This window comes from Pogona vitticeps, chromosome 3 (assembly GCF_051106095.1).
Source record: "Pogona vitticeps strain Pit_001003342236 chromosome 3, PviZW2.1, whole genome shotgun sequence".
NCBI classification, from domain to species: Eukaryota; Metazoa; Chordata; class Lepidosauria; order Squamata; family Agamidae; genus Pogona; species Pogona vitticeps.
In genome coordinates this window covers 104,128,493-104,190,301 of record NC_135785.1, presented here as the reverse complement: position 1 = coordinate 104,190,301, position 61,809 = coordinate 104,128,493, and the positions used below count along the sequence as shown (strand labels likewise).

General features: G+C 40.2%; 2 protein-coding genes across 2 annotated transcripts; both read right to left on the bottom strand.

Annotated features, from left to right (window-relative positions):
- Positions 1–10,153: 10,153 nt before the first annotated feature.
- Positions 10,154–20,467, bottom strand: LRIT2 (leucine rich repeat, Ig-like and transmembrane domains 2). The gene is made up of 3 exons (XM_020796828.3): positions 19,447–20,467; positions 18,002–18,783; positions 10,154–13,090 (listed from the first exon to the last, which is right to left on the bottom strand). Exons 1-3 carry the CDS (start codon positions 19,560–19,562, stop codon positions 12,291–12,293), a joined length of 1,698 nt encoding a protein of 565 aa, XP_020652487.3. The 5' UTR covers positions 19,563–20,467; the 3' UTR covers positions 10,154–12,290.
- Positions 20,468–31,746: 11,279 nt separating this feature from the next.
- Positions 31,747–58,437, bottom strand: LRIT1 (leucine rich repeat, Ig-like and transmembrane domains 1). The gene is made up of 4 exons (XM_020796846.3): positions 54,207–58,437; positions 48,693–49,159; positions 36,083–36,388; positions 31,747–35,520 (listed from the first exon to the last, which is right to left on the bottom strand). The coding sequence occupies exons 1-4, from the start codon at positions 54,326–54,328 to the stop codon at positions 34,520–34,522; spliced, it is 1,896 nt and encodes a 631-aa protein (XP_020652505.3). The 5' UTR covers positions 54,329–58,437; the 3' UTR covers positions 31,747–34,519.
- Positions 58,438–61,809: the final 3,372 nt, after the last annotated feature.

The window sequence follows — 61,809 nt, the reverse complement described above, 5'->3', positions numbered from 1 at the left end:
AAGATCAAAGCAAGCCTGACATATTCATTTCTTCTGGGAGCCTGTAGGTAGCTTTATGTTGTGCTTTCCTATGCAGGGCCTCCAAACTCTTCAAACAGTTCAAAATGAAAGATAAAAGCTTGCTGTCCACAAAGGTACAGGAAGAGTGAACACAAGAATATGGTGAGTGAGTGCCAGCATTGAGGGAGAGGTCTTAAGACTCTGTCAGGCTTCTCTAAGATCACATGGTAGAAACTTCTCCTACAGTCCTAATTGTGGGGAGACAATAAGCCTAAGGGGTGGGGAAAGACAGACTGTAGTTGCCCATTACTGTCAGAAGTAACTTTGCACATTCTCAGAAATATTCCCTGTTTTGTCAAAAACTATATTCTAGGGACACAGCTTAGTACTCTAAACCATTTTTGGCTGTCTCTGATAGAGAAGCCCTCAAAAAAATAGCATACACAGTATTATGGTCAAAGACAAGAGTGTATTGACCCACATCCTCAGTATTATTCCGTGCAGGATGTTTCCCTGCTGCAAGCCTCATTCCTTCAGATCAATGGCATAAGATGTTTTAAAAGGAGGGGGAAATTGGGTTCTCTGTCTTTGTGAACAATAGAATTGCTCCTTACCTACCAGCAAAACAATGGCTTATGATCTTCATGAACATCCTAATCACTGGAACTTGCAATTTCCTATATTTCTGGGGCTTTGAAGTGAGAGAAAAGCTTAAGGCATTAGACAAAAACAACATGAAAGACCCCATTATACTAAATACCTACAAATGGGATAGTTGCACAGGAAATGCGAGGTCAGAAATGAAGAATAAAAGTGTTTGAATAAGGGGGAAAAGCAGCAATCTCCCATTCAACCCCGTTGGCAATCTTAATTAGCATCACAGTTTAAAATCTTGGCATGTAGAATATTGGTGGTAGTACTGTATAATTATATACATGCATTTAAAAAAAGAGAAATGGGATTATAAGGTATTCCCTACTTACAAATGTTGTCTCTGTGTGATGCCTTTCTTCTGCAAAATGTACCCTACTTTACCTAACAATATGGGTATTGTGTGTTTACTGAAATTTTTGACCCACAAATATGGTACCCACAGAGTACAACATGGGGGTGGAAAAAGCTTTGGCTGTTCATACATGGCCGAAAAGCTCCTTGTTACTTAGTCTTCATTACAATAGCAACCTACATATATTAAGCACCGTTGCCAGTAAAACCAGATGTTCATGGAAATTCAGCTCAGTGTGCACATTACCTAGACTAAACTGCAGATCTCCAGCTGTGGCACCCAGCTCTCACTATTTTTACTATTATTCGGTTATATAACATTTATTTCTCATTCATGTGCTTACAAGGGCTCCCAAACAAATGTAAATAAGGACAGATAATGTATAGAAGTAAAGATTTTAAATGATTTTAAAATTATTTAAAAACCTTTTACATTATATTATTAGTTTGGGTTTTTACTTGCTATATTTATTTAATGTTAACCACATGCCAGTTACAAAACAGTAACTTCTCAGCTGCTCAACAAGGTTGAAGCCAGCCCAGCTTTCCTCGGGCAGCAGGTCTACAATTGAAGGGTTGCTACAGATAAAAATTTGACCCGTGTACTCACCAATCCAGCTTCTTGGAATGACAGAACCTACAACTGGGCCTCTGCTGAGGATCCTAAGTTCCAGGCAGGCACACAAGGGAGGAGGCAAGCTTTCCGACTTTAAGCGGAGATTGGCACCAAAGCAAAATGATGTGGCTGATGTTTAGCTCTTTATCGAGTGGGATAAATTTTTATATTGTGATGCTTGAGGGAAGCAAATGTTGTTTTGATCAGAGAAGAAATTATTCCTCCATTTTATTTGGTCAGTTTCATTCTTTGAAAGAATATTTAAATCCACGTATGAGCATGTGTACACTTCTGTTCCTTCATAAAAGCTCTGTCAAATGTATTAGCTGTAGGTGTGCTTTGGATTATAGTCTTATCCCAAGGCCCAGATCTCTAGAAAAGTTCAACATAACCTGACATCGACATAAAGTATGGCCCAAAGACATGAGAAACAGCTGTGCTGTATCATGCAAGTTTATAACATCTGGATGGGTAAGCTAATCAGATTGGAACCCTCTTAGAACCATGTGCGTGTAACCGCAGATAATCAGCACATATCTTATTTATATTATGACCACATTACATTATGTCCACTTCATGTAATAATTTATAAATAACACAGCATCTCCCTTTGATTTCGAAATCCTCTAAAATACTTCTCATTATAACCAAAAAATTGTGACAATTGTACAGCTGTTTTCTTTTCACTAAGTATTATTCCCATAAAGAAGAACAAGATTCATATAGCTCTAGGGTTACCATTGCTCACAATATAGAGAGGTTGTTTATGTTTTTTTTTAAGAAATACTGTGGATAGAAAATTTATTAGAGACACAGAGGCTACAATTCTCTTGCCTAAATGTGGAGTGGAAGAAAAATCATCCAGTTGTCCCCCTTGCTCCAGCAGGCTTCCTGTTGCAGAACCAGTAACCATTGCAAGAATGGGGAGGTGCTTGTACAATTTACTTCCTCTCCACGTTTAGACAATAGGTATTGGACAGAGTGTAGGGCTATAATTTTGTGAAATCAAAATTTCACTCCTTGAATTTAAGCTTTCCAGGCATTCACTTTTTCAATGATGTATTTGAGGGAGAAAACTGAGGGTGCTGGAAGAAGACAATGATGATGAAGAAGCTTCAGCAACTTCAACAACATATACATTTTATAAATACAGTGGTGCCTCACTTAACGAGCGCACCGTATAACGAAGAATCCGTATAGCGATCCCTTTTTGGGGATCGCTATACGGAGCTGCCCCAATCGCCGCACTCGCTTTGCGACGATTGGGGCGTCCGGCGGCCATTTTGGAGCCGCCGAACAGCTGTTCGGCGGCTCCAAAATGGCCGCTGGACCAGCGAAAACATTGCTGGAGGGGTAAGTTTTGGCGCCTATTGGAACGCATTAAACTAAGTTTAATGCGTTCCAATAGGCTTTTCCTGCCCCGTACAGCGATGTTTTCGCATAGCGAAGGTTAATCCGGAACGGATTAACCTCGCTATGCGAGGCACCACTGTACAACATGTGCATTTTGTTGTTTTGTGCACATCTGTTACGTAGCAGGCCACTCTGATGTCACCCCCAACTCAGGCCTCTCAGAATGCCCACCACACCACTTCACACTCGCTGCCACCATTTATAATGACTGTTTAAGAAGGACAAAGGTTTCCTTCAAAACAAAACAGGTTTATTGAAATAACAAAATAAAATATGAAAATCACAAGTAGCTAATCATGATTTCAATCACTGTTTCTTATTTAATCAATCACAAACTTTCTCTCACTGACGACTTAGGCCCACAGGCTTCTAAACAAGCTCTTTCTCTTTCACACTCCAGATCTGATCCCTCACACTCTCTTCAAACCCTTTTTCCTCCAGCTCCTCCCTCTTCAGCCCCACCCTCCCTCACCCCATTGGCTGATGATTCACTGCCCAATTGTGACGGATAGGTAAGGTCAGAGCTGCCTGTTACAACATCCTTTACAATTTCCTTGCAGGAGAGGGACTGGAGACGTGTGGTTCTCAGATAAGAAGAGTTCTATTAATCATTCACTACTAGTAACTCTGGTTATGGTTGATGAGAGATTATGTTCAGCCACATGTTCCCCATCTTTGGTCCAGGAGTTACAATTACCATGGATGAGCTCTTTTCCAATGCATTTTAATAATTTCAAATTGTTGAAGCCATGTGGCAAGAAGTGACTCCATGCTCACAAGCCCATCCTTTTCACTTAGTGCATATAAACTGATATTTCATCCTTCCCCCTCTTGTATAGGAAGTCTATTGCTCCATTGACAGGACTGCTCTGAATGTGTCATGTTAAAAAGTGGCAACTCTAAGAAATATATTTAAGAAACCATGTATTAAGAAACAATGTATTTGTTAGCTGTTATAAAATAATTGAAGTGAACCCGTTTTTAATACACATGAATTTTTTTTTCATGGAATACAATTATTCTTTACCAATAAAATTGTGGTCCAAATGTTTTCTTTTTTGTAATAAAACCTGTACAATGCACCCACTACTCAATTCCGATCTTCTGATGTATGCTCTTCTTATTTACTGTAGTTATATTCAATCTGGGGAGTATACTGTGCCCAAAAATATTGTTTCTAGGAAACCTAGATTCTGCTAAAACCTTCTAGCCTAAATACTGCTCAAATATTTGAGATCACATAGTATTTCTTGTTGTAGAAATCCTGTTATTGTACCATTTGGCACAGAGAAAAAGAGATTGATGGGTGCCTCAGGCAACAAGGGCATGGGATGAGGGAGGTGGGAGATGTTAGAGGGCAATGCTATCTGCTGCGGGGCCTGTTTTTTACCCTCCATTTTAGTAGAGGATGCAGTCCCATTGACTATAAAATTGTACTGTCTGATTTGCCTTTCCTGTCCTGATGCAAAGTCATTAGTTACCGGTAATCCATTAAAGTTGCATTGCTACACGTACAGGGAACAGGAAGGGTGGGGGCTGAGAGAACGAATGGAAATGGGAGATCACTGCATTGCTTTTCAAAAAGGCATTAAAATGACACTAAGGTAAAGGTAAAGGTTCCCCTTGACATTTAGTCCAGTTGTGTCCAGCTCTAGGGTGCAGTGCTCATCCCTGTCTCCAAGCCGTAGAGCCATTTTTTTTGTCTGTAGACCATTTCCATGGTCATGTGGCCAGCGCAACTAGACACGGAATGCCATTACCTTCCCACTGTGGTGGTACCTATTTATCGACTCACATTTACATGCTTTTGAACTGCTAGGTTGTCAGGAGCTGGGACAAGCGACAGGAGCTCACTTTGTTGCATGGATTCGATCTTACGACGGCTCTTCTGACCTTGCAGTACACAAAGGCTTCTGCGGTTTAACCCTCAGAGCCACCACTTCTCTTCAGAAAAATGACACTACCCCTTGCCATTTCAAAGTCCCTTATTTTCCCTTGACAATGACTGCCTTAAGAATCTGAGAGGGCTTCTCCTGAAAGCTGGCAAAAGGGACAAAAATAAAAATAAAACAGAGGGTCCTAGCTCCACAGACAGTCACTGCTTTCTTCCATCGGCTTGCATCATTCCATCTATGAACTTGCCCTGTAGTTTCCATTTTCCCCATTCAGAAGAATGGGATTGTCATGGAGAATCAGAAATACTCACGTACTCCAGACCCAGGCAAGAACTGATTCAGAAGGTCAGCAAAAAGTCACAGGGCATCACAGCCCCAATTTATGTGCCCTTTATTCAGGCACAAACTATAAATGGGGGCTCCTGTCCAGCCCTAGTAGACAGACAGAAATGGACACATTTATAAAAGCAAACAAAGAGGGAGAGTGGTGGACTGAAACAAATGAAATTTCAGGATGTATCAGCATATGGTATCCAAACCAAGGGAAGTTACAGTATCACTCCATTCTGCTTCAGTCAAATCTTACTAAAGAAACACATTGATAAGCTAGAACATGTCTGGAGAAAGGCCACAATGATCATGTGTCTGGAAACCTAGCCTTGGAAAAGAGAATATTGAGAAGGAATATAAAAGCCATCTTCACTTAGCTGAAGAGCCATCACGTGGAAAATGAATCATGATTCCCTTTTGTAGGTCCAGAAAGAAACAATGTCTGGAAGTTACGAATAGGAGACTTCAACTAAACTACAGGAAGAGCTGTTCAAATGGACTGTCTCTAAAAATGAGAGACTCCTCTTTGATAGAGTTTGGTCAGTCATCTGTCAGGGATGCTTTACTTTTGGATTTCCTGCATTAGTCTGTGGGGGGAGAGATGGAAACTTTGGAGTCTCTTCCTACTCTATTCTTCTACAATATTGGCTAAAATTCAGTAATAAGTTGCAACTGGAGTAGGCCTATTGAATCACATGAATTTATGGAACTGACTCACCAAACCCCTATGGATTCAATGGGTTTGCTCTGGCTGCAACTTACCATTTGAATTCAGCTCTTGTCTCACATTTGTGCAGTTCTAAACTATTTTCTCTCAGTGTACATTTCTTAAATCACTTTATTCTAAAATAGCCACCTAACTATACACTTTGTGACCAGCACAGAAAATTTTTAGAGAAGTTCAACTTTTTGGGAATCTATGTGTTCTCTGCTCAGCTTAGGTGGCATGGTTCTGGCTGGTACACTTGAACACATACAGCGAACAAAATCTTTGAGTACCCCTAGTTTGACATAACCCATGTTGGGTATCCCCAGTCACATAAACAGCAATTCTGTATCTGTCGTAGCAGCCTTGCCACCAGCATAGGTATAGGCTGACCCTCAATGCATATTTTACATGCTGCTGGTTCACTAGTCTTCACTACTGTCTATTATTGCTGCAGTGGTCGATTTCAATTTGCATTAACATGTTGCAACACTAAAGTGGCTTTTTATATGCTAAAAATGCTGTTGTCAGAGCATGAGGGAAATGTAGATTTCAGGCCATAAATGTACGAATGGCCAGCTCTGCCATTAAGCAAAGTGAGGGAGTCACCTCCAGAACCAAAGGCTAGAGAACAACGAGTGGCGGTATGATGTTGGGAGAAAGAAATTCTAAAATTAGAATTGGGAGGATGATAAATAACTCAGTGGTTTAGGAATCTGGCTGCAGAGCCAGAGGCTGGAATTCCTCGTTGTGCCTCCTTGACTGGGGCTGGACTTGATGGTCCAGAGGGACCTTTCCATCTCTGCAATTCTAAGTTTTGTCGTCGTTTAGTCGTATCCGACTCTTCGTGACCCCATGGACTGGAGCACACCAGGCCCTCCTGTCTTCCACTGCCTCCTGAAGTTGTGTCAAATTCATGTTGGTTGCTTTGATGACACTGTCCAGCCATCTCATCCTCTGTCGTCCCCTTCCCCTCCTGCCTTCACACTTTCCCAACATCAAGGTCTTTTCCAGGGAGTCTTTCTCTTCTCATGAGATGGCCAAAGTACTGGAGCCTCAACTTCAGGATCTGTCCTTCCAGTGAGCACTCAGGGTTGATTTCCTTTAGAATGGATAGGTTTATTCTCCTTGCAGTCCAGGGGACTCTCAAGAGCCTCCTCCAGCATCACAATTCAAAGGCATCAATTCTAAGTTTACAGTATTATTATGTTATTATATTATATCCTGACACTATAATTCAAATTTCAGGTGCCTATCCATTCTTTATGTGGAATGGAAGGCTAATGTCTTGACTTTTGATTCAGGCTGAAAAATATTTCAGACAAGACTTTTCAAGGGAAGAACTATGGACCCTCCTTTCATTTATAGCAGCTGCCATGTTTTCATCAGAATATGAATTCTGGCCCTCGGTTTGCGCTGAACTGTAGCCAGAGTGATACCTAAAAATTTTACTTTATTCTCTTCCCTATAAATGAAAAATGTGGACACTTCATTCTTCCCCAGATGGGGAATGGAACCAGGTGCTCCCAACATGATTCCACAGAGAACAAGAGAGGACTGCTCCTGAGAGAACTGAGCAAAAACTCCAGATCACAAATTCAGACTGAAGTGATTTCTAGGACCAATTGGATCAGAGTCTCTGGAACTGTCAAAGAAAAATCCCTATGCTGATGTGTCAATGTCACATGGAGGCCAAAGTTCGCCTTCAAATACATGCCAAGTCAGACCAGCGCTCATGATTTTTCATCAGTAGTATTGTTTCCACTGGATACATTTGATTTTCCAGTAAATGCTTCTTTTAAAATTAAAATTAATCATTCCCCTGCAGCTCTTATATCTATGCATTCTTTTATACCATTCCACTTTCCTCTTCATATTACCATTTTTCAGGCAGTAAAGCCATTCAATTGTGAAGCCATCATGAAGAAAAAAATTTTTTTTTCCTTTGAATGTTGTAGGTTTTTCGGGCTGTTTGGCCGTGTTCTGAAGAGCATGGCCAAACAGGCTGAAAAATCTACAACAACCATTAGATCATGGCCATGAAAGAGAATTTTTGAGAATTTTGCCCCCCTGATCCTGACTGTAGCAGACTGGAGGTATGTTTTGCTGATCTGCGTCAGGAAGCACAGTGCCTTGGACCAATCCACTGCATGTAGTATCTGAACTTACTAAACTATGACCTTAACCCAGCTGCCACTCACCAATAAATTTCTTCTCTCTCCTCGAAGCATTAAGGTCTGAACATTTTCATGTCCTGCGGAATGTTTTTAATAAATGCATTCCCATGTTGCCCTCCAGATGTATGTGTAAAACAAATAAACATGTCACAACAGAAAATAAGCACAGGGACATTTGGAAAATTATGTGTTTAATTTTCAAGGATTGGCTTACAGCTAACAAGAACTTTCCACTATTACACATAATTTTGATACTTAAAAGGTAAAGTCTGATGAAATTGCCATTTTTAGGGATCAAGAAGGACAATAATGTCTGAAATGGGTGTTGCTACATGATCAAGGAAAGCCCTTGGGTTACCCACTTTGGACAGAAGCTCTGAAATAGTAATCTTAGCCAAGCTTATTAATGTGGTATAGTACAGTACTGTATTATAGTGCTACATTTGGCCAGGAAGCCCTGTTGTGGGGGTGACGCTTACTGAGTGCCACTGGACGTTTGGTGAGTATCTCTCAGCTTAACCTACCTCACTTGAACTGCTGCAGGGAAAACCTCATTCACAGTGCCCTGAACACCTTTCAGAATGCATGGGTTGCAAAACCACTTGCTAAAGCAAGCAATATTTCTAGAAAGTTCAAGAGTCCAGTGATAGGATATTGATGAGAATTTCAACCTTTCGTCCAAGACTACATTCAATATATGTGCAGTTCTATGGCATGAAGGTACACAACTGTCTTTAATCAAATAAATTATGCCACATAAATCACATAGAGGGGACAATTCACTCATCAAAGAGCGAAAAGCATGAGAAGTACACTTGGACATCCCCTTGCCAATGGCACACAGCTGGCCGTTCTTCCACTTCCAGAAACGTTGCCCTGCCAACTTGCTGATGAGAAACATTTATACTTTAAGGGTCACAAATGATAATAATCTCTAACATTTTAATTTGCTTTTAAATTATTTCCTATATTTCATATACATCCATAATTTTAAATTGCACAACACTCTGGTCTGAATAAAGAAACAACCACATAAAGGGAGTGTGTGTATGTGTGTGCACATGCAAAGCAAACTCAAAAGCCAGGAGCTTCTACAGTCATCATGGTGAAGAAATGTCATGTTTTCAACTTTCTTCTCTTCTGTTGCCTGTTCTGTTGCTGAGGTTTGTTTAATGTTAGCAGCTTTCTAATTAGTTTTTTAATTGGCTTTTTAAAAATTGCAAATTGCTTTGGGTGTTTTTATGTAGAAGAATGATGAATAAATCCTACAGACAAGGAGAAAAAAAGCTTGCTTTCTTTTTCTTACTGCCTTTTGATTTATTTTTATTTGTGTTTGCATTTCTTTGTACACTCGGAGAACAAAGGATTGTCTAGAAACCACAACAAAGTAACCAGTAACACCTTAAAAGTCTACCAAGTTTTATTTGGCATATGCCTTCATGGACGACAGGCTATTTCATTAGATCATGCAGTGAAGTAGGTTGCAGCCCACAAATGGTTATGCCAGCTAAGACCTGTTAGTCTTTAAGGCACCTCATGATTCTTTGTCTTTGTTGCAACAGGCTAAAGTGGCTGGGATGACAGCAACACAAGACCACACCCTCCAGTTATCCAGCTGTTTTAAAGGAGAAACGGGGTGTAATACTGGAGATCTGTGTTGCATTTCTCGAAGTATTTATTCATTCGTTCATGTATTAACTTCAGGGCAACTTGATGGTAGAGGAGGGATGTGAATTTGTTGGGAAATGTTGTAGGGAGAAGTGTGTTTTACTCTTCCTTGTGCTAAACAAGAAATCTTCCCTCCAAGCCTGCCTTTCTCCATACAGAGGAATAGACTGTGGGCCAAGCTTCTTTCCTTCGTTGATGTTGGTAGTGGAGTCCCATAATCCAAGCTAGTGGGCAACCTGCCTGTAAATGGTGAAGGGAAGGGATCATACATTCAAACCAAGAGCCATTGGTGGGTTGGATCATGGTGTGTGTGTAGAATGAAGAACCCTCCTGAGCATAGATGGGATATGTGGAAGTGCTGGTATGTGGGTGTGAACAATGCATATACAGTATTGTATGCATGTGAGCACATGTACACATACTGTATATTTCTTTCTCAACAGCAATAAGGAAAGGAAAGAGAAAACTATATATAGATCAGAATCCTATTGATGTCCACATAAGCTCTGTGTATCCTGCCACAGTTAATTGATGAGATGCTGGAGCACATCTCTATCATGTGATTGGTCATACGTCCACTAGTAGGTAAACAAAAGGCTAAACTGTAGTCCCAGCATAAAATACCTGATGCATTTCAGTTTATCAACCTTCTTCAAAGCCTATGTAACATTTTAAAATTTACAATTACACCATTATAACTTACTGAGAACAACATCACATAAATAAATTCATTTATCTATAGAATTATGGATACAAAATTTACTTATTTATATTTATATTTCCCTTTTTTGGACTAATATTTCAGTGAATGTACTAGTCCCTTTTGTCATTTTCATATGTCTAACAATACAACTGAGAGTTAGCCAGGCACCTCATCAATTAGTTGCAATTAGCCATAACAAGATATGCATACCTTATGCAAACACCAAGAGGATTCCAACCATAGTTTCATTTAGCATCAGACTATTTTGTTTGTATATTACATTTTCTAAAGGCTTTAGTATCATCTCTGCCTTCTGCGCCGGCCTTTACCTAAATTGATATCGCCTTCCTGTACGGCTTGTGGAACTAATAGAGCTGACCTCACAAGAATGACAAAAACAAACATGTCTAATGGTTGACTAAAACCATCAAGAAAGATGGCTAAGAAGGTAGAAAGAGCATTGCTAGATTAACCAATGAGACCATCTAGCTCAAATATACACACCTCTGGCCCTTCTAATATTTTGGAGCCTACAAGTCCCATCAGCAGTTGGCAGCATGGCCAAAATGTGGGATTGTGGCAATAGGAGTCCAAAATTATCTGGCTGACCTCAATTGGCAACTCCTGATCTAGCCCAACAGCCTATTTCAAACAGGGGCCTGGCAGAGGGAAGTGTATCTGCAGGACAAGATGGTGCCACACCTCTCTGTCTATGCTGACCAACTAGTATTCACAGCTTTTTTACCTGTGAGCACAGCTTAGTCAGTATGACTGCTAGCCATTCTCCATAATGTTATGTTTTCTCCTTAGAAGTCGGGAACAGAAGTAATACCTAAGAATGCTACTTTTTAGGACCACCAGTCCTAGAATGCCCCAATCAGCAATCCTACTTGGAGGAGTCTGGAAGTTGTAGTCAGAAAAAGTAATGCTCAGATTGAGAGTGAAAGTTCATCATGTGGAGCTGGAGTTGCTCTACGTACACCCCAAGAATTCAGGAAGTCCTACCAAAATTTATAGCTGTCTCTTCTGATACTAATTAAGAAGGCCTTCTCCTCCCAGCACCATTAGTGGTTGCAGGTGACTAGCCTTGAATTGAGGTCGGTGTGATGAACTCTTCTCTTTTCCAAGCCCAACAATAATTTGAAAGGATTCTCCATGTTTTTCTTCCTTTTCGTGCCTCAGTCTTACATGTTGCTGCATTTAGTATGAACTAGACCGGTACAAAACATCCCCATATTTTGCTAGCTTTAAATGCAGCTGACCATATTTCTCTTGCCTGTTGCAGCTGTGGCAAGCAAATTTGGACCATGTTACTAAAATGTCTCAGACAGTCAACCAAAGGTAACAATTACAAAATGGACAAGGGATGCCCCCAAAGTCCCCAAACATTCTGGTAATCTATTTTAAGGGTGGAATCTTTCTATAAAGTCTTCTGGGCACATACGTATACTCCAACTTGCCTGATGGTTCTATAAGCAACACATCCACCTTTCCATGCTTTGAAAATCATAAATTCCTATAGGCCTGAAAAAGATGTGGTGATGCCATTGGAACTGTGACTACTAACTATTACATCCTTTGGCCATCAGTAACTCTGCCCAGTGTAGGTGTTGATGGTTCCATAACCTTTTAGAAACAATGTTCAGTTGCATTTGCTTGCCACATGTTGGTTCTGAGGTAACCGAAAGCCCTAGTGTACACATCTGTCAGATATCTCTGACAGTCTTCCTATATTTACTGCTTTCTTATCTAACATGGGATTGTGCTTGGACGTTGGCTAATAGAGATCAGCACTATTTCTGTGCTCAGGTTTCTGCTTGTTGGGTTTTTCCTTGTCCTCACAGGACTTCAGCTTTCTCTTGTCATCACTGGAGTCCCGGCGACACAACCCCTCCTCGCTGCCGGTTGGCAAGCTGTCAAACGTGCTTTCTTTATTGGCTCCTTTCAGATTTTGCCCTTTCCTGTTCTTGCGGCAAATGTTGGTGCATTTCTCCATACAATTGAACCTGGTCTCGGTGGTGCAGGCATACATCCCAGCAGGGACAGCCAGCACCATGGCGCACACAATGATAATGATGTGGACAAGCTTCTCCCGTTGCTCCAGCTCACTGACATCACTTCCTGTCACAAACACAATGCATTGCCCCTTTTGAGGTGTTTGGTTCCTCAGAGTAACACAGACTTCATACTTTGTGGCAGGGAGCAAGTCGTTGACGGAGTAGCTGTTGATGCCAGGTCCAATGTAAATCATGTCTTTCTTGGCATCATCATACTTTCCAAAATGGAGAGTATACCATGTTTCCCCAGGATTCTCAGTCATGCTATACCATTCTAGAGTAATACCATAAACCGTCTGTTTGGCGATCCTCACATCAATGTATGCGTTCTCATCTGAGATGGAGGAAGAGAATGAAGAAGACACCATTCGGGGTGCTTGGACTCTCAGGACTATTGTGGCTGATGTGTTGCCAAGGTAGTTGGCAGCTATGCAGGTATAATTGCCATCATCCACAAGATGGGCTGAAGGTATCGCCAATTCTGACTTGATTGAATCTTCACTGGTATGGGTGGTGGACACTGGGATGGGGGAAAAACAGACCCAAGGCAAACATGTTAAATTCTACTCTCAGCATCAGCGACACTCTCAATATGCTATAATATTGGGTTATTTATTTATTTATTTACTGCCCCATACATGCGCTGCACTATTCTGGGCAGTGTACATATAAAACACAAAGTTATGCAATATAAACAAAATAAAACAACCAAACACTACAGAACACTGCTGTTATTTTAAAATAATGCTGTCCAAATCATGGAGAATCAATCAATCAATCAATCAATCAATCAATCAATCAATCAATCAATCAATCAATCTATCTATCTATCTATCTATCTATCTATCTATCTATCTATCTATCTATCTATCTATCTATCTATCTATCTATCCATCTATCCATCCATCCATCCATCCATCCATCCATCCATCCATCCATCCATCCATCCATCCATCCATCCATCTATCTATCTATCTATCTATCTATCTATCTGATATGGATGTTTATCTCACCAAAGAAATTCTAAGTTTCATGGTACAATTTAAACTTTCCTAGAAATTCCTCAAGTGTTTTGCCAAAGCAGAAATCTCCCAATGGGAATAGGAGAGCCACTTGCTTTGCAGCGCAGGCAGTTAAGTTTTAGCATTCATTACTACAAAACATTGTAATGATTGCCAACTTGGACAGCTTTCCAGATGAATTAAACAACTTGCTTGAGAAAAAGGCTACTAAGGGTTAGTAGCTTATATCAGAGGCACCATTGCTTTGGTTATCTGCTGCTGGGGAATATGAGTGCTATTGTTGCTGAAGTCCTTTTCATGGGTTTCCCCTAGACAACTGGAGGGCCTTTGGGACAAGCAGGTCTTTAGTCTCATCCAGTCCAGTTATTCGAATATTGTTAACATTATAAGCATAGTCCAGTACCCTACTGAGCTTCCACTAAATGGAAAATCCCACCAGCATCATGAGGTGGGATCCTGCCACTTGAACAAGCATTTCCTTTGCATATGCAGAGGACAGTTTTCCTTCATGAAGCTCACCACTTGTGCAAAAGTCATGGTTATGGAAGTGCTACAATCCTGCATTATCATACTGGTGAGGCTTTCCATTCAGCAGAAACTCACTACCGTGTTTTCCCGAAAATAAGACAGGATCTTATATTAATTTCTGCTCCAAAAAATGCATTAGGGCTTATTTTCAGGGGTGTTTTATTTTTTTCATGTACAACCATCTAGATTTATTCAAATACAGTTGTGTCATCTTCTTCTGGCTGCTGCACAGTGGTGGAGGGTGGGGTTTCAATTAACTAGGGCTTATTTTTGGAGTAGGGCTTATATTACGAGCATCCTGAAAAATCATACTAGGGCTTATTTTTAGGTTAGGTCTTATTTTCGGGAAAACAGGGTAGAACATCAGCTCCCTTCACAAAAGGTCCTCAATTATTTTGCCATTTCTCACATGGTCACATCAGATGGTTTTGCCTGAGAAAGAACTTAACAAGAATATTTTCAGTTTCCGTTTAGGGAGTGTTTGGTGTCAATTTTAAACTGTCACTTGTCAAAAAAACGGGAACTTATACGTGTTAAAAATTCATTAACCAGAATATAAATCCAGAAGTTTTCTTCTATTATTTCAGTCTAATGAATTTATTCAAAGTTCTTTTCATTGTGTAATACTGTGAAAAGAAACAAAACATCTCATCATGCATATACTGCTGGACCCTAAGGATTATGAGTCATGCAGGTATGCCTAAATATTTCTAGAATTAAGCATAACGAGACAGAAATTTAGGACAATTCAAACATTCAATTTAATATTTGGATGTTGAGGAAATAGGTGATGTACACTCCCCTGACACCAATGTAGATCTCCTCTGTTACAAATCAAGTGAATGGGGGAATGTTCAGAAATAGTTAATTTTAAATGTGAATTGATTTCAGGTCACTCATTAATACAGGTTCTTACAAGAGATTTCTGTAAAATCTGAGAATGTAAAGCTGAATGGGTCCTTTCCATTATCAATCAGCCACACCATATTACATACTAATGAATGAAGTGATGATAGGAAGAGTGGTATCTAAACAAGCTAAAGGAGGCATCAACATATTCCTATACTTATCTAGTACATGTGATCATCTGGTGATCATGGGAATTAAACCATTTGTACTCCCCATGTTATAAGCCTAGGGTAATCCTTAGATGTTGCTAGTCTGCTTCTCTCACTGTCTTTCACCATTGACTATAGTCATCGGGTCAGGCAGAAGATACAATCAAGTAACATATTGAGGGATACAATCCTCTACCCAGTGTTCTGTAGAAGCCAAAGGCAGATCATTGTAAAGAGCACAGATTTGTCCGATACTCATGGAAATGTTAACTGTGATTTGACCAAAACTGGGAGAGGCAGGGAGACAGTGATAACATCTAGTATCTCTTCTTTAAAATGATGAATCAAAGGTGTTCCCTACTAATCAGGATTTTGAAGTCAGGAGAGCAGCAATCATTCATATGGTTTGGCAATTGCTCCAGTTAAGACTGATGTACTACAGCAAATCGAGACTTTCCTCTTTTTTTCTGTGTGAAAATCAGAGCCAGGAATCTCCTCCAGATGTTGTAGGCACTTGAAGCTCTCACCCTTCACCATTTGCTATGGTGGTAACATTTGATGTAGGACAACATTTGCAGGGCTGCCCATTTCCCACCTTTGCTAAGGTGTGTGAATGAAATCAAAGTTATTGTTCTAGCTGCAGCCATTCAGGTGAACAGCAAGAAAATTGCTAGACCAATGGGAAAGTATATTGCTCTATATTTACTGAGTTTACACATTTCTGTTCTCCTTGTGTGTGTGTGTGTGTGTGTGTGTGTGTGTGTGTGTGTGTGTGTGTGTGTGTGTGTGTTGCTCTGAAGATAACTCTGAAACTGACTGAACCAATTTGTTTTCAAGTGTCCAGAACAATTTACTAGAGGGCTGAGGCCAGTCAAAGAAAATGTGAGTCCTGAAGGAATTTGTTCAAGAAAGTTATAAGCAATTTAGCCAAGGTAGTAAGGCTGCAAAATTGTATTTCATTCTTAATTTTGTTGCCTTCGGTGTCTACTTTATCCTCAGTTTGAAGATATGCAATGACAACAATTTGATAGTATGGGGCAGCATGTAAAAAGTCTACTGTCAATAATATTTTAAAGATTGGGGCACAGCCTAACAAAAGGTAGTCACAAAAATGGACAAGGTTCTAACTGGAAACATTGGAAACAGCCTTAATGGTAATTAAGCTAGATCTCACTGATTTCAGTTGGGTTTAGTCAGAGCTAATATTGGCTGGATTATACTCAGTGGCCAGAGAATGCTTAGGATGTTTAGACCCAGTTGTTTCAACTCTTTGGCCAAAATCCTGCATGACTTTATGGATCTGGCATAAAATTAACCAAAAGCTTCCTATTTCTCCCTTTAGGTTCCAAGGCTCCTTAGGGCTACATTTTACCCTGAAGGAGCCTTCGAGAACCTTGAGATTGTGGAGGGGGAAGCTTTTAATAATCAAATATAGCTGCTGGATGACTGGCAGCATTCCTAGCAACAGTGGCCTGCTGGCAATTTTTAACTATTAAAAAGGCTCTCAAAGGCTTCTCCAGAACAAAATGGGGCCTTAGGAAACTTTGGAACCTGAAAGTTGGGGGGGGGGTAGTAATTAATGATTTCCTATGCTAATTCTGGTTTGAGAGGCATAACAACAGGATTTTGCCCGGTCATTTTTCACGACTGTGTATATCAGTTGTTCATCCAGGCAGTTCTCACAAATGAAGTGAGCAGGTAGAACCACGGAATCCGCGTAGACTGCAGTTCCCATCAGTCCTAGCCACAATGTAAAACATGTGTTTGGCTTTTCAAATGTTCCTTAGGAACAGAAATGTTGCCTAGAGATAGAAAAGAATGTTGGTGGTTTCAAGATTCTCAGACACATTACCCATTTTGCATCTCCTGAGACTCGTTCCAAGAGCATCCACCCCTTCCGTCAGAAATACACACATTTGTTAAGCCAGAGATTCATTTGCACATTGAAACCAACATGCACAGGTGTAAAATGCAAACAGTTAAAATGCATATGGTTCAAAACTGCATGACCAATCATGCTTTAGGTAATGGGGAAAAGGTACACAAACTTTGTACATTAGGCTAAGTGTGCAAGTGTATACATTTTGAGAAAATGCTTGCTGAATATGTATAATGTCCTTGTAGAAAAGAAAAACAAAGCCTCACAATGGTTGTTCTGGGTTTTTCGGGCTCACAACTCAATGGGAAGCCTCACAACTCAATGGGAATAAAGGGAGGGGTGCAAAGATGGAGATGGGTTACCGAGAGATGCAACATGGTCAAGATGGAGCTTTTTTCATATGCCTAATGTTCCTCTCTCTAAGTCACCAGATTGAGAACTGACAAACTATCTTTCAATTGCAGGAGCATTATATGCTGCAGAAAACCATCTTCAGCAAGTCGTGAAATGTGAGATTTAAAAAAATCTCGATTGTACAGCATACCTACCCATGTGCAGTACAATTTCTCAGTCTGTTGCTCTGCTGCCGTATGGTTGAGCAAGGCCAGCGCTATCTTAAGTTGGATGCGGTGGCTTCCTCAGGCACATTTCAGGCATCACAAAAAGGCAACAAATTGTTAACTATTTAATGTCCTGTTGTATTACAGCTGCAATATATGCTGTCCTGAGCACATTAGATCAAATGTGGGAGTTTAATGTAAGAAACAAAAAGGTTTAGTCTATTGAACTCAATGGACTAAATGAGCTTAACTGCCATATAGACAAGGATCTAATTAGATGTTCAAAAGACAGAAAAAGGGCAGGGTGGCTGGTGGACAACCTTTAAATCTATAAAGAGGGACCATTCCCTGTCACTCAATAACGTGCCATGGAATTGTGCTTACCATTAAAACCTCGTAGGTGTTTGAGCATGTAGGCCCACCAGACAACTGGGGGAGGATTGGCTTGCACCAAACAGGTCAAGGTTGCGTTGAGCCCCACCAAAACAGTCACATTTGGCTCCAGGGATGATACCAGGGGCTTCATACAGCTCTTCAGCTCCACTTCATGGAAGTACTTCCCTGCCCTCAATTTGGGACTCGCACATGTAAGATAAGAATTCATTAGAATGATGGGTGGGCCAATTGATTTGATAAACTGGACGAAGCCTCGCAGGCGACAGTCACATATCCATGGGTTATCATGCAAGGCCAAGACAGCATTGGAAATAGCTTCCCCCTTCCTTTCCAGCTGCTGGGTTTTTTGGTACACAGGCCAGTTATAGAAAACATCCTTTGAGATGACGGTAAGCTGATTGGAAGATAAGTCTAAGTAGGTCAGGTTTGGCAAATAGCGCAGGGCATGTTCCGGAAGGACGTCAAGCCTGTTGTGTTTTAGATCCAGGATTTCCAAAGCGGGAGTGTCTTGAAATGCTGTCCATGGTACTGAACTCAGTTTGTTCCCTTGCAATCTCAGCTCAGTCAAATCCTTCAGGTATTCGAGGCTTTTTAGATGCATGACTGTGATGTTGTTAAAATTCAGCCAGAGATATTCCAAGGCACTGACATTAGAGAATGACCCACGAGGCAATTCTGTTAGGTGAGAGTTTTCTATTCTAATTTTTTTTATATCTTGAGGGATGCCTTCTGGGATCTTTCTCAAAGAAGTAGACATGCAAAGCAAGCTCCTGGAATATAAATCAGCAAAGTTAGCATACTGTTTTGATACCTCGCCCATTCGGCCTTAATTGATTGAATGGATAGTGACCTACAATGAGTTCAATATGGAATTTCCTTTTTTTATAGGCATTGTAACAATAAATTTGATAAATTTTTATCTTTCTGGTCATAAAACTCATAGAAAAGTACCTTAGAGTGGCTACAAGTGTAATACCTCAAACTCAGAATATTACAGAAAACTATCCATTCCCTAATACTAAAAATATGTTTAAAATCACATAGAAGAAAAAAAATTAAATTCTGAAAATACTTGGCAACATCTAGCTATTAACAAGTTACTAGCCACTACATCTGATTGAAAATGATAGAATGGAACATGCTGCTGAATCATTTGCATATTCAAAATAAATAGGCATATTGTATCTGTTCACTCCAACCTGTGTTAAGTACATAATTTTACTATACTCTGTTTCCTGCTATGCATATGTAGATACACCTACATAAAATTGCCATCATGTTTATGACTTAACATATGCCCTCATGTATTTCATATCTCACCTTGCTGGACTGTATGTATTGTCACCATTTCCCCCATATAATGCTATTTACTAGCATAACCAGAACCATACACCTCTACAAGCACTGTTTCTGTGATATTTCAATATTCTTACCTTCCAAAGTTATCGTCGGCACAGGAGCATCCTGTGACACAAGAAGAAATTGCCAGATTTGTCCCATAGAGCAAAAGAAGGAAAAGGAGGAGAAATAGGTGACGCATGAGGTCCATATTCTTCTATGAGTAGATACTGTGCAGGTCTTGCAATAGACATGGAAAAAGCCTCACAGCAGGAAATCCTATTAAGAGTAATCCTGCTTGACGCAGGGATAGTTGCTTTGGAAGGCAGGGCTAGATCTTCTTGAGTTGTGTGTGCATGTTTTACCAAATCTTGAGGTGCTAAGATGTAGATTTAGGTACCTGTGAACCTGTCTGTAAGCAAGGGCTAGCTTTAATTCAATAGGTTAAGTGTGAACACAATGAACTCAATTAGGAATGTATGTCTAGCCAGGGCTTTGCTGTTTTGTAGACTCACCCCCTCATTCTTAGCTTTTCTAAACTATGGAAAATACAATATACACTATACATGTGTGTGTGTGTGTGTGTGTGTGTGTGTAAAGAACAACAATAATAATGTCCAAAAAAATAAAACCAACAATTAAATAAGAGTCAAAATCAGTGTGGGTGAAGATATTAGAATCTATATGAGAATCACATTTTATTTTCTTCTGTTAACCTATTTACTTATACTGCTTCTAGGCCAGCTTTCAACAGGGATTTTCACAAGGTATCTTGGGGGGAAAACTCCTAAAACTATAAGAATTAAATGCATCAAATTAAAAGACAGCAAAACTACACTTTAAATGACTTGAAATTTTTTTTAAATTTCTCTCTAATTCCCAAGAGTATCTTGGAACAATAATAATTGTATTCTAAAAAAGACCAAGGAAGAACTCTTTAAAAAACACGGTGGGGAGAACTTCAGAGCTCTGAAGAGAACACATAAATCCAGGGGCTTCCCCGAAAAGGTCCTTCTTATGATGTTGCACCAGCTTAGGTCCCTGGAAAAGAGAATCTGGAGGAAGCCATCACTGAGAGGTCTTGTGGTTGTAGGTAGAATCCCATAGGACTCCCTTTGATACAGGAGCAAGTATTAAGTTTAAAACCAGTAGTTTGAACTTGGCCTCAGAACAACCTTGCAAACAATACAGATTTTCTCAGTGCCATGCTCACCTGTAAAGACCTACAGTAGGTGTCTGCACTTTATAACAGCTATAATTTAAAACTGGCTTCGAGGGCAGTCCACTATATAAAGCAGGGATGGGCAAACTACAGGCTCTCCAGAATGCTGGGAATTACAGTCCAACGGTATCTAGGGGACTACACATTACCTGCAATTGATATAGTACATCATAGCAGTCTATGCTGGAAGTCATAAAGGCATGGAAATAGCTAGGTTTTCATAATGGGCACAGCTTTCAAACCAGTTGGCTGTTGCTGAAAGGTACTTTAGGTTATACCTGGCATTCTGATAGCCCTGGGACAACCTTTTCTCCTGATTTCTTGAAAATACGGTATGATTACACCAAGGATTTCTCCACCTAAATCCCTGTTTCCCTGTCATCACCAGCTCCATTTCATCTCTATTGAAGGTCTGTTCATTCACCCTTATCCAGTCCACTACAGTTATCTATTCCTATTCAGGGAAGGAAATGTCCCTATTGAATTTTATGGAATGAGAAATAAAGTGGATATCATCACCTGAGTTATTAATCTGCACCCCCGAATGGACAACCTTCACCTTTAGTAGTTTCATAATACTGTAAAAATAATTGGGGACTAAACCAAACCTTATAGAAAGCAACAAGACAGTTCCTGCAGGATACACTAATAACTCCTCCACACAGCCTAGGACTATAGCTGGTCCACCTTCTTTTACCTAGGAAACAGTAAAATACCACAGAGGATAATCCCAGAGATTTACCAATGCTGATGATACTTGCAAATGACAAAGAGAGATCCAGGAGAATCTCCAAGGTCATATTTCTCTCATCTCTCAGTCTCTGTACCTGTCTCTCATTCTTTTTATCAGAACAGGTGTTCAACTAAGGCAACCAACATAGTCTTGGTTAAAACATGGAAATCCAATTTAAATGGATTTAAATAGACTACCATAGTTGAAATTTACTGTCAATGAAAGGAAGAATGAATAATAACTTGCTAGAACTGATCTAGTGCATCCATGGCTTAGGTGAGAATCATAGAATAATGGAGTTGAAAGGAGCCTATAAGGTCGCTGAGTCCAATGCTTTGTTCAATGCAGGAATCCAAATCAAAGTATATTTGACAGATAGTTGTTTAATTTTCTCTTGAAAGTCTCCAGCATGGAAGTGCTCATCAGCTCCTGAGGTAAGTGGTTCCATTGTTGTACTACTCTAGCAGTTAGGAAGTTTTTCCTGATACTCAACTGAAATTTGGCTTCTTATTAGAGAAAGAGGGTTAAATCATGCTGTTCAATAAGAATAGACATAAAATAGAGGGCACTTAAAACTAATTGTGCATAATCTATAGTTTTCAGGTGGAAGATTCAAACCAGTTGTCTTACATGTGTGAAACAACTAGCTTTTTATTATTATTATTATTATTATTATTATTATTATTATTATTATTATTATTATTATTATTATTATTATTATTATTATTATTATTATTATTATTATTAAAGTTGTCGTTTGAATGTAAAATTTCATCAGGAAAACTTGCTCCCAAAAAGGTGAGGATACTGCTGCATGCATTCCTTAAATAGTGCGTCTATGCCTGAATTTATTTCTCTCAACAAATTTGGAATTTAGAAAGCAGCTATATAGTTTATCTTCCGTCACTTGCAAATAATAATAGTAACAACAGTTTTGCCCAAAACAAAAATGTGCAATCTCTTAAGGAAAAAGAAACACTCTCTCTTTTTTTTTAATTAGAATCATGCAATCATAGAATAATAGAGTTGGAAGGAGCCTATAGGACTTTAGAGTCCAATGCCTTCTTCACTACAAATCCAAATCTGAGTATATCTGACAGATGGTATTACAGCAATAGTTGGTTCCACTGTTGTACCGGTTTAGCAGCTGGAAAGTTTTTCCTAATATTTGGCTTCCTGTAATTTAAGTCCATTGTCATGTATTCTGCACTCTGGGATGACTGAGGACAGTTCCTACACCTCCTCTGGATGACAGTCTTCTGATTATTTGAAAAGTGCTATCATATATCACACCAGTCTTCTTTACTGAAGGCTAACCGTGGCCAATTCTTTCAGTCTTTCCTCATAGGGCTTGGTTTCCAGCCCCCTTATCACCCTCTTCTGAACTTGTTCCACTTGATTGGCATCTTTCTTAAAGTGCAGTGTCCAGAACTGGACACAGTACTCAAGGTGAGGTCTAACCAGTGCCAAATAGATGGAAACTAGTACTCCTTAGGATTTGGAGTCTACTCCCATCAACACAGCCTAAAACAGCATTGACTCTTTTTGCAACCACATCACACTGTCTACTCATATTCAGTTCCAAGATCCTTCTTACTCATAGTATTACCGAGCAAAATATCCCCCACCTTCTAACTGTGTGTTTGTTTTTCCCCCACTAGGTGTAAAACTTTGCACTTATCCCTGATAAATTTCATTCTGCTTTGTTTTCCCAGCCCAGTGCTCAAGCCTATCAAGATCATTTTGAATTTTGTTTCTAGGAATATCTTTGTGACAGAATTGTAGGTTCAGAGAGTCTCATTTGAACCATTTAGCCACACTATCCCATTTCTCCTGGAGTGGCTAAACCTGCTTGGCCCTGGTACCTACCAACATCCAGTCTATCTTGACTGGACTCTGCTGCAGGGAGTCCAAAAATCCACAAGGACAGGCATTCAATGTCCCCTTGTAAGGTAGAACTGCCACCACATCCACAAAATTACCAAAGCTCCCTGTAGCTGGTCAACACAAGGCCTTGTTTTAGTACTACAAATTCTCTGAGCCAAAAATCCAGACAGTTGGTTGAAGAGGGGTTTTTTTTACATTTTATTCAGGATAATGGAAAACCAAAAAGGCAAAAGTTCCAAAAAATTTCAGAAAGATTCCTAAAAGCACGGAGCAAATAAAGACAATTTGAGACAAAGGGTGAGGCCATTAAGAGACAATGACAGAAAAAAACAAAGCTAATCTAATCTACCTAATATTCACATATTAGTGTAGCATCAGCATAGTTCTGAAGCATACACAGAGTGCCTCCTTCCAGATACAGCATAAAAGGGCAGCAATTGAGTATAGCATCATCCTGAGAGGCAAGCTAAGCCAACTGAAGTAACTTCTGAACCGCTTGTTATAGATTAAATTTCACATTTTGTACCCTTCCAGAAGGTCTGCCAATCAGACTTTGAGTTCCTTCAGATGTTCATGAAGACAAGAGCACTTTCTGCCCCTCTTTCTTTATACAGCTGTAGTCAGGGAACAAGCTGACTTGGTGCTGAAGGACTCCCTCACACAAGATAAATTGTAGGTGTAACTCCCTCCTCATTAATGGCCAGGCACAGCTCTCCACATTCCTAACCAGTCGTTCCCACACACTAACAAATTTCCCAAAATAGATTGTTCCATGATTCCCCCCCCCCCCAATTTTTCAGTTTCTTCATAGTCATAACACATAAGACTTGGCTGAATATAAGCATGTGACTATACCTACATGATGTCTGTGAACATCAAACAGAATGAGATATATTAGTAATTATTATTACTAATAGTATTATTAATTGTGCTCTTTGGCACAAGTATTGTTTTTACATAAGTCTGGTCTGACTGCAAACCAGCAGCTACTATAAGTGATAGCTTAAAAAATATCCTTTTTTTAATGATAACTCCAAAATCTGGGACTCTCTGCAATACCACATATGAACTACATCTATGCAAATCATCTGGGAAATAGCAAGGTATTATTCAGCTTCTTCAACAATTAAGAGAACAATTGCTGCTATCATTACAGTCCAGGCAAAACCATCAACCTTTTACCTTGCTATGACACATCCAGCATGAATTGCTAGCATGCAGTTTTGTGCCTTGTTCAATGCATTTTTTAAAAAACCGGTCAGCATAAGGGAGAGAAAATCTCTATTCTTCTGGCGACATCTAGTGTCACTAGCTGATACATTTTCCAGCCAGCACACAGGGTTTTTCCTTGAAAAATATTTTATTTTTGTAAGCCTGCTTTTAAAAAATGATATATATAAAAAGAGTAGAAAGTAGCAATAATAAAAGATTTGAAAGCCTGATGGCAAGGAGGAAATTCAGAAACCACAATGATGGAAAAATTGCCAGCCATGTCTCTCCAAGCTGAAATGAATATAGAGAGTAACTTCAGTCTGCTTCACCAGCATAAACATTTTTTGCAGGGCTATCACATTTCACCATAAATGCTTGCATTGTTTGGTTGCCATTTAGTTGCAAGTAACAAATAGTAACGGCCTTGCATGTCTAGTCACGCTGGCCACGTGACAACAGAAATTGTCTTCGGATGAAAGCTGGCTCTTTGGCTTGGAAACGGAGATGAACATCGCATCCTAGAGTCGGACACGACTGGACTAAATGCCAAGAGGAACCTTTACCTTTACCTAACAAATAGTACTGTTTTCAGAAGATACAATGTTGGTGGAAAGAAATGATTAACCACATCCCACTAAAGCTTGCTCGAAAATAGAGATTAGCTTGAACCTGCTTAACCCATCACCTTAGAAGACCAGGATAGAAAAATATTTATAGATTCCCGGGGACAGATTAGATTTATACATTTTTTGAAAAAATTCTTCTTTTGCATTTGCTATACAACCTGTAGCCTTCTAAGTCATCAAACTCAAAGGATCAGTGGTAGAAAAACCACTATATGACATAGTAAAGACATTATCTTTCATGAGCACCACCTAGAGAGTGGCCCCATGACACCTTTGTTGCACCTTTGGGCTGTGTGTCATCAGCTAATTATAACAAAGCCTATTAAGTTAGGTACTCATTGGTCCTGAAATAGGCTACTTAATTATTAGGTGTTTTACAACATGATCATATCCTTCAGCTATGCCAGTCTGACCAGATAGGCTCACTACTATGCCCTTTTGAATGACATGATACTGTATGATATTCAGATAGTGCTTTCAAGTTACAGCATGGTACTATTGCAATGACCTTGCTAATTACAGCCAAATATGGGTGACCAAGAAGATGAGGTAGAGCAGAATGGGAAAGGCTGGTCCCATCCACCTGCTGGTTAGTTTTATGCCTAAATTCATTAGTGACAAACCTAAAGGAGAGACATTATGAGTGAATGGTTAGAATGCTGAACTAGAACTTGGTTGGTCCATGTTCTAGTCTTCATTAAGCCATGAACTCACTTTGTGAGCATGGATCATTGGGAGAAATTGGGCCATACTTTCTCTCAGCCTGACCCACATGATAGTGGATGTGGAGACGTGTGCACAACCACTCTTGCACATGTAGCTATGGGTCTACAGGGAGCAACAGAATAAGATATGGGTTGTTAAGGTTTTCTGCTGTATTCATTGTATCATGTGCTGTATTGTTTCCTCATCTATGGAGTGGTATGCTCTGGCTTGACATGACCGCCTCCCATACATCTCATTTCTTCCCTCTTTTTAGTCATGTAATCACTTGTAGAAGATCCCATCTTTCTTTCCTTAGAATGGCTGCTTTGGCTATTGGGGGAGGGTCAGGGGGAGATCATGTTGTGTGACAATACATCACCAACACATTCCATGGGCAATGGGGGCCCTTATATCTCAGTTGTGTTAGCACTGCTGACTAGGCTAGGTTATAAAAAAGGGCAGACTTAAATCATTTTCCCAGAGGTATTAGGTAGATTTCAGCTTGTTTCCTAATTCAACATGCTTGTGTTGTTGTTTAGTCATTTAGTCATGTCCGACTCTTCATGACCCTATGGACCAGAGCACGCCAGGCCCTCCTGTCTTCCACTGCCTCCCGGATTTAGGTCAGATTCATGTTGGTGGCTTCGATGACCCTGTCCAACCATCTCATCCTCTATCATTCCCTTCTCCTCCTGCCTTCGCACTTTCCCAACATCAGGGTCTTTTCCAGGGAGTCTTCTCTTCACGCTGCCAACTGTCTAACAGAGCAGAAAGAAAAAAAACCCTAAGGCAGCTAGCAAAAAGGGCAGTGTCTGTTGTCTCTTTGACAGTTATTGTGATGCAAGTGAAGTCAACTCTGCCTTTATGATGTACTCCTTGCTGCAGGTGATTAATTCCCTAGTTACCAACACCTGTTGTGATTGCTCCAGTTTGTCTCCCAGTAACTGTGAGTTTGCCTTGGCAGGTGATTCACTGGCAGGTTTATTAACCAAGAGTTCCAAGATAGACTTGTGGGCTGGAAGAATTTATGCACCAAGGTATTTGAGCAAGCAATCAATTGAATAGTAAAGCTAGAACATAAGGGCTTCTGATCAAGGTAGGGGCAGTTGAAAAGCTAGCTACTCTCTTTCACACTTGTTCCCCCCTTCTTTTGTCCAGCCAGCAGAAGACAACCCTCAGTGGTTTCCCAATACAGTCACCTTTCTTATTTCTGGATTTGAAATACAGTAAGTAGCACCTTATTTCTGACAACTTAATGGGGTTAAAGAAAAAAAGCAAAACTGTGCTGCTTAAATACTGTGCCATAGCATTTAAATAACTTTCTTGGCAGTTTACAATAATAATTATGCAGGATACACATTGCCCACTCCCCTGTGAGCTGGATACTCAATTTACCTACCTCCAAAGGATGGAAGGCTGAATGAACCTTGAGTGAACCTCAAGGCAGCTACCTGGGATTGAACCCAGGCCATGAGCAGAGTGCAGTACTACAATTCAATCACTACGCCACGAGGCTCCACAGAAAAGAATGGAAGGCTCATTTCCAAAGTAAAGAACATAGTCTTCATCTTCCTGAGTTTTTCTCTCTCCTTTCCCACTTCCAATCATGACATGTGAATGCCAAATTTAATATGAGGATTCCATGGATATGCCATTCCACCACATTAGTGCCTCTGGATTCTTTACTCCTCCCCATGGTGGCCCCATAAACACACATCTCCTTTATTCTGTTCTTTTTTACACTTTTGTCTGGATATTTTAGACTTTCATTCCCTTAGTTCCTCATCACTGACCTGACATGATCTGCAGTCCCAAACAAATGGAATGTTAAAGATTCCTCAGCCATAAATGTAAACTAGTTTAGGTGATTGCACCCATCATCTTGCAGAGCATGATACAAGATACCTCCTGGTTGATCATGTTAAGTTTGATATATTAAGCTTGTATCTGCCATCTGGTGTTCATGTCTCCAACTATATTTTTTATCAGGACAGCAAAAATACACATATACAGTATATCAAAGTTAAACTGAATTTGGTCCATCAAATAATTATATGATTAGTATGGCCACACCAGATGAGCTCAATGCTGAGTCATTTCAATGCAGAACACTCAACACAAGGAAACAGACTGGGAAAACAGACAAATCCTCATCTCATCAAAATCAACATGGTTTCAAGGGGGATTGACATTCTTGTACTATGCGGGCTGCAACTGCTTCTCAGAATCACTTTCTTTCTTTTTCCTCAGAGTTCTTAGTTCTAGTTGTCCACACTCCCAACAAATGCCATTTCCTGTGGCAACAGATGGGGTTTTGTTCTTGATCATCCATAACATCCTCAGTTCAGGCACAGTATCAAGAAATTCTCAACAAAATCTCCTAGACTGTTGTGTTGGTCCATTATGCTGTGGTTTGTAAATGCCAAGAAGAGAAATGACAGTAAGAAGACCAGCATCAAAACAGAACTAAATGTGTATACCACAAAAGGGTTGGAAGCTTGTAGGAAACACTGGAAAAAAAATTACACTGTGTACCATGATCATCAGAGGAAAAGGAGTTTCCTCACTTAGACATACCCTAACAGGACACTGAATGATAAAAGTATTAAATGCTAATGTAACATAACCCAAGCTGGACTGGGTGGGTGAGGAATTTATGGGATTACATATCCAAAAATCCCACAACCAAGTTGAATGCTGAACTTTTCCCCCCTTTTGGTGTTCTGTTTTGCTTTGGCCGCCTGACCCTTTCCCATTGCCCCCATTGCCTCTGCTTACCTGTTCCTGAAGCCACTGCCTCCACCATTGGTGTCTCTGCCATCTTGGTTGCTATTCTCAGAGGCAGCAAGCCCAGCTTTCCTGCCAGGAGCTGGCCATTGCCTCTGAGCATGTGCCTGCCTATCAGATGGGCGGTGGGTGCATGCCCAGAGGCCACACCTGGATTCCTTGTGAGGAGCCTGCCGCTGCCTCTGACCATTCGCTCGCAGAGGCAGTGGGAGGAGAGGTGGAGGTGGCAGCAGCAAGTAGAGCCCCACCCAGACATGAACTGGGATGAACCAGTTCATTTTCCAGAGGTTCATGGTGGTTAGCTATGAGCCATGAACCACCAGTTTTCCACTTCATGCCCATCTCCAGTGACAACAAAATCGTGCCACTGATTTCATGCAAATCTAGTGAAAATAAACCTCTTTGATTAATTTGATTGTAAAGCCAATTTGCTCTGCATATTATACTTAAATCAGACTTCAGATAAAAACCAGGAGCCATCTTTAAAAAAAGGGAAAAAAAAAAACATTTTCCAAGGGAAAACAACAGGTTCTTTCATTTAATAAAATAGAGAAAGAAATTTACTACAGCCATTTGCATTACACAGATGGGGATTATCTGATCCTCCAGATGTTGACACGCAGCAGCTCCCATCAGGTATAGTAATCACAGCGATTGGGCTCAACAACATTTACAGGGGTGCACATTTCCTATCCCTGTTTTACATGCTTGTTTGCTTCTCAGTTTGGTTTATCAGCTCATTCCATGTGATGATAGTAGTACAGTCATTTTTCTGGCTTGGGAAGTGAAATTTCATGGAAATGTATAGTGCCAATAAAAAGGCAAGGCTTATATTTTAGAAAGGTCTTTGATCACCTAGAGAACCTGTGCTTAAAATATAAGGATGCCAGAATATCTAAAAGCATGCAAAAAAAGGTGTTTTTTAAATTTTACTGTGCTTCCAGAAGGCATCTAGGCTGGCCATATCTTTTTAATTTTTTTCTATGGGAACCATGCTTATGATGGAATCAGAAATAGCGGAATGAGTCTAGTGCAGATATTATTGTCCAGAGTATGCACATTTGTTTGTGTGCCCCAGTTGACAAATAGGCCATGCAGGTATTTGACGCTCCAGAAAATCTTGGAAAACTGCCTGATAACCACTGTTGCTTAAAGCTACGGTAAATGCTACCAAATCTTCAGGCAAGGGAGAACAACTCATTGTGAACCACCCAGAGAGTGGCAACACTAATAGGGCAGAATGTGAGTGAGTAAACAAACAAACAACAGCAGGTTTGATAAGGCTGTCAAAATTCCTTGAGGATTCCACTCCCTCAGAAACCGCCACCAGATTTTACCTTCTAGATTAATTTGTAGTTTCCTCCGAACTGAAGAAATTCCAGGCAGAAAAAGACACACATCAAACTAACAGGATTTCCTAAAAGTGTTTGGCATATTCCTCTGCCGTAACCTACAACTCTTCTCACACAGTTCTGTATCAGCAACGGCGTTTCTGTATGTCAGGAATCGTGAGAAAGAAGAAGATTCTCTCTGGACCATCTAGAGAAGCACCCTCAGAAGGTTTTAAAAACAAAATAAAACCAAAAAATAGAACTTTCCTTGGATGAAGACAAAGAAGAACCCCAAGAATCAATTCTGACAAAGTCCAGTTTCTGAGAATGCTTTATTGCCCATATTCTTGGATACTTCCTCTTTCTTCTCTTTCTTCTTTCTTCCCAATCATTCTGACAAGCAAGCATGACACAAGTGAAGATTTGCAACCTCATCTCAGAATCCAGAGATGCCAGATATCTCTGGAGGATGGAATAGTAGCCCATAACTTTCTTCTGACAGACCTTTGCATTGTAGACCAGTTGCTGAGAAAGGGTTCCTTAACAGTTGGGAACTGTATTTACCCAAACACTGTGCTTTTGAATGGGCCAGAATCTTATTGCTATTTGTGTAAGGTCTATAATTTACTACTGCTAACTGCAACTAAGTGACAGTGTGCTCAGGTACATCTTGGTTCCATAACTGGGCACATGACAAGGCATGTAACTTTGACAGCTAGCCATAAGTAGCTATGGCAAGCTGCATAAACACATTCCAACACCAAATGAATGTTTGAATTGTTCCTTTTATTCCTTTTAATTTTTTTAAAAAAATCAAACTTATTTTGTTCCAATCACACTTTTTATTCACTCTTAGATCCTACTATGCTTGCTAATATTACTTGCTCTAATACATGCACTGCATGCACACATTCACTTCCCACATGTCCATTGCATAAAGTGAGCATTTAATTCCATTAAGAATTCTCTCCTCTGATTCTGATATCTGTTTACAATGTTAAGCATGTAATCCTTTTAGAAGTTTGCAAAACAGCTCAAATTTGCTGAATTTGTTGATGGAAAACATTCTCATTCTAAAATTTAAATTTTTAACTTGGAGTAGCTGTATTCTATCAGAAAAGGAGTGAAGTTATCCCTTCTTACAAATGTATGGCAGTGATATCTTCATTACAGGGAACAGGAAAGAACTACAAGCAATAATTATAATTACTCCCAATCCTGGAGACAAGAAGAGTGTATATCACCTTGAATTTACTGGAGGAAAAGCAAGCAATAAAAGTATGTAAGGAATACTAAACCATACCCAACCTAAGTAATTTGTAAGCCATTCAATCAAAATGGTAGGTAGGAACTGTAAAATTTTGAGCTGTTCAGCTTTGCCTCACAATGAGAAGAGGATGGATTATTTGTATGTGATTTGCTCCGCCTAGCCCTGGTCATAGCCTGTGAAATAGGATGTGGACATCTTCATTATTGTGTTCGGAGTTTAAAAAAAATAGGAGAGAGTGGTTGCATTTAGCACCAGTTTTCTTTTCACTTCAAACAAATGAGACTCCTGCACTTGCTGCCTTCCACAGAAGCAGGCACTTAATATATTGTCTCAACAGCGACAAGTTCTTTCTGTATATGCAACCTTGTTCAAGGAGTCAAGAAGGCATTCAACCTCACTCGCTACTTCTTTCCCTCCCTCCCTCCCTCCCTCCACATACACACATAAACCCATAACTCCTATCCTGTGAGCATTTATACATGCTAGTCTTGTTCAAAATGAAGTGATTGCATTCAAGCTACTCAGCCCAATTTCTCATCATGGATTTGCTTCAAAAGCATGGGGTGACTTCATACACTGCATGTCAGAACCTAGAGGTCATACACTGCAAATAACATTATCAGGATCCATGTCCTTTTTTTAAAAGACAGAAACATTTTAATGAGAAATGCTACATCATCACGTGTTTTGGCTGTAATCAGTAGCACAGACCTAATTGTTTAAAAGGAATGAGTAAAGAATTACTTTTAAAAAGTAACATGCTAAGCTCACCTTCATTTACCTTAAAAACCATACACTATCACTACATAAAATCTGAAGTACAGAATTTAAGTGAAGGAAGCATCTCTCAGAGGTATTTTCACTCTGGAGCAGAAACCCTTGGAAAACAGTGGATGCTTGTAATTAATTCCTTTCACAAAAACAAGTTATAATTACGTTACATTATTGTTGTTATGTACTGCTGGGTCAGAACTAACTTATAGAAACCCTAAAAGGAGTTTCAAAGTAAGTGTAATGTTTAATGAATGTTTTTACCAGTTCTACCCCACAAGAGAGTTTCCATGGCCAAGCAGGGTTTTGAACCTAGATCTCCTGAGTCTTAGTCTCACTTTATCCACTACATCACATGGAGTATCTCACAATTATGTAACATTATAATTATAGAAAAGTGAGAGGTAACTTCACTACTTTTGAGTGAAAATTTCAGTTACTTTTCTAGTTAAAAAGATGTGGCCTAAGAGGATTATCACATGTTCCAAGTGCTGGCTTGCGGTGTGCCTCATGTTGCCGCCTCGTACTCCACTGTGGGTACGGAGAATAGTCTTTTATTACATAATAGCAGCTTGTAGCACTCGATATCTGGAATAGCAAAGAAAAGGCAACCAATTCCTAAAGGACTCCAATTTTGTAATTGTCAGGAGAGCTGCAGAAGCTTCTGGGACTGACAAGTTTAGGCCAATGTGCCTTCTCCGAGTAGGAGAGGGAGGCAGAGAGATGAGTAAGATGTAGGGGCAACCCATTGTCAACTGGCTCTCTTCAGCAGTTGCGGGGATTTTAAACAAAGCAAAACAAAACAAAACAAAACACAGGCCTTCAATCAGTTTGCTCTGGGAACCATGGATTTTGCTTTCTGAGGGCAGACTAGCTGCTGTTGGAGAAAGTGCTGAGCAGCTTTTGCAATGACAGGAGCAATTGTCAGGATAGCTGAGAAGCACCACTTGCACGTCTTCCTTCCTTTGTAACAGACTCCAGAACAGTAAGACGCACAGTTTACAAAGTCTCTCCTGATTTCCCCCCCCCAGGTCAGAGCAAAAGACTCTGTGAAATCCTGATAGTAATTCCATTTCACTTTATTATTATCAAAAGCCAGTCTCTTTGCATCATCCTAAGCAAAGTTCAACATGCTTCATTTTGTATTTCGTAATTTACTTCAAAAACGGAAATAAACCACAAGATGCTATAATATGCATTCCATATATATATGTATATACATGTATCAAGCACACAGATTTTGTTTTGCTGGAAGGAACAGTTTGAGGGACAATATGTGGTTTTTCCAGAACCACTTCTTCCTTCTTTCTTTCCTTTCTTGATATCCAACTTCTACAAAGTCATTAGGAGCAGGGGAATGGGGGGAAAGGATGAGGTTTCATTTAGGAAATCTCCATGTATATAATTCTCAGATTCTTTAGGGTCCATCATTCTGTGCTAGTCTAGAAGAAATACCCAAGCAAAGTCTGCCTCATGAAGACCAATGTCCCTCCATATTAATCCAGCTTTGTTTGTATACATGTGTGTGTGTATGCTCCTTGGCAGCAGATACCAGAGAGAACAATAGAAGTCCTTTGCTGGTCTTCTGAGCCAACTGGCCATTTCCCCTGATGAAGGACAGAGCTGTGATGGCAACCAACCTGTCCTGCTTCTCTAAACTGGCCTCCTGCCATCAGGTGTGATGAAGGATGTTATTCAATAGTCAACATTCAACTGGCAGGCCAATCAGCTTCTGAATGCAGAAAAGCAGAGAGCATGCCATCTCATCCTTTGCCTCTTGCAGCAAAATGTCCTGAGTAGGTTCTAATAGTCACACCTCGCCTCCTCCCTCTCCCCTGATCTGTATTTTCACAGTGTGGGAAACCTGCTGTTATTTTGTGCCACCAAGTTGCCTCTGACTTATGATGACCAAAATATTCTGTCCTCAACTGTCCTGCTCAGCTTTTAGAAAATCATATTCAGTCTTCCTCTTTTCCTGCTGCCTTCCATGTTTCCCAGCATTATTGTCTTTTCCAAAGAATCCTGCCTTCTCGCGATGTGCCTAAAATAGGACTTCAGTTTCAATATTTTTGCCTCCAGAGATACTCCTTTCAGGCTTGATCTAATCTAGGATCCCCTTGTTTGACTTTCTGGTAGTCCAGGATATTCACCAGCACCACATTTCAAATGAATCAATTTTTTCCCCTGTCAACTTTCTTTACTGTCCAACTTTCACACGCATATATGGTGATTGGTCATATAAGAGTGTGGATGATCTTGGTCTTGATCTCCAGTGACATATCCTTATATTTCATGATCTTTTCTAGTACTCCACCTGGATTGATGATTGAACCAAAGTTGTTTTCTCTTCTTCCCCCCACATTCCCTTGCTCTCCCAAAAAATTAAAACATTCCCATTACAGATTAGTATAAAGCACTGATTTAAAAAAATCCCAGCAAAACTGCACATAGTCTGTCATCAATGAATTATGAACTGGAGAAGTGGGGAGTTCTTTTGCCAAATACGGGAAAGTGAATATTTGTAACAAAAGAGTCTTCAATACCATGCAATGTATGAGTTCATGCTTATGCCAGATAGAGTAGCATAAATCATTAGTTGGGCATCTTAGGTTAGGAGATTAAGATCAGCAAAAGTACTCATTTGGCTGTCCTTCTGCCTTGGGTATTGCTTCTGAGTCCACACTAGACCTTGCTGAGAGCAACCGGTTAGATTCATCTGGTGTATGTCTTGTCAAGTATTCCCCTTCTGTTCCTTTTATTTTGGCCCCCGGAGAGAGGCTTTCAAAGGTGACATACGAGTCCTGAATTTCCTTGGGTTTCCGGGTGAAACACTTTTTGCAACGTCTTTTCAAGGCCCCACAACAGACCACTAACGTCAGAGGGACGGCAATGACACAAGCTACGCTAATGACTACTACGTTGATAAGCTTCTGGGTGCCACCAGCACTAGCAACTTCATCAGTGGAAAAAATGATGCACTGTTCCTTCCGGGGAATCAGTCCTTTGACACAGACACAAACGATATATTTGGTCTTGGGCAGCAGATCATTGATGGTGATCTTGGTCTTACCAGGCTCTACGTTAATTCGACGCATCTCCCTTTCTCCAAAGATCGCATAGAGGACACTGAAGACTGTTGTATTCTTCACTTGGGGAGCCTTCCATGCTAATGTCACACTACTATCTGTGTCTCCTATTACTCTCACCGACCTTACAATACGTTCCGGCTCCTGTTGAGCAGGAGGAGGGCTTGCTAGGAGATTTTTTGGATTGTTGACCATATTTGCAGCCTCATCTTGAAGTTCCAGATTTTTTTCCGTGTTGGCACGAATGGATCTGGCACCCAAGGTGGGGGATGTGGATGTTGTGATAACATATCTGGCCACTAAATTATCATTGTAAGCTGCTGCTTCCATGCCACTTACTTTTCCATTCCACGTGCCTTTCGAATTTGCTGTGGGGTCATCTGTGCTTTCGGAGTCTGTGATGATAAGGGAAATGAAAGCTTCTGTTGCTCCGAGGAAGTTTTTGGCTTTGCATATATATTCTCCAGAATCAAGGTAAGAGACAACAGGTAAGCCTAAAATTGACCAGCTCATTCCATCACTGGAAATTTCTTGATGTACTGAAAGAAAGAAAGCAACAAAGAGGAGTTTCAAGAAAATTGACCAGTTGCGATTCCCATCCACACACACAACTTTTTCAGAAATATTTGATTGAAATAAAAAGGGCCACACTTCTCTACTCAAAAGTTCTTTTTCCCTCTCTTTTTTTATCTGTTGAAAGCAGTAAATCTGTTGAGACTTGTTGAAGAAAACAGTTGTGTTTGTTAGTTTTGCTATTTTACCTCTTCAATTGTAAGTGATGAAACCTTTTCTTCTTTCTCTAACTAATGCCTCAGAGAGAATTGTTGAGACTGTAAGTGCCAGTCTGCTCTGAGGAACCTGAAGCTAATTGAGCTCCGTGAATCCCTGCTCTTCCACTGCACAGCCAGAAGAATTTCAAAACTCTGCAACAAAAAAACTGCCCATTGGGATAAAAACCAGCTGCAGAAACTTCACAGTTTTTCATAGTTAATGAATTTTTAGGCACATGACTGCTTTGTTCTTCAGAAGAGAATCCACTTCTTTCATTCTGCCCAAGGCACTATCACAGCCACCAACCAACACAGGAGGAGAATAACTTACCTGTTCCATTGAGGGGATTTCCATCAGCTCTCCTCCAGCTCAGTTCAGGGACTGGCACCCCAGTGGTCCCACAGCGCAGCAGCACAGTGCTTCCCAGGATGGTCTTAACTTTGGCGACTGACGTGTGCACGACAGGGCTCTGACACTTCCTCAGTTCAACTTGGCTGAAGAAAACTCCTGCCAGACTCCGAGGCGTGAAGCATTTCAGTCTCGGTTCAATGAATGCAATGTTGGGGGACTGGAAATTGAGGAAGTGAACCATTTCATAGAGGCTGCAGTCACATGCCCAGGGATTGTCCTGTAAACCTTGAAAGAGAAGGAATTCAGACTGTGAATCAGCATACCCACAATGGGCTGAAGAAAAAGTGATTACTATAAATACACATGTTTCTTTGAGTGTCCCTCTCCTATTTTTGCTCTCTTTCACACACAATTCACATGCAAGGCCAGAACATGTTACTCAACGATGTTTTGCATACTCTGACACATAAAGCATAATAGCTGAATTGTGCAAGATTTCAGAATGTTGAACTCTCTTCTCTGTGAAGTCCTTTCTCACCAACAGCAGACACTATCATGTTTTCTTAAGCCTTATAGGCTGGCAGTTGTTCTGAGCATTGTTACATGAGCAACAATCCAAGAAACTTCTGACCACTATTATTAGATAGACTGCTCAAGGTTGACTCAGCCTTCCATCCTTCCAAAGTTGGTAAACTGAATACCCATCTCTCTCTTGGGGCTGGGTAATGTCTAGTCAGCATAATTAAATAAATTGTTAACCTCCCAGAGAGTGTATATAAGCTGCACACTTTCTTACTGTTTTGGAGATCAACTAGCAAAACCACTACTTTCATTCTCCATGATGAGGTAAGCAACATGTGGCTTTCCAGATGTTTTTGGTGAAGTCATTTGTCAGCAATCATAGCAGTTGTCCAATAATATCTGAGCCAAAAATGTTCCAGGATCATAATAAAGACTTCAAAAGATTTGCATGCAAATAGATAATGTTTTATTCCCATTTTGATTTAAAAAAAAAAGATTTGGAATGCTCTCTACACACAGTCTTTGCCCTCCATACAGATATGCTGGAATGCAAATCATGTGTACAAAAAAACAATTGCCAGGGCTCCCTACTCCCCGCCCCCATCAAAAGCGAGAGGAACTACCAGGGAGGGAGCCAGATGCCGGTAGCAGCTGGTTTGGAGCATCATAAAAAGAAAACAAGTTGCAACTTAAGTGTTCCATTTATTATTAATTCCAATGAGGGAGGGAAGTGTTTGTGGAATTTGGGGCCTGAAGTGACAATTTTTGGTTCTCTGGTTTGTGTACTATGGATCTTGATTTGTGTAGGGTGAGGTACCATTTGCTGCTACACTTCAGAGAAAGCAAAATACCTTGGGCTGGCTGTCATAGTGGAATGCCCTCCCAAATGTGATTCTACTCCTCCTTTCTAGATGTTAACTTTAGTCTGGTGTACGCAATCATCTTGTTGAAGGCTTGTGCCTTAGGTATATAAAAGTCTTATTAGGTTGGTTGGCCATCTTTGATTCTACTGATTATCCCAAAGAAACTGCAGGACAAGTGGGGTGGGGAGAGAGAATATTGCAGCTTTGTTTCCTGACAATCCAACTGGGAGACATAATCCAGAAAAAAAGACAAAGCAAAATCATGACTTCAACCTGAAATACTATATGTCACTACAATATAGTATGGCCCTATAGTTAACTTTCCTTTCCTTGTCAGTCTTTCGTCAACTCCATGGAGAGCAAGAAAGAAAGAGATCTATAGCCTCTTAGGGAGGTAGTGCAGCTGCAACACCAGCAATTCCTTGCACATCCTCCAGCTATCTTAGAAGAGTGGCAGAGGTGTATCTCTTCCTCAGCATGGGCAAATTAATTTGCCCCTTTAAAAATGGAATTAGTTTGTATTTGCTTCTGCTTCCTATTGAAGCCCTTCCAGCAGCCAGGCCCACCAGATTCAAATTTCTCTTACACAGTTGTTGTTGACTCCTGGAATTCTTCTAGGTCCAACAGGCAATAATTCTGCTAATTTGGTCCCTTTTAGATTCTTCTGCTGTGTTCTGACTTTTCTGGATCTAAGCAGAGTCTCATATGAGATACTGATGTGGTGTAGACTCAGGTGGTGAATGAGTGGCCCTCCATATGCCATGGAATTCCAGCTTCCATCAAACTCAACCAGAATATGCAATCCTCAGGCAACAATCCCAGAGATCAACAAGTTCCTTGTTTCTGGTATGGGCAATACTAAGCAAGACGCCAAGAGAGGCCCAGAAAGAAAGAACAAGAAACCAGGCCTTCTCGGTGGTGGCCCCTCGACTCTGGAACAGCTTGCCGCCAGAGATTCGCCTGGCACCCTCACTGGGTGTTTTCAAGAGCCAATTAAAAACTTGGCTCTTTAGGCAAGCCTTCCCTCCTGCCATTACTTGACTTTTACTTTTCTTGATTTTGCTGTTTATTCCCATCTTGATTATAGTATTATTGTAGATTTTAATTGTTGTTTTAACTGTTTGTGCTCAATATACTGTGAGCTGCCCTGAGTAGACTTCTGTCTAGAAGGGCGGGATAAAAATCCAATAATAAAATAAATAAATAAAATATGACACAATAACACTTGAGTATGAGGGAGCTTCCTATGATGCTAAAGAGGTGTCTCCCCCCCGCACCCTTAAAAAGAGTTGCCTACCCCCTCCATCCACCTATTATTGCATCTGCTGCCGCATGACAAGCTCCTCATAGCTTCAAAAACGAGGTTTGCCATGAAAGGTGCTTATGAGGCCTACCATCTGTTGGGAGATGCTGCATGCACAGATGTGTTCCAACAGTATTTGGTAAGCTTATTTGCCCGGGATTCTCCTAAGAGGCTCTGCACACAGAAAGCTTATAATGTCGCTCAGACAAGCAGAGACTACTAAAAGATCATTCAGAATATGTTTTATTTGTCAGATGCATGTGAGCAGCAGCTGCTCAGCAAAGCAGGAAGAGACAGTGACAGAGGATATAAAGAATGCTGAATTATTCAGCATTTACTTTGCTCCATTCTTTATGGAAGAAACTGTGTTGCGATGGGGTATTTGGAAACACTGGCAAATTCAAGGATGGGGAAGAGCTCTGATCAGGGTAAAAGGGGGATCTGTCAATTTGTCAGTATGCCAATTTGAATACACTCACATCTGCTAAGCCCAAGGACTTTCACAGCAGGCTCCTGAAGGATCCAGCTGGGCAAATTTCAGGAAAGATCCAGACATCTGTTAGCAGGAGTACATCGAGGAAACTAGACTGCTGCCAAATTACTGCAATGTATTGGAGGGACAGGTTTTTTAGTGGGAAAACAGCAGACATAACCCTTTCCTCCACATCAGAGTTTTGTCTATAGCTTCTTCCTTCCAGCCATCTGATGTTGTTAGGTGTATGTTTGTTTCAATGTTGTAAGCACAGCGAGGCTCCCAGTCAAAATAAATTAAAAAAAAAAAACCTTCTGTTTCCAAGGCTCACCATGATAAAGCACAGCCTGCCCTGCTCTTTCCATTAAACAAAAACAAAAACTCTAAAGACTCGTGTTGGAGTCTTTCCACCCTTTACAGCAGAAGTAGGCAAGCAGTTGCTTTCTAGATGCTATTGCAATTCCCATAATCCTTCCTTGTTAGCTATTATCTGTACTGGCTAGGAGAAATCTGAGTTGCAGGCTGACAACATTGGGTGGGTCACAAGTTGCACACCCTTGTGTCACAGCAACATCAGGAATACTTTTGTCTCCCAAGCTTGGTGTCAATGTGTAAGATGAAGTTTTCCTCGCATCTGACAGGGATCCCAGATGAAATCTGCCCCAACCTATGCCTCTGCTTTGTAGGGATGGGAAGAATATGCACTGAATTTCTCATTCTCATTGATGTCAGCTTTCTCAGCATGAAAAGAAACCTCAATAAGAATTTTGAAGCCTACAATATTTTTTTGCCTCCAGCTGTGAGTGAAACAAAGACTTCTCTATAATTTGTGTAGGGTGTCTCTAATAGGCATGGGATTTTTGGTGTCGTTTTGGTTTTTTTCATTACAAGTACCACAATTAATCAGGAATTCCTCTTGCCAGAATTCTGGCACCTGTAGCCTAAATAAATAAATAAATAAAAATATCCAAGTCCACAGAGGGGTGTCAGCACACACGCACACACCTGAGGCCAAGTATGTTTTTGTGTGTGTGTGTGTGCAGCCACTGCAAACAGAGAGCGTCTATGTGACTTGCTGAGTAGTTCCATAGGAACTTCAAAAGGTTTGTGGGAATTGTGGTCTTTTGGCTCATTAGACTCTGCACACGGTGGATCACAAAAAAAAAACACCACACACACACACAATCCTACAAATCTTAACAATAGTTAATAGTTAAAGATGCAAACAACCTATGAAATTCTTCAAATTCTTCATGAAGCAGCACTCATCTTAGTTTTAGGAAACTCACAAAGTTTAAATAATTGTGTGAAAGAGATAACACCTAATTTTGTTTTGTTTTGTTTTTGCACAAAGCATTGTTCTCATCAATGGACAAACTCAATCAAAACTGCCAGGAAATTCCTTGTTACCCTTGCTAAAGAGGAGGAAAATTGTTGACATTCCTTCTTTTTATCAGTAAGGAAAAGATAGGTAAGGATTTACATCCCTGCTGCTTCCTCTTATCCAGGAATGTTAAGAACGAACAACCCATATCTGTCAGATTCCATCTTCATGAACCCCACATCCTTCATAAATGCATTCAGAGTGTTTTGAGTGACTATTTGGTCCTTCCGCATCAATAATATTTCTTCATCACCACCCACATTATTAAATGCTAAGGTTTTAGTAAGTTGTTTCATAGTGCCTAACGGAGATATTATGCTGCCTGAGGCACAATAAGCAAGTGACGCCCTAATCCACTGTAACTATGTGAGGTGTGTAGTCACCAAAAGCATGTGGATTTACTCTAGCACAGGAGTCAGAAAATCTCTTGAGAGTCCCTTCTCATCTCTAGTGATAAAAGTTAGACCAAGCTATTGTATGTTCAATGTGTTCTCAAAGGCTTTCCCAGCCAAGATCCGATGGTTGTTGTGACTTTTTTGGGCTGTTTGGCCATGTTCCAGAACACGGCCGAACAGTCCAAAAAAACCCACAACAACTATTGTATGTTCGTTTGTCTTGAGACAAAGCCTCAGCATCCTGAAGAAAAAAATGCTCATGAAGACCTGCTTCAGCTTAATAGTTGTGCTTATGTAAAATAATAACCAGTATAAATCTGATCGAGACATATATTTGATTATGTAGCTGGGTGGATAGCTCAGTGGTTTAGGTAGCTGGCTGCAGAGCCAGAAGTTGGGAGTTTGATTCCCCACAATGCCTCCTACAAGTAGAGCCAGCCTGTCGGGCCTTGAGTCCCTGAGTGCCCTCAGAGAAGGAAATGGTAAATCATTTCTATGTATTCTATCTAGAAAACTCTGGAAAGGCTCTCCATACATCAGAATTGACTTGATGGCATGCAATTAATCTACAAGACTGGGCTTGGAGTATTTGTGCAACTGGCTAATTGGATAGCTCAGTGGCTTAGGTATTTGAGTGCAGAGTTTGATTCCCTACTATGCCTTCTGGAGAAGAGCCAGCCTATGCAGCCATAGGCAGGCTGCACAGTCTCAGAGCACCCCCCCCCCCAGGAGAAGAGAATGGTAAGCCACTTCTGTGTATTCTCTACTTAGAAAACCCTGGAAGGAGTTGCCATCGGTTGGAATTGATTTGATGGCACACAATTATTATTATGAGAGGTTGGTAATTTACAAATACCTTAATCTGTTCTACATTACAGCGATAGTAGTAACTCCTGAATGAGTTCTTTTCTGCAGTTGGGTTGAATGTCTACCCCACAACATGGCAAAAGCATATGCAAAATACTGACTTAAGGAGAAGTGGCTGGAAAAGAGGGCTGCAGAGGGGGAAAGGCTGGTGGGGGCAGGGGTTAAGCACCCTCTCTCCCACCAATCACATCTCGGCTGAAAATCACCTCCTTGTAGCTTTGCAGTAGTGTGTATATTTCCTAGAACTGGGCCTGCTGCCAAATTTGGGTTTTGCCCGATCCATGGCTGTACAGGAACTCATAAAACATCAGGAAAAAGAGCTATTTTTCTTTTTTAAGGAGGGAGAATATCACAAGGTTACTGATGAACATTTCTGTAAATGGAAATGCTTTGAGGCTATAAAAAGTCACCAGACCTATTAGAAGAACATAAAGTGATGATTAGCAAGCAGGGAAGCTCTGTTCAGACATCATGCCAAAGCAACCTAATTTCCCTCAGAAGACTGTGAATAGAAATTTTACAGTGTGCTATTTTAGATTATAGCCACAAAGTGAGGTTGCAGAAATAAGGTATTTATCCTTTTTCTGGAAATGCTGAAGAATGAAAGAGAGATTCACCTAATTTTACAGCCATTCTTGCTGCTGATAGGCAAGATGGTTTCAGTTTTTTAAAATCTTGTTGTCTATTTTATTGCAGGGTGGGAAATAAATAGCCTGTGGACCGCACGTGGAATGCTTGGGCCTTTTAACATTTTGAAATTCTAAGTTGTCTGCTTGTTTGAGTGTGCTGTGCTGCTAACTCTGGTTTCGATAAATGATTTATCTATGATAGTGTGTAGAGGCTAAGAGACTGATTTATATATTTGGAAGTCCCCAGTTCAGATTTCATCTCTGCCACAAACTCCTTACACCCCAAGTGTAATACAACAACTCCATCTACAGATAAAAATATTGACAGGGTCATTATATTGTACTTTAAGCACATTATAATGATTCAGTTTACACATTTTAAAAGAGAGGATAATACTGCAAAACTTTATATAATTGTTGCAATAACTTGTGAATGCTTATATAATGCTTTGAATGCTTGTTAAGTCTAACAGCACATGAAGAGAACATAACTACTAAGGTTGGGCCTATCACGAAGCAAGAATCAGGAAATTTGCTCCCAGAGAAAGGCATTTTGAAGGACAATTAATAGGCATCAAATTGTCACCGTCTTAGTTTATTCTTATCTTTTGACCACTAAGCTTTTGTCTTGAGCTGCCTCTGAGTTGACTTGTCAACCTAGACTGCTGTGGAACTTTTTATTTGTTCACAGGACTGGTATCAGACATTTTGCCAGCCCAAATGGCTGCACTGTGCAGTCTGCAAATTGAAATCCAAGTTATCTTGCTTTGCTACAAAGAGTGCTGCCTATAACTCTTACTATGAAGCTAGGTACAGTCCATAAATTCACACCTAGCAGATATGAATATGGTATCTATCTATCTATCTATCTATCTATCTATCTATCTATCTATCTATCTATCTATCTATCTATCTATCTATCTATCTATCTATCTATCTATCTATCTATCCATCCATCCATCCATCCATCCATCCATCCATCCATCCATCCATCCATCCATCCATCCATCCATCCATCCATCCATCCATCCATCCATCCATCCATCCATCCATCCAAATTAGTGCCAAGGCATGATATCTTGCTTAGATGATTTTGAAGATGGATTAGACAGAAGTACCGAAGGTAGGAACCTCCCAGTCAACAACACATGCTGGGGATGCAACAGAGAGAGCCAGCAGGATGCAATGGCTAGTGCTGGACTCAGGCATAGGAGACCATGCTCAAGTCACTGGGTAACTTTGGGCCAGTTCCCCTCAGCTTGGTCTTCTTCACAGGCTGTTGTGAGGCTAAATGTGGTGAGAAGTGCCATGTATGCCCTCTTGAGCTCATTGTGTGTGTGCATGTGTGCGCATAGCTGCATCAGGATTGCCCACTAGCAGCTGCTGTTGCCATCCATTTAGTTCCAGTTTCAGCTGGACCCCAATCCCATGCACGCATATACACACAGGGCGAGGCTCATGTGCAGCAGGGCTGAAAATTAGAGGGAACATTGGGCTGGAGAAAAGAAATTCAATAAAAGGAAGTACAAAATATAAATTGAAGGATCACCTCACTAGGAAATATTACTTCTGAAAAATATTTAGAATCAACAGTATAATCTTGTAGGCATGCTATGCTATATAGTTCTACCAGTTTTGCTTTCACTGTCATTGCTAGGGTTCCATCCTATAGAATGCTAGGATGTATAGTTTGGTAAGGGACTTCTCTGCTATAGTTCAAAGGAGGGCATTTGAGCTCCTTTGAAGATAATTTATCTTTCACCAAACTAGAATTCTCAGGATTCCATCAGCCAGAACATGACATGACAGAACTGTTAGAATACTGTAAGTGTGTTAAAGTGGACACTATCACTTTTTAAAAAGGTATCATTTTAGATTGTGGCTACAGGACCCTCATCTGAAAGACTCAACAAGAGATGATACAGTTCAATTTAGCTCTGGTAAGACCCCATTTGTACCATACTGTTTAATCCTGGGATAATTCAGTAAACTCTCTGGGGGAATTATAACAATTCATTGGAGATATTCAAGCTTTTATACTATATTTCTTCTGTACCATCCTAACAGATGAAGAGCCATGCAGAATCAACAGCTAGCTTACATCTGTGTTGTTTTTTTGTGGGGTTTTTTTGTGGTCTAATAGACGTATCACTTTTCCTTGACTTTGGATTGTATACAAAGACCATTCAGTATTTTTTTAAAAAGCTATAAGACAGTATTTGAAAATGCTGGCTGAATTCCAGTTACAGCTCAGCTGGTACTTCCAAACTAACTCAAATCTTGATAGGCAATAGCATATACAATGTACACAGTACATGAAATCAGTGTGTGAAGGGCTAACATGGCCAAAAACCTTTTTAAAAAATCAACATGCATGTAGTCGAGCTCTGTAAATAAATCAGGATATTTACATTTAGAATGTGACTAGTAGCAATAACACCCCATCATGAGTCTGCAAAAAGTGTTCATGGTATTGGATCACTATATGGCACCCAGGTGCTGTTGAGTGTGTACTATGCAAGAGGGTGAACAGTGGAGGTAAATCATCTTAGGCTGGGAGAGGTGGGTGGCTGTTAATAGGCTGGTGGCCCATTGGAAAAAATATATCAGTGCCTTTGTTCTCCCTTCTTTACAAGAAGAAGGAAGAGCCAGGGCAAATGAGACTTTCAGGGGTTAAGGAACAGGACTGAGTTGCTGTGTTAAGAATGATGAGGAGACTGGTCTCAATGATGAGGAACAAAATGGGACGTAGCTGCCTGAGAGAGAGAGCAACAGATGGCATCCGACCAATCTAGGAATGGTAGAAGACTTTGTTTTGGATCATTTTCTGATGAAAGATTTCCAGAGGTCAGAAACTGTGTCATATTCAGATTTTTTAAAAAAATACTTGTTAGTAATAAAAAAAATAATTTAAATGCAAACCAGATAGTGGACAGATTCATCCATCCAGAACCAAAGATATTTAGCCATATTTGTAATGAAGCTAGGGTTGCCATTTCTTTCTCTCTTTTTTTTTCCCTGAGAAGCTCCTCATATTTAACACATAAATAGCTGACAGGTACAACACAAAAATAGTTATCTAAAAATTAGTTATCTAAAAATTATTTATCTAAAAATAACTCTCTATCCATTAAACTAGGTCAGGGAGATGGCGAAATTTTCATTTCCATTTGTTCCAGAAGACTTCATTAATATTTACTAATTACATATTTGAGAGAGACAGAATCTAATGCTTTTAAAATGTATAGCCAAGAATATGTGGACCTGGTGTATTTTTCTATCCCTGTCACATTCCCATGTGCAGACACACACTGAGAGAGACAAAAACAGAGAGACACATTCCCATAGAACCTGCCACTTTGGCAGTTGTGGAGGTTTGCCCTTTGGACAAAAAAAAGTGTTTGGCAGTTCCCAGCTCCACCTCATTCAGCGTGCAACCACTCAGAGGCAGCACTTAAAGGAGGTGGGGCAGAGAAGCTGGAGTACTGCCTCTGAGTGGATGCTCACTGGAGGAGGTGGGCCTGGGAACCACCTAACATCTGTTTGTCCAAAAGACAAACTGCTAAGAACCACTGAAGCAGTGGTTTTGTGCCCATCTCTAGTATATACAGTGGTGCCTCGCTTAACGGCAATAATCCGTTCCAGGAAAATCGCTGTTAAGTGAAAACGTTGTAAAGTGAAAATAAAAAGCCCATTGAAATGCATTGAAAACCATTCAATGCGTTCCAATGGGCTAAAAACTCACCGTCCAGCGAAACCGGCGATCAGCTGTTAAAAAACCCTTGTTTTGCGAAGCAGGGAACTGATCATTGCAAAGCGAAAATACCCTCTTTAGTCCATCATTTTGCGATTGCAAAAACGTCATCGTGAAGCGGATTTGTCGTAATGTGGGGTAATCATAAAGGGGGGCATGACTGTAATATCCAAAGTCAATCACACAACATCAAAAAAGTAATATTTAATTAAGAGTTGAATAGAAAACAACAGCAATTTGAAGATAAATTAAGGAACTAGAAAAATAAACCACTGCATGGACAAGATCTGAAAAATAATGATGGAAAACATGAGAATAACTTGGGCATGACTAAAACTGGGGAATACCAGGAAAAAAAAACCAAAGGCTTGATCTGTGCTGCACAACAACAAGCAATCCAGTCTAATGTCATGAAATCTAAAATTCAAGAAATTAGTATAAACAGAAAATTCCAACTCTGCCAAGAAAAAAAATATGAAACTGTCACATCTCATGTGTGAATGTTCAAAGATTGCACAGACTATAAAGCTAGACATGTTGAGTTACAAAATTAATACACTGGTCACAATGAAGAATATATTTGCCAGCATCCAAGAATCCATGAGAACAATAGAGGAGATGTCAGAAAACAACCAAGTTAAAATCTTGGGGGACATTTGGATTTAAATGCAAACCTTAGGCATAATACACCAAACATAACAGTAATAGAACAAAAAAGAATCTGGATAACAGACATTGCAATTACAGGGGATGCCAGAGTAAAAGATAACGAACTGGAAAAATTAACAAAAAAACCTGGCAATAGAAATGTGTGGATGAAACACATTTCAGTATTCCCCATATTCATTGGGGCACTGGGAACTTTATAAAATATTACAATCAGTTGCAATCTCTAAAATAATACCATCAGAGCTGCAAAAAACAGCAATATTAGGAACAGCATACAGTTTTTTAACTGACACATGTTTTCGGTTAAAACCTGTATGTTATATAATACTAATATTATAATACAGTACTGTATTATATCTTGAATCTGTATCTTGTATTTTTAAATAATAATACTAAATCTTAGCAATTCTTTTACTCCCTATCTATAAAAATATGATTTAAAAAATCAATTTGCTGACTTTCATGACACCCCAGTTACGTTCCTGAAGCAGCTACCTAACTCTCCCTAATAGTAGGTCCACTTCAGAAATGAAGATTTTTCTTCCTTGCAGTGTGAATGTAGAGACTAGAGATGGGCATGATCCTGGTTCATCAGATCATGCCAGATCATCATTGTGACACCATAGGTGCTGCACATTCCCTTTCCCCATCCCCCCGGCCAGATTCCCACACTCACAAGGTAGCACATATTCCTCTCCTACTCCTCTTCAGATGTTTGACTATTCATGGCAAGAGCACCGATTTCCCTTCTCCACCTCTTCCAGCAACTGGCCACTCAAACGCTCAACAGCAGCACTCCCTGACCCATCCCCTCATGTGAATGGGCAGCTGCTGGAGGAGGCAGAGAAAGGAAGCCCAAGCTCCTGCTGCAACTGGTCAGATATTCTAAGAGGAAGAGGAGTGTGCGCGTGAGTGGGGGAATCTGGCTAGGGGGGCGGGCAAAATAGATTTGTGGCACCTGTGGTATTGCAATGATCATCCAAAACAATCCAACAACCCATGATCATGTCCATCTCTACTGGAGAATGAAATTTTGAAGGAAGAACTTAATATAAGGGTTTGTGGAGTTTTGTTTTGTTTCTTGCATTATATCTTCAGAAAATACATACAGGGAAAATGAACTGAAGAGGATGTGACTGGGGGATTGAAGAGGAAATGAATGTTTGTGATCAGGCTTTTAACTAACACAGGGCAGCTGGATCTTTGACCTAGGAAGCTGAAATATAAAAGGCATCCAAATTTGCTACTGCAAGAGTGTGAACCTGCCCATTGAATTTTGGGACTTCATCCCACCTACCCAAAGCATTTATACCACGTCCAAGCACTCCAACCCTGGAATACACAACCAGCAGGCTCAACATGAGAATCAACACAAGAGTTCTAAGTCCAAGAAATAACTTTTGGAAAGTCAGAGGAGTGTGAGTAAAAGCCTTTAATTATCAGTGGGACTGGTCACTGGCCCCTTTCCACCTGGGAATAAGCACATTCTTTCCAAGAGGGACTGGCAGTGTCTAAATTTATGATGCTATCAGTTCCCATCACTTCATTTGGGGTTTCTTCCTTTAGCTCCCCTCTGTTGATGCCTGATGATACCCTGTCCCTCCTCCACCCCCATAGGGCTCCCAACCACAGAGAGGCAATGCACCTCCTCACGCAAGCCACAGATTTCTTGTACACACACCCCACAGGACACCTATTTATGCCCCTCATTTTCATAATTGAACATCTTACCCAAGATGATCTTCGAATTGTCATTGGGGAAGTACGGAACCGCCTGGAGGTTCGACCAGACCGCAATAAGTTCTTGAGGAAGTGTCACCAATTTATTGCTTGAGAGATCGAGGTAAGTGATGTTCCGGATGTACTGAGCTGCTTCTGCTGGTATAGAGGCCAGTTCGTTGTTGTGCAAGTCCAGCAACCGTAGCTGGGGCATGCTCAGCAAGGCATCCCAGGGGAAGGAGGTGAGAACATTTCCGTCCAATCTCAACTCTTGCAAACGGCGAAGGCCCCTAAAGTTAGTGATGCTGAGACTTGCCAAAGAGTTGTAGGGCATCCAGAGGAATTCCAGGTTGCGGAGTGCATGGAAGGACTCCCCAGGGACTCTTCGAATGGCTGTCTTTTCTATTCGGAGTTTAAAGGAATCCCCTGGGAAGTTCACAGGCGCCAGGGTCATTTCTGGGTCATTGCACAAAACTGTTCTGTTGAAATAAATAGTAGGTTGAAATTATTCTCTTTCACACAGAATAGGGCTTACTGAGTATGCAGCATAAAATGAGTCAGCAGTAATTTGTTGGTCCATCTATGATCATCAAGGCTATCTCCAAATGACTGAGGCTCTTCAAGACTTTCCCCATCTTGCAATCAAAGATTGTTTGACCAAAAGTACCAGAAACACATCATCGCAGACTCTAGTCAATTTTAGATAGTGGCAAGACTCTGACATGCTTAGGTGGGCAGGTCACGCTCGCATAAACGTGGCAACCACCTAAAAAATAATTCTAACCAGCAACAACAAGACTGTCCACCAGAGACACTAATACAAGAACCAGACCTTGGGGCAAACCCAAATGCCAGCCCTGCCCACGTATTTACACGGGAAACACAATCAAAGGACCAAACAAGATAATTTACAATATCAGGCGTTCATACACTTGCTCATCCTCTGCCCACGTCATCTTCTGTTAGCAACCCACTGTATTTTATATAGGACAACGAGGCCAAACTCTACCTAAGTGAGTAAATGGGCACAAAACCAGAAATAGAAATACCAAAAAAAAAAAAACACACACAAAAAACTGTAGGCAAACACTTCAGTGTATATTCTTTCTTTGATTTCAGAGTCACACTCCTTGAACAGATAAGTTTCAGGGACTGTTTCCAAAGGAAGTCTATTGAGCCAGAATACGTCAGGAAGTTTAGCACATCTTGTCTAGGTTTTAACAAAGACAATGGTTTCCTGTGTCATTATATATACAGTACTAATCTAATAATCCAAACCTTCATCACTCAGTCAGTCCCTAATCACCACCACTGTGATGGAATTAATCACTTCCTATTGTCTATTAAAGACCTAGTTTTAAACTGTCAGCAAGGAGAACTATTGGTGGCTTAGAAGTTAGAACTGATACATATGGTGTTTAACATTCAGGGAATGCTTTCCCCATAAATACCTAAGCAACAGAAATCCTTTGAAATTGCAGAAGATTCTGGGCCTGTTCAAGGGAAGCAATAGGAAATATGTGTTCTTCCAAATATTGCTGAACTGCAAGTCCCATGATCTCTCATGTGACCTAAAGCTGTAAAGAGTTGCAATTCTGTAACATCTGGCGAGTCACATGTTCTTCACTCCTGTTGCATAGTCCACACTCATTCTTTTCCAGGCCTTGTTTTATAATGTATTCAACAAGTCTTTGCAGCTGCACAGGATATGATGGTAGTGGTAAGTAAGCAGTAGAGGTCTGCTGTTTTTGGACCATGGCTCCCCGAATTTGCAACCCTGCACAACCAATGGCTAAAATAATTTTCCCACTTCTGGCTTGGTCAACACAAGAAAAAGAGAAGCAGGAGATATGAACTTTAGCAGCTGCACCGACATAAGACTGACAAGAAAAGAGAAACCGAAGTGGGGGGGGGGAGGCAATAAAAAGATAGAATCTAGAGTCCTAAAGTGAACCACTCAAAATCCATACAGCAATGTATTCATATTTTTTTGCACAATTCTAGTAGTATAACTCTTGAGAGTTATACTACTAGAATACTCTTGGCTCTTGAGAGTCGCCTGGACTGCAAGGAGAACAAACCTATCAATTCTGAAGGAAATCAACCCTGAGTGCTCACTGGAAGGACAGATCCTGAAGCTGAGGCTCCAATACTTTGGCCATCCCATGAGAAGAGAATACTCAACTGAAAAAGACCTTGATGTTGGGAAAGTGTGAAGGCAAGAGGAAAAGGGGACGACAGAGGATGAGATGGATGGACAGTGTCATTGAAGCAAGCAACATTAATTTGACCCAACTTGGGGAGGCAGTGGAAGACAGGAGGGCCTGGCGTGCTCCGGTCCATGGGGCCATGAAGAGTCGGACACTACTTAACAAGTAGTATAAGCCATTATGTTATTAAAAAGAGGATGAAAGGGGGGAAAATTGAAAGAAGGCAAGAACCTATGCTCTGCCAACTGAGTGGCTCCTACAGCGCAGTGACCTCACTCAGAGAGCCTGGGCTTCCTTATACAGGTGTGAAGCTGCCATTCTTTTTTGTAAGGTGCTTTTGATTCCTTTGGCTACACTTTTAATCACAAGATGTCTTTTTATGTCACCATTTTAAATCCCACAAATACAGGGTTTAACTAGAAGGATCGCTGGAGTTGCCACTCTACTCCATGAGATTCTGTTCCACCCTCGGATTGCCTCAGAAATTACAAATAGCCCTGATTCAGTCTGTATTTAGATGTTTGTCCAGAACAGTACACCTTTCTAATAAAAATGCAGAAGACAATGCCAAAGGCATGTTTCCCTTGCCACTGGCATAAAACCTGAAAAATATCTGTCCAGTGTTTCTAAAAATCATTCATTACCCCCAATGTAATATATGCGCCACTACAGTTACATTGCTTACCATCCAAAATAGTGAAAGATAACATAGAATTTCTTTCTGGCAAATTAAATGGAAATCAGAAATCAGCCAATCATTGTTTAAGCTCACACATACACAGAGAAAGAACTATTTATATAAATAACTGCTTATTTTTAATAAAATTGTAAGTTTGCACTGAAGTGAGGAAGGAACTACATAGTAAACAAACATTAACACTAACACTATTAACTATTTCCAGGCCTGATCCACTGCTCTTGCAGGGTTGATAAGACCAACATCAGGAACTTTCACTGCACGTCTTGGCAGTGGGACAAGTGGGACTCAGCCCCATTGCTATGGGGAAGAAATCAAGGGCAGGAAGGAGATCACAGGGACCATGGAGCTAAGAAAATCCCATTACACAGCAAGGAAATTGGAAATCCTATAGAGTGGTACTGATGTCAAAATCGAAGCATCTCTCTGCTGAAGAACTATAGGGCAAAGTAAGCTCCGCCTCCCTGTGAAAAAAAGGAGGATTCCCATGCTCTGTGGTCTTCTATTTTATACTGAGTCATTTCTTGATAGGACTCATATGTGGTTCTTTAAATAATCAGCATGTATAAAATCTCTTTGTGTAAGTTATGTAATTAATGAAGGGTTCAAAATATCTTCATCCAGTCTTTCTAAGATCCCCTGATTCCTGAAACTGGCTCCCAGTATCCTGCCATTCCAAGAATGCCAGGATCCAAGAGCCAGGATCCAGTACAGGGGCTTCTTAATTAGATCAAAACAGAATGGATTCTCAAACACTGAAGTCACTTGGGACAGGAATCAAGCTGAGTCCATCCTAATAATCTTCCTGATGCTCCTTTTTTACTTCCTCTGTTATTAGTGAATTCTTGAAATTCTTCCCTAGTGGAAAAATTAAATGCCACAAAATACATTTTGCCTGTGGCCTAAGTGATTCCCTAGGGCAGCTTTTGCTAACCTCTGAATGTATTGGATTCCAATCTCTACTATCCATGCCTTCTGAGGATGATGGGACCTGGAGTCTAGCACAGCTGGAGAGCAGTGGGTTGGAGAAGAATGACTTTGGATTTCACATATAAACTCACAGCATTGGAGGGACTTGTTCTTACTTTTTGCACTGAGATGTGACTAAAAATTACCTGTGTCAAGTATGTATCCATCCTCATCATAAAAGTCTTTAGAGAAAGAGGAAGACATTTGGAATGTTTAGAATGTATTTACCTTACTTGACTACATCTTACCTTCATTCTACCACGTTAAACTCCCTTAATGATTTTCCTTTATAGGTATATGAGAAATAATAAAACCTACATGGCGAAGACTTATTTCTGCTTTTGTTCCTATAACAACAAGCATTGTTCCTTAGTCTGTAAGGAACAATGAGATCCTCATGGCAACTAGATATATCCTTACTTTTGTTCCTAAAACAGAGTTAAAGAACAATTTAAATAATGTGCTGGCATTTTTGCAAGAGCACATTCAAATATAACACAACATCTCTCTATTACAGCATACAGTGCTATTATCATAACTGAGTGAATTGCCAAAGATCCACATGAGATACTAAAATTGAAGTTCTATCATTTTGGTCAGCTTTATCATTATACTAAAAATCTGCTGTGCATATCACACACATATATGTTTGTAGTATACCTATGTCTGTCTATAACAGATGTGAGCTATGAGCAAGGAAGTCAGAGGGTCAGTCATGAATTGACTCTCCAGGCAGACTCAGGCAAACCATTTTATCTCAGGCTAAGTATTTCATCTGCAGTGTGGAGATAAGGATCATGAGCACTCATATAGGCTCATTGAAAGGATATTGGGAATCATGGAAATTAAACATTTTAATGTGACAATAAAGGCATTTACAGGGACAAGAGCTAGGTGTTACATATAGTCATTTATTTTATACTCTTTTCATAATAGTTTCCAAAGATAGTGTGGTTTAAAAACTGTTCTTACCTATGTAGATCAACCAAGAACCTCAAATTCTACACATCTGTCTGACTGTCCCTGAAGACAGTTTCCTCACTTAAGGGTTCATTTTGTATATTTGTAAAAAGCTTGCACACATTTTGAATCAACATCTTTAGCCATAAACTGCATGCATGCCCTTGAGAAGATGAAACACTCTGTTGCTGCTCTTAATTTATCATACTCTATTGAAAACTGTTATTCAAGACTTGTAGTAAGAAAGATATTGAATCTCAATAAAAGATGTATTATAGATGTTTCTTTTTTTAAAAAAGAGTTCATAATAATTTTTAGTATGAATATATTTCAACATAGCTTTAAAAATTTTATTCCTTTGCATACATTCTTCAACAGTTCAGTTTTAGAGCACCTCCTTTCTTTAACATTGTACTCATATTAATTATATTGCTTCTGCCTTTGTGTATAGAAGATCATCAAATGCCATCTCTGAAATCAGATTACAGTGTGCTCTGTAGCTAATCCTACAGAACATGAAGCCTTAATACAAAGTGATTGGGAAAACAACATTTGCAAGTAAGACTGATAGAACCGCTCATGTCTACTTGGGATTTCTGCTTAGGCAGCATTCCAGATTTGAAAGTCCTCCACAAAACTAATCTTTAAACCCACAGCATAATTGCGTGGAAAAAACAGTTGCAAACTTACCTTGCTTTTGTTCCTTCACTGATACTGTGGAATGAACAGCTACATTGGGAAGGGCAAGAACAGAGGCCCACCGGCAGCCCCACAAAACCTAGGCAACAAACCAAGCTCACTGTAACCCACATTGCTACCTGGGCACAAGAATGGCACCAGGATTCTAGACAAACTGAAAGATGGTTTTCTGTATTGTTTCATCCATGGGACCGGTCACATCTTGTTAACTCGCCTTCGTTTTCTGTCACGCAGTGATCTTCCAGCCCGCGCTGAAGCCATCAGATAAAAACGGATAGGCAGGGGATTAAGGATGGGGTTATTTTCATGTAGGTGCTTATTGCTTCCTGGAATCACAGACAGAGGCATTTTTTTTCTCCCCTCTGCGAGCAGCTTCAAACTATTGGTTTTACAGAAGACCAGTTTCTACTATTGGAACAAAAATTATTCTATATTTTTCATATGTTCACCATGAACAATATTTTAATTATTTTTTCCCAGGAATTCAACTGTCATGAGTGATATTTTAAAATGTCAAATGATTCACAATGATGCACGACTGGAACTATATGATGGGTTGTAACCGTTAAAACGGTTCATTTTAAAAGTTGAACATGTAATTGCGACATGCTTACATTGTAATAATATTGTTCTACTGTGAAACATTTATCTTTTTTTCTTTAACTGAAGCTTAATATGAGGGAGACAAAATGTCTGTGGCAGAAATAACATGGTTTGAATCTTGTTCTAAAGCAGGAAGATTTAGAAACTATTCAAATAGATGACTGGCTGAGATATGAGCTGTGATCTTTGAGCCAGAAAATTTCTCTTTCCAGTCTTGTCCAATAGACAAAATTCCTACAGCTATGGAGGAAAGAAAAGAAATAATGGATGATACATCACCACCAAAACTCTACTGACTTATTTTGACACACAGAGAGAAAGATGTGAGTTTGTGTGTGAAGGGGGTCATTTTGTCCCCTCACCTTTTTTTTATGTACCTCCATTGATTTCAAAGGAGGGCAGATTATTTACACCAGCTCTAGGCTGGTATAGTTACTGAACTGTACTGTGGTAGCATTATTTATTTATTTATTTATTTATTTATTTATTTATTTATTTATTTATTTATTTATTTATTTATTTATTCATTTATTCATTTATTCATTCATTCATTCATACACACACACACACACACACACACACACACACACACACACACACACACACACACACACACACACACACACACACACACACACACACCCCATCTGGCTGCCAAGGCCATTCTGGCTGGTTTACACATTAAACAAATATAACATCAGACAGAAATTGAAAAGTAAACGTATAAAATCGAAATTAAACACATATACATCGACAAATTTGACTGAAAATAATTAAAATGCTATGGAAACAAGGTGGCAGGACATAATATAAATGTTATAACAACCCCTGTATTAGGATGAGATTAGCATTCTCATAATTCCAATTACTTTTCAAAGATAACTTAAGGGAGAGTGTCTTACAATACTGAGATCTGGAGATTACTGAGGACTTTCTAATGTATCTATGACAAAATCATTGCATCATAATTACATGACCTTATTGTGACATTGCATTTCAAGCCAGAAAACCAGGTTTCAGAATTCATCACAGTAACCATCACAGCATCATTCAGCATCATTCAGCATCATTGTTAAAGGCATTACTATGAGATAAGTTACTTGATTTTGAACATCTCTGAGGCGGAATGTTGTGGGATGTTAAAATGAGTACCTCAACATCAAGTAGTCTGAGCAGAGTTGAAGACATACAACCCTCGACTTACAAACGGCCCTAATTACAAACATTTCGACTTATGAACCGCTTTGATAGGAAAATATGGACTTGACTTGCAAACTTGGATTTGAGTTACAAACTTTAAAAAAAGTGCGGGGAAAGCAGAGAAAGCAGGAAATTTGAACTTTCAGTTAGCGAAGAGGCTGCTTGTCTGCTTTCTCGCTCGTCCAGCGGTTAGAGAGTGCGAAGAGAGACCTGGGACTTCCTGGAACTGCCTGGTATTGTCATTTTTAAATGTAAAATTTAGTTTAAAAGGTGTTTTGTTTGGGTTAAATGGTGCTTGGCTAAAAGGGAGCTCAGTTTGAGTTAAAACTTGCTTGGATAAAAACGTGCTTGGTTGCTTCAAAAGCTGCTTCTTTTGATTTAAAAGGTACATGGTTGAAAAGGTGCCTGTTTTGGTGTAAAAGGTGCTTGATTTTAAAAGTGGTCTTTTTAAACTGTTCATTTGTTCCCTCTGTGGTTTCCTGCCTTTTTTTAACCTACGCCATCTTAGGTTTAAAAAAAGAAAAAATCTGCCCCTAGTGGTAGTAATGGATTAAATGGCTTTGCATTAGTTCCTATGGGAACTAATGCTTCGACTTACAAACCGCCCCTCGACCTAAGAACCAAAAACAGCCGGAACGGATTAATTGGTTTTCGGTGCATTCCTATGGGAAATGCTGATTCGACTACGAAATATTCGACTTACAAACTTCCTTACGGAACGGATTAAGTTCATAAGTCGAGGGTTGACCATACTGGTTTCATGAGAGTTATGTAGCTAACCCTATTAATCTGCCCTTTCCTGGCCAAATATTAGCAAACATTAGCATCTCTTTTCACACCTGCAAATAATCTGTTGATTGTGGTTGGGGAGGCAGTCCAACAAGAAATGTGAATTTGAATTATGAAATATGGAACAAGCTGAAGATGCAGTCCCATAAAATAACATATTAAAGTATTCGAAAAGGTGAGGTTTTAAGTCCTCAGGGCTCTTCCTCAGGCAGGGCATTGCACTTTTTAAGTGGCATGCATGCTGGATCCTACACACAAGCTGCCCTGTTGATGTTAATCAGTTGATTTGCTAATGAACTGAATGTTTTAAAATGAGCTTCCTCAGGTATAGACACCTCACCTGAGGAAGGGAAGCAATCCAATGTCATGCTGAATTGGCTTTCTGTTCAAATTTCATTCATAAATAAGGATAGGATGGTGTTTCCGTTCAGTTCATTTTAAATAAGAATTACTTTAAAATGGGAATTTTCTTCATATATGGGATGGAAAGAGTTTGGAGTTTAGAACATTTATATGCAGAATAAATTGAGCCTGGTTTTCATGTATTCAGGCCCAGGACTTTGAGTGCTGAGGTCTTCATAATTTGTATCCCTGTGTATTCATCCATGTTTGTGGTGTTGAATTAGGTTTACGACCTCCTTTTTCTGAGAAGTTGCTTCTCATGTACACATGATAAGGTACAGCATGGTGTTCTCCAGCTACGTGAAAGATTCAAGCTGGGATAAAATAAGTTTTCTTTCAGTTTATTTTTGAAGAGTTTATCAGAATTAAAAAGCTTTATGCTCGGGACAGGGAGAACTTGGGGTTTTAACAATATAAATGGGAGACAATAAAACTGACAAATGTTCTCATTCTTGGTCACAGAGAGACACTAAGAGCTGGACAGTTATTGCTGGCCAGAGAACGCATTTTGATAGATGTACACAAGAGACTGAGACAAAAGCCCACATATAGGTCTCTAGCTACACCCTGGATTATCTTCTTCAAATGCTAAGACAAAACTGTCTAATGGAAGGTAGTATCAGAATTCCTTCTGCTCCATGAAGTGTTCTTTATTGTTTATTCTAATGGGGGTCTGCAAATGGGGTTTGCCCCACCCAGGAAACCTAATTTTATTTATTATTTTAATATGTATAGGCACAGTGTGATGGGTGCTATATGCACACGTTATGCAAACATACGCAGCTCTCCAGACCAGAAAAAGTCATGTAGCTACTGTGGTTTGTTTTCCTTGACAAATATAGTCCTCTTCAAAAGGCTGATTTTGCTGGTCAGGGAAAATAAAACACCTTGTTAAGTAGCATACACAACATATGAGGCAGAGATATTTTCAAGGCATTTCAGATGCACTGGCTCAATAATCCTTACAAGAATCCTGTAAGGTAGGACTGTATTTTTATCTTTGTGCTACTCGAAGAGAGGTGACTGGGCCCAAGAAAATGGGTGTACTTAAAGCTACTGGATTTCTACAGTTTCAATCTCTTAAGCAGTGCACTATTTTCTGAGAAATCTTCTGAGTAGTTTCTGTTGATGCTTTCTTCTAAATTGTTACAGACTGTCAGCTTCCACCTCCTAGAACAGCAATGGCAAACCTATGCCACAGCTGGCATGCAGAGCCCTCTCTGCGGGCACATAATCCATAAGATCGCTACTCCTCCCCCTGCAGCCAAACCTCAGGAGGCGGCTGCAGCTGTGGTGCTAGCACTTCGATAGGTGGTGGGTCAGGATCTGGAACAGCTGGCGCTGGCAGCGGATCCAGAGTGGGATCTCGAGGTACCTCCATTCCCAGGATTCCCCCTTCCGCCGCCACTTCTGGTTCCACCGCTGCCGCAGCCTGCTGCCCGCTGTTTTGTTTTGTTTTCCGTTTGGGCACTTGGGCCCAAAAAGTTTCGCCACCACAGTCCTAGAAAATACCAAGCCAAATTCCTCCTTCAATTTCCAACCTGTGAAGAAGGTGGAGAATTTGGGGTGCACCTCCATGCCACCCCTTCTAGAACTCTTTTCTCTTGGTCTGTCTTCTCCTCCACCCAACAGTATAATTTGACAGTGATGGGGAGCACATGGCTGCACTTTTATTCAACGTCTACTGAGCTGGGAAGGGCCAGAGGAAAACCTTCTGGAAGTTTTTCTGATAAGTTTCTTTTTGACACCTCCTTCAGAAGAGGCATGCAGTTCTACTCTCTGCCTGGAAAATATTGGCTAAAATGCCTCCCTCGAATCTCCAACAATTAGGGTGGATATTTTGAGATGCTACATTTGCTTATGCCTAGGTTTCTTCTACTAATGGGCTCTTTCAACTCACAGAGTCAAGGAAGGGCCCCCTGAAGAAAACACTCTGGGTCTGTAAACAGGCCTGAGAGCATAGCTTTGGTTACCAGAATCCTTAGCAAAATCCTGATGCCCCACCCCTCCATAGAGTTGATCTCTGTTTCAGGACCAGCTCAAAATGTTTTGCTGCCTGAAGCAAAGAACAAGATTTACCATATTCCACAAAAACTGAGTAACTTCCAAGTTGTACCCGCTTTCCCTCTAACTCCTTGCCATTGTTCTGCTCTGCCCTCAGCAACTGCTGCTGATGGCAACCGTCTCACTTTGTCCAGTGGTAGAGCCAGCACTTTCCCAGTTTATCCCCTACTGAAAATGTGTGCCTCTAATTAAACTGTGGCAGCTCAAGCCCTTGCCTAATACAGCTTCAGATAAGAGCATTGTATAAATAAAAAAAATAAGAAGTGAGAGTCCTTTATTACAGTACTATTTTTTAACACTCAGATGGTATAAGAATGAGCATTTTGCAGCCAGCAGCTCAAGCGATTTCATTAGTCTAGTGCCTCATAGCAAAGCTTCTGAAGGGACACATCTCGGAAAGTGGCAAATCCTTCCTACAGATACACAAGCCTGCGAGTACATTAATGCATTATGTCATCTGGAATTGGATTTTGCACTTAAGGCTGATGAAGAATGCTCCTCCAGACCTATAGGACTTAAGTCATTAAGTAGAACTACTAGGTGTGCTGTGGAAATAAAAGAAACCCTGATGTATTTTGGCATGGAATATTAAAGCCTGTCAGAGCTGGTTTGGAGGGTGGGAGGTGAAAGTGGAATGTTGCAGGATTAAAAGTCTTACACACAATTAATTAGCAGCCACCATCTTTATGTTATTTTATTTTGGATGTCCATTCCATTATGCAGAGGCGCCGCATCATGCTCTCACACACCATTGAGTCCTAATGATGGGTACTCCCTGGCATATTAACATTTTATGGTATTTCAGTCTCTTGTACTGTATGCCGATAAAGATTCCGAAAGGGAAACTGTTATTTTATTTATCTTTTTTTAAAATCTCCTTTTTGACTAATAATCAAGAGAAGAGATAAGAGCAAAAGGCTGTGTTTTGCTGTCTAATGTTGCAGTCTAAAATGGCTAGCGCTGAGCAATCAGGATGGGAAAGTCTTCCCATCCCAAGTAGAAAGAAATTCACAAATTTTGGGGGAAATCTTTAGAAACTGAATTAAGACAAAATTATTTTGTATTTGTACCAGCCAAACTTGGTGAAGCACAGCTGCCCTCAGAATGAAGATGACCAAGGACCACTTTGGACCTGCCCATGCTGTAGATATTAAAAAGAAGAAGTTCACAATAAAAAAAGAGCTCACAACTGGAATTGAACATTAACATGGCTGAGTTGTTTCAGTTCTATGGCAAGACTGAAATCCTTTTGCATAGCTGTGCAAATGGTGTAACTCTGGGTGACATGTTGACCCAAGTTAGGAAATCACAGTAGATGTTATAATAGGCACTCTGGGTCATACAACGTAGCTTGCAACAGATAATGTCTACTGTGATTTCTTAACTTACGGCAATTTTCAAAAGTTACACTGTGTTATGTCTATGTAACTGGACAAGAGGATTTCAATCAAAGCCACATTTCTAGAAATTAAGAACTGAGCCCTGGGCCTGGATGGCTGAATCTGTCAACTTTGGTTTCTGCTACATTCTGAGTGTTAAAATCTCAATGTTTTTACCCATCCATGAATTATGGAATATTATAGTTTAAATGTGTGTGTGTGTTTTTTTTAAAAAAGAAAGACCTCAAATGACGTTTCCACCACCCTCACTACTGAGGATATGTGCATTAGCAATCACTGCAGATTCCTTTCATATCAAAGCCTATAAAAGACATGACATACTGTAAATGCTCAGAAGGTCTAGAACTGCTCAGTGCCTGGTATGATTTTTTAGAAACATTTTTTAGTGTGCAGCCAGAAAAAAATGTACAGTTGGAAACTGTTAGATGTGCTGTTTGGAAAACAGAAAAACATAGGTTACATGTATCTGTTTGTTAAGGACCTAAACAAGCAGTGTCATGTAGGGCAATTTAAATTAGGAGTACAATCTCATGGCACTTTCTTTTATTTTTTTTAACTCCCTGAATCCTGGATTTAACACAAAGTATTTGTGGAATACATCACGCGAAAGGCTGGACTGGAGGAATCCCAAGCCAGAATTAAGATTGCCAGAAGAAATATCGACAACCTCAGATATGCAGATGATACCACTCTGATGGCAGAAAGTGAGGAGGAAATAAAGAACCTCTTAATGAGAGTAAAAGAGGAGAGTGCCAAAAATGGTCTGAAGCTCAACATCAAAAATACTAAGATCATGGCCACCAGTCCCATCACCTCCTGGCAAATAGAAGGGGAAGATATGGAGGCAGTGACAGACTTTACTTTCTTGGGCTCTCTGATCACTGCAAATGGTGACAGCAGCCATGAAATTAAAAGATGCCTGCTTCTTGGGAGGAAAATAATGACAAACCTAGACAGCATCTTAAAAAGCAGAGACATCACCTTGCCAACAAAGGTCCGCATAGTCAAAGCTATGTTTTTTCCAGTAGTGATGTATGGAAGCGACCGCCAAAGAATTGATGCTTTTGAATTGTGGTGCTGGAGGAGGCTCTTGAGAGTCCCCTGGACTGCAAGGAGAACAAACCTATCCATTTTGT

What these genes read in the sequence shown, in the direction of transcription:
- LRIT2 (XM_020796828.3), bottom strand. Translation starts at nt 19,562, where the DNA reads ATGGACCTCATGCGTCACCTATTTCTCCTCCTTTTCCTTCTTTTGCTC. An exon ending in GCCGACGATAACTTTGGAAG is followed by an intron (nt 18,784 to 19,446) that starts GTAAGAATATTG and finishes TTTATATTCCAG; the next exon opens with GAGCTTGCTTTGCATGTCTA. An exon ending in ACACCTACGAGGTTTTAATG is followed by an intron (nt 13,091 to 18,001) that starts GTAAGCACAATT and finishes CCCCCATCCCAG; the next exon opens with TGTCCACCACCCATACCAGT.
- LRIT1 (XM_020796846.3), bottom strand. Translation starts at nt 54,328, where the DNA reads ATGTGGGTTACAGTGAGCTTGGTTTGTTGCCTAGGTTTTGTGGGGCTG. An exon ending in CAATTCGAAGATCATCTTGG is followed by an intron (nt 36,389 to 48,692) that starts GTAAGATGTTCA and finishes TTCTCTTTCAAG; the next exon opens with GTTTACAGGACAATCCCTGG. An exon ending in AAATCCCCTCAATGGAACAG is followed by an intron (nt 35,521 to 36,082) that starts GTAAGTTATTCT and finishes TCTTTCTTTCAG; the next exon opens with TACATCAAGAAATTTCCAGT.